The sequence below is a fragment of the Haliotis rufescens genome, unplaced genomic scaffold, assembly GCF_023055435.1.
Source record: "Haliotis rufescens isolate VD_foot unplaced genomic scaffold, xgHalRufe1.0.p SCAF_7, whole genome shotgun sequence".
Classification (NCBI taxonomy): domain Eukaryota; kingdom Metazoa; phylum Mollusca; class Gastropoda; order Lepetellida; family Haliotidae; genus Haliotis; species Haliotis rufescens.
Window position 1 is genome coordinate 589,557 of NW_025964361.1, and position 72,089 is coordinate 661,645.

A 72,089-nucleotide genomic window follows, 5' to 3' on the forward strand; every position below is an offset into this window, starting at 1 on the left:
AAATGCATGTAAGGCTAACACCTGGCGCTCAAATGCCACTCGGATGTCAAAGATGTCGCAGCGCATTGAAATTTTGCATGCGGGTAGACCTTGACCTGGAGGTCACGTTTCCACCGTTCTTGATCCCCGCTCACCTCTGTGAGTGGAGCTATGGGCGATCAAAGATGATTTTAACATTGGCTCCAAAGTGAAAAATGTTCGGTTCAGTATGCTCCATATGACCTAAGGAGTCGTCCTGCTAAGTCTGAGACTCCTACGGCGATTTGACCTTTTTGGTCGAAAATGCATGTAAGGCTAACACCTGGCGCTCAAATGCCACTCGGATGTCAAAGTTGTCGCAGCGCATTGAAATTTTGCATGCGGGTAGACCTTGACCTGGAGGTCATGTTTCCTCCGTTCTTGACCCCCGCTCACCTCTGTGAGTGGAGCTATGGGCGATCAAAGACAATTTTAACATTGGCTCCAAAGTGAAAAATGTTCGGTACAGTATGCTCCATATGACCTAAGGAGTCGTCCTGCAAAGTCTGAGACTCCTACGCCGATTTGACCTTTTTGGTCGAAAATGCATGTAAGGCTAACACCTGGCGCTCAAATGCCACTCGGATGTCAAAGTTGTCGCAGCGCATTGAAATTTTGCATGCGGGTAGACCTTGACCTGGAGGTCACGTTTCCACCGTTCTTGACCACCGCTCACCTCTGTGAGTGGAGCTATGGGCGATCAAAGATGATTTTAACATTGGCTCCATAGTGAAAAATGTTCGGTTCAGTATGCTCCATATGACCTAAGGAGTCGTCCTGCAAAGTCTGAGACTCCTACGGCGATTTGACCTTTTTGGTCGAAAATGCATGTAAGGCTAACACCTGGCGCTCAAATGCCACTCGGATGTCAAAGTTGTCGCAGCGCATTGAAATTTTGCATGCTGGTAGACCTTGACCTGGAGGTCATGTTTCCTCCGTTCTTGACCCCCGCTCACCTCTGTGAGTGGAGCTATGGGCGATCAAAGACAATTTTAACATTGGCTCCAAAGTGAAAAATGTTCGGTTCAGTATGCTCCATATGACCTAAGGAGTCGTCCTGCAAAGTCTGAGACTCCTACGGCGATATGACCTTTTTGGTCGAAAATGCATGTAAGGCTAACACCTGGCGCTCAAATGCCACTCGGATGTCAAAGTTGTCGCAGCGCATTGAAATTTTGCATGCGGGTAGACCTTGACCTGGAGGTCACGTTTCCACCGTTCTTGACCCCCGCTCACCTCTGTGAGTGGAGCTATTGTCGATCAAAGATGATTTTAACATTGGCTCCAAAGTGAAAAATGTTCGGTTCAGTAAGCTCCATATGACCTAAGGAGTCGTCCTGCAAAGTCTGAGACTCCTACGGCGATTTGCCCTTTTTGGTCGAAAATGCATGTAAGGCTAACACCTGGCGCTCAAATGCCACTCGGATGTCAAAGTTGTCGCAGCGCATTGAAATTTTGCATGCGGGTAGACCTTGACCTGGAGGTCACGTTTCCACCGTTCTTGACCCCCGCTCACCTCTGTGAGTGGAGCTATGGGCGATCAAAGATGATTTTAACATTGGCTCCAAAGTGAAAAATGTTCGGTTCAGTAAGCTCCATATGACCTAAGGAGTCGTCCTGCAAAGTCTGAGACTCCTACGGCGATTTGACCTTTTTGGTCGAAAATGCATGTAAGGCTAACACCTGGCGCTCAAATGCCACTCGGATGTCAAAGTTGTCGCAGCGCATTGAAATTTTGCATGCGGGTAGACCTTGACCTGGAGGTCACGTTTCCACCGTTCTTGACCCCCGCTCACCTCTGTGAGTGGAGCTATGGGCGATCAAAGATGATTTTAACATTGGCTCCAAAGTGAAAAATGTTCGGTTCAGTATGCTTCATATGACCTAAGGAGTCGTCCTGCAAAGTCTGAGACTCCTACGGCGATTTGACCTTTTTGGTCGAAAATGCATGTAAGGCTAACACCTGGCGCTCAAATGCCACTCGGATGTCAAAGTTGTCGCAGCGCATTGAAATTTTGCATGCGGGTAGACCTTGACCTGGAGGTCACGTTTCCACCGTTCTTGACCCCCGCTCACCTCTGTGAGTGGAGCTATGGGCGATCAAAGATGATTTTAACATTGGCTCCAAAGTGAAAAATGTTCGGTTCAGTATGCTCCATATGACCTAAGGAGTCGTCCTGCAAAGTCTGAGACTCCTACGGCGATTTGACCTTTTTGGTCGAAAATGCATGTAAGGCTAACACCTGGCGCTCAAATGCCACTCGGATGTCAAAGTTGTCGCAGCGCATTGAAATTTTGCATGCGGGTAGACCTTGACCTGGAGGTCACGTTTCCACCGTTCTTGACCCCCGCTCACCTCTGTGAGTGGAGCTATGGGCGATCAAAGATGATTTTAACATTGGCTCCAAAGTGAAAAATGTTCGGTTCAGTAAGCTCCATATGACCTAAGGAGTCGTCCTGCAAAGTCTGAGACTCCTACGGCGATTTGACCTTTTTGGTCGAAAATGCATGTGAAGGCTAACACCTGGCGCTCAAATGCCACTCGGATGTCAAAGTTGTCGCAGCGCATTGAAATTTTGCATGCGGGTAGACCTTGACCTGGAGGTCACGTTTCCACCGTTCTTGACCACCGCTCACCTCTGTGAGTGGAGCTATGGGCGATCAAAGACGATTTTAACATTGGCTCCAAAGTGAAAAATGTTCGGTTCAGTATGCTCCATATGACCTAAGGAGTCGTCCTGCAAAGTCTGAGACTCCTACGGCGATTTGACCTTTTTGGTCGAAAATGCATGTAAGGCTAACACCTGGCGCTCAAATGCCACTCGGATGTCAAAGATGTCGCAGCGCATTGAAATTTTGCATGCGGGTAGACCTTGACCTGGAGGTCACGTTTCCACCGTTCTTGATCCCCGCTCACCTCTGTGAGTGGAGCTATGGGCGATCAAAGATGATTTTAACATTGGCTCCAAAGTGAAAAATGTTCGGTTCAGTATGCTCCATATGACCTAAGGAGTCGTCCTGCAAAGTCTGAGACTCCTACGGCGATTTGACCTTTTTGGTCGAAAATGCATGTAAGGCTAACACCTGGCGCTCAAATGCCACTCGGATGTCAAAGTTGTCGCAGCGCATTGAAATTTTGCATGCGGGTAGACCTTGACCTGGAGGTCATGTTTCCTCCGTTCTTGACCCCCGCTCACCTCTGTGAGTGGAGCTATGGGCGATCAAAGACAATTTTAACATTGGCTCCAAAGTGAAAAATGTTCGGTTCAGTATGCTCCATATGACCTAAGGAGTCGTCCTGCAAAGTCTGAGACTCCTACGGCGATTTGCCCTTTTTGGTCGAAAATGCATGTAAGGCTAACACCTGGCGCTCAAATGCCACTCGGATGTCAAAGTTGTCGCAGCGCATTGAAATTTTGCATGCGGGTAGACCTTGACCTGGAGGTCACGTTTCCACCGTTCTTGACCACCGCTCACCTCTGTGAGTGGAGCTATGGGCGATCAAAGATGATTTTAACATTGGCTCCAAAGTGAAAAATGTTCGGTACAGTATGCTCCATATGACCTAAGGAGTCGTCCTGCAAAGTCTGAGACTCCTACGCCGATTTGACCTTTTTGGTCGAAAATGCATGTAAGGCTAACACCTGGCGCTCAAATGCCACTCGGATGTCAAAGTTGTCGCAGCGCATTGAAATTTTGCATGCGGGTAGACCTTGACCTGGAGGTCACGTTTCCACCGTTCTTGACCACCGCTCACCTCTGTGAGTGGAGCTATGGGCGATCAAAGATGATTTTAACATTGGCTCCAAAGTGAAAAATGTTCGGTTCAGTATGCTCCATATGACCTAAGGAGTCGTCCTGCAAAGTCTGAGACTCCTACGGCGATTTGACCTTTTTGGTCGAAAATGCATGTAAGGCTAACACCTGGCGCTCAAATGCCACTCGGATGTCAAAGTTGTCGCAGCGCATTGAAATTTTGCATGCTGGTAGACCTTGACCTGGAGGTCATGTTTCCTCCGTTCTTGACCCCCGCTCACCTCTGTGAGTGGAGCTATGGGCGATCAAAGACAATTTTAACATTGGCTCCAAAGTGAAAAATGTTCGGTTCAGTATGCTCCATATGACCTAAGGAGTCGTCCTGCAAAGTCTGAGACTCCTACGGCGATATGACCTTTTTGGTCGAAAATGCATGTAAGGCTAACACCTGGCGCTCAAATGCCACTCGGATGTCAAAGTTGTCGCAGCGCATTGAAATTTTGCATGCGGGTAGACCTTGACCTGGAGGTCACGTTTCCACCGTTCTTGACCCCCGCTCACCTCTGTGAGTGGAGCTATGGGCGATCAAAGATGATTTTAACATTGGCTCCAAAGTGAAAAATGTTCGGTTCAGTAAGCTCCATATGACCTAAGGAGTCGTCCTGCAAAGTCTGAGACTCCTACGGCGATTTGCCCTTTTTGTTCGAAAATGCATGTAAGGCTAACACCTGGCGCTCAAATGCCACTCGGATGTCAAAGTTGTCGCAGCGCATTGAAATTTTGCATGCGGGTAGACCTTGACCTGGAGGTCACGTTTCCACCGTTCTTGACCCCCGCTCACCTCTGTGAGTGGAGCTATGGGCGATCAAAGATGATTTTAACATTGGCTCCAAAGTGAAAAATGTTCGGTTCAGTATGCTTCATATGACCTAAGGAGTCGTCCTGCAAAGTCTGAGACTCCTACGGCGATTTGACCTTTTTGGTCGAAAATGCATGTAAGGCTAACACCTGGCGCTCAAATGCCACTCGGATGTCAAAGTTGTCGCAGCGCATTGAAATTTTGCATGCGGGTAGACCTTGACCTGGAGGTCATGTTTCCACCGTTCTTGACCCCCGCTCACCTCTGTGAGTGGAGCTATGGGCGATCAAATATGATTTTAACATTGGCTCCAAAGTGAAAAATGTTCGGTTCAGTATGCTCCATATGACCTAAGGAGTCGTCCTGCAAAGTCTGAGACTCCTACGGCGATTTGACCTTTTTGGTCGAAAATGCATGTAAGGCTAACACCTGGCGCTCAAATGCCACTCGGATGTCAAAGTTGTCGCAGCGCATTGAAATTTTGCATGCGGGTAGACCTTGACCTGGAGGTCATGTTTCCTCCGTTCTTGACCCCCGCTCACCTCTGTGAGTGGAGCTATGGGCGATCAAAGACAATTTTAAGATTGGCTCCAAAGTGAAAAATGTTCGGTACAGTATGCTCCATATGACCTAAGGAGTCGTCCTGCAAAGTCTGAGACTCCTACGGCGATTTGACCTTTTTGGTCGAAAATGCATGTAAGGCTAACACCTGGCGCTCAAATGCCACTCGGATGTCAAAGTTGTCGCAGCGCATTGAAATTTTGCATGCGGGTAGACCTTGACCTGGAGGTCATGTTTCCTCCGTTCTTGACCCCCGCTCACCTCTGTGAGTGGAGCTATGGGCGATCAAAGACAATTTTAACATTGGCTCCAAAGTGAAAAATGTTCGGTTCAGTATGCTCCATATGACCTAAGGAGTCGTCCTGCAAAGTCTGAGACTCCTACGCCGATTTGACCTTTTTGGTCGAAAATGCATGTAAGGCTAACACCTGGCGCTCAAATGCCACTCGGATGTCAAAGTTGTCGCAGCGCATTGAAATTTTGCATGCGGGTAGACCTTGACCTGGAGGTCACGTTTCCACCGTTCTTGACCCCCGCTCACCTCTGTGAGTGGAGCTATGGGCGATCAAAGATGATTTTAACATTGGCTCCAAAGTGAAAAATGTTCGGTTCAGTATGCTCCATATGACCTAAGGAGTCGTCCTGCAAAGTCTGAGACTCCTACGGCGATTTGACCTTTTTGGTCGAAAATGCATGTAAGGCTAACACCTGGCGCTCAAATGCCACTCGGATGTCAAAGTTGTCGCAGCGCATTGAAATTTTGCATGCGGGTAGACCTTGACCATGAGGTCACGTTTCCACCGTTCTTGACCCCCGCTCACCTCTGTGAGTGGAGCTATGGGCGATCAAAGACGATTTTAACATTGGCTCCAAAGTGAAAAATGTTCGGTTCAGTATGCTCCATATGACCTAAGGAGTCGTCCTGCAAAGTCTGAGACTCCTACGCCGATTTGACCTTTTTGGTCGAAAATGCATGTAAGGCTAACACCTGGCGCTCAAATGCCACTCGGATGTCAAAGTTGTCGCAGCGCATTGAAATTTTGCATGCGGGTAGACCTTGACCTGGAGGTCATGTTTCCTCCGTTCTTGACCCCCGCTCACCTCTGTGAGTGGAGCTATGGGCGATCAAAGACAATTTTAACATTGGCTCCAAAGTGAAAAATGTTCGGTACAGTATGCTCCATATGACCTAAGGAGTCGTCCTGCAAAGTCTGAGACTCCTACGGCGATTTGACCTTTTTGGTCGAAAATGCATGTAAGGCTAACACCTGGCGCTCAAATGCCACTCGGATGTCAAAGTTGTCGCAGCGCATTGAAATTTTGCATGCGGGTAGACCTTGACCTGGAGGTCATGTTTCCTCCGTTCTTGACCCCCGCTCACCTCTGTGAGTGGAGCTATGGGCGATCAAAGATGATTTTAACATTGGCTCCAAAGTGAAAAATGTTCGGTTCAGTATGCTTCATATGACCTAAGGAGTCGTCCTGCAAAGTCTGAGACTCCTACGGCGATTTGACCTTTTTGGTCGAAAATGCATGTAAGGCTAACACCTGGCGCTCAAATGCCACTCGGATGTCAAAGTTGTCGCAGCGCATTGAAATTTTGCATGCGGGTAGACCTTGACCTGGAGGTCATGTTTCCTCCGTTCTTGACCCCCGCTCACCTCTGTGAGTGGAGCTATGGGCGATCAAAGATGATTTTAACATTGGCTCCAAAGTGAAAAATGTTCGGTTCAGTATGCTTCATATGACCTAAGGAGTCGTCCTGCAAAGTCTGAGACTCCTACGGCGATTTGACCTTTTTGGTCGAAAATGCATGTAAGGCTAACACCTGGCGCTCAAATGCCACTCGGATGTCAAAGTTGTCGCAGCGCATTGAAATTTTGCATGCGGGTAGACCTTGACCTGGAGGTCACGTTTCCACCGTTCTTGACCCCCGCTCACCTCTGTGAGTGGAGCTATGGGCGATCAAAGAAGATTTTAACATTGGCTCCAAAGGGAAAAATGTTCGGTTCAGTATGCTCCATATGACCTAAGGAGTCGTCCTGCAAAGTCTGAGACTCCTACGGCGATTTGACCTTTTTGGTCGAAAATGCATGTAAGGCTAACACCTGGCGCTCAAATGCCACTCGGATGTCAAAGTTGTCGCAGCGCATTGAAATTTTGCATGCGGGTAGACCTTGACCTGGAAGTCACGTTTCCACCGTTCTTGACCCCCGCTCACCTCTGTGAGTGGAGCTATGGGCGATCAAAGATGATTTTAACATTGGCTCCAAAGTGAAAAATGTTCGGTTCAGTAAGCTCCATATGACCTAAGGAGTCGTCCTGCAAAGTCTGAGACTCCTACGGCGATTTGACCTTTTTGGTCGAAAATGCATGTAAGGCTAACACCTGGCGCTCAAATGCCACTCGGATGTCAAAGTTGTCGCAGCGCATTGAAGTTTTGCATGCGGGTAGACCTTGACCTGGAGGTCACGTTTCCACCGTTCTTGACCCCCGCTCACCTCTGTGAGTGGAGCTATGGGCGATCAAAGACGATTTTAACATTGGCTCCAAAGTGAAAAATGTTCGGTTCAGTATGCTCCATATGACCTAAGGAGTCGTCCTGCAAAGTCTGAGACTCCTACGGCGATTTGACCTTTTTGGTCGAAAATGCATGTAAGGCTAACACCTGGCGCTCAAATGCCACTCGGATGTCAAAGTTGTCGCAGCGCATTGAAATTTTGCATGCGGGTAGACCTTGACCTGGAGGTCACGTTTCCACCGTTCTTGACCACCGCTCACCTCTGTGAGTGGAGCTACGGGCGATCAAAGACAATTTTAACATTGGCTCCAAAGTGAAAAATGTTCGGTACAGTATGCTCCATATGACCTAAGGAGTCGTCCTGCAAAGTCTGAGACTCCTACGCCGATTTGACCTTTTTGGTCGAAAATGCATGTAAGGCTAACACCTGGCGCTCAAATGCCACTCGGATGTCAAAGTTGTCGCAGCGCATTGAAATTTTGCATGCGGGTAGACCTTGACCTGGAGGTCATGTTTCCTCCGTTCTTGACCCCCGCTCACCTCTGTGAGTGGAGCTATGGGCGATCAAAGATGATTTTAACATTGGCTCCAAAGTGAAAAATGTTCGGTTCAGTATGCTTCATATGACCTAAGGAGTCGTCCTGCAAAGTCTGAGACTCCTACGGCGATTTGACCTTTTTGGTCGAAAATGCATGTAAGGCTAACACCTGGCGCTCAAATGCCACTCGGATGTCAAAGTTGTCGCAGCGCATTGAAATTTTGCATGCGGGTAGACCTTGACCTGGAGGTCATGTTTCCTCCGTTCTTGACCCCCGCTCACCTCTGTGAGTGGAGCTATGGGCGATCAAAGATGATTTTAACATTGGCTCCAAAGTGAAAAATGTTCGGTTCAGTATGCTTCATATGACCTAAGGAGTCGTCCTGCAAAGTCTGAGACTCCTACGGCGATTTGACCTTTTTGGTCGAAAATGCATGTAAGGCTAACACCTGGCGCTCAAATGCCACTCGGATGTCAAAGTTGTCGCAGCGCATTGAAATTTTGCATGCGGGTAGACCTTGACCTGGAGGTCACGTTTCCACCGTTCTTGACCCCCGCTCACCTCTGTGAGTGGAGCTATGGGCGATCAAAGAAGATTTTAACATTGGCTCCAAAGGGAAAAATGTTCGGTTCAGTATGCTCCATATGACCTAAGGAGTCGTCCTGCAAAGTCTGAGACTCCTACGGCGATTTGACCTTTTTGGTCGAAAATGCATGTAAGGCTAACACCTGGCGCTCAAATGCCACTCGGATGTCAAAGTTGTCGCAGCGCATTGAAATTTTGCATGCGGGTAGACCTTGACCTGGAAGTCACGTTTCCACCGTTCTTGACCCCCGCTCACCTCTGTGAGTGGAGCTATGGGCGATCAAAGATGATTTTAACATTGGCTCCAAAGTGAAAAATGTTCGGTTCAGTAAGCTCCATATGACCTAAGGAGTCGTCCTGCAAAGTCTGAGACTCCTACGGCGATTTGACCTTTTTGGTCGAAAATGCATGTAAGGCTAACACCTGGCGCTCAAATGCCACTCGGATGTCAAAGTTGTCGCAGCGCATTGAAGTTTTGCATGCGGGTAGACCTTGACCTGGAGGTCACGTTTCCACCGTTCTTGACCCCCGCTCACCTCTGTGAGTGGAGCTATGGGCGATCAAAGACGATTTTAACATTGGCTCCAAAGTGAAAAATGTTCGGTTCAGTATGCTCCATATGACCTAAGGAGTCGTCCTGCAAAGTCTGAGACTCCTACGGCGATTTGACCTTTTTGGTCGAAAATGCATGTAAGGCTAACACCTGGCGCTCAAATGCCACTCGGATGTCAAAGTTGTCGCAGCGCATTGAAATTTTGCATGCGGGTAGACCTTGACCTGGAGGTCACGTTTCCACCGTTCTTGACCACCGCTCACCTCTGTGAGTGGAGCTACGGGCGATCAAAGACAATTTTAACATTGGCTCCAAAGTGAAAAATGTTCGGTACAGTATGCTCCATATGACCTAAGGAGTCGTCCTGCAAAGTCTGAGACTCCTACGCCGATTTGACCTTTTTGGTCGAAAATGCATGTAAGGCTAACACCTGGCGCTCAAATGCCACTCGGATGTCAAAGTTGTCGCAGCGCATTGAAATTTTGCATGCGGGTAGACCTTGACCTGGAGGTCACGTTTCCACCGTTCTTGACCACCGCTCACCTCTGTGAGTGGAGCTATGGGCGATCAAAGATGATTTTAACATTGGCTCCAAAGGGAAAAATGTTCGGTTCAGTATGCTCCATATGACCTAAGGAGTCGTCCTGCAAAGTCTGAGACTCCTACGGCGATTTGACCTTTTTGGTCGAAAATGCATGTAAGGCTAACACCTGGCGCTCAAATGCCACTCGGATGTCAAAGTTGTCGCAGCGCATTGAAATTTTGCATGCGGGTAGACCTTGACCTGGAGGTCATGTTTCCTCCGTTCTTGACCCCCGCTCACCTCTGTGAGTGGAGCTATGGGCGATCAAAGATGATTTTAACATTGGCTCCAAAGTGAAAAATGTTCGGTTCAGTATGCTTCATATGACCTAAGGAGTCGTCCTGCAAAGTCTGAGACTCCTACGGCGATTTGACCTTTTTGGTCGAAAATGCATGTAAGGCTAACACCTGGCGCTCAAATGCCACTCGGATGTCAAAGTTGTCGCAGCGCATTGAAATTTTGCATGCGGGTAGACCTTGACCTGGAGGTCACGTTTCCACCGTTCTTGACCCCCGCTCACCTCTGTGAGTGGAGCTATGGGCGATCAAAGATGATTTTAACATTGGCTCCAAAGGGAAAAATGTTCGGTTCAGTATGCTCCATATGACCTAAGGAGTCGTCCTGCAAAGTCTGAGACTCCTACGGCGATTTGACCTTTTTGGTCGAAAATGCATGTAAGGCTAACACCTGGCGCTCAAATGCCACTCGGATGTCAAAGTTGTCGCAGCGCATTGAAATTTTGCATGCGGGTAGACCTTGACCTGGAAGTCACGTTTCCACCGTTCTTGACCCCCGCTCACCTCTGTGAGTGGAGCTATGGGCGATCAAAGATGATTTTAACATTGGCTCCAAAGTGAAAAATGTTCGGTTCAGTAAGCTCCATATGACCTAAGGAGTCGTCCTGCAAAGTCTGAGACTCCTACGGCGATTTGACCTTTTTGGTCGAAAATGCATGTAAGGCTAACACCTGGCGCTCAAATGCCACTCGGATGTCAAAGTTGTCGCAGCGCATTGAAATTTTGCATGCGGGTAGACCTTGACCTGGAGGTCACGTTTCCACCGTTCTTGACCCCCGCTCACCTCTGTGAGTGGAGCTATGGGCGATCAAAGATGATTTTAACATTGGCTCCAAAGTGAAAAATGTTCGGTTCAGTATGCTCCATATGACCTAAGGAGTCGTCCTGCAAAGTCTGAGACTCCTACGGCGATTTGACCTTTTTGGTCGAAAATGCATGTAAGGCTAACACCTGGCGCTCAAATGCCACTCGGATGTCAAAGTTGTCGCAGCGCATTGAAATTTTGCATGCGGGTAGACCTTGACCTGGAGGTCACGTTTCCACCGTTCTTGACCACCGCTCACCTCTGTGAGTGGAGCTATGGGCGATCAAAGATGATTTTAACATTGGCTCCAAAGTGAAAAATGTTCGGTTCAGTATGCTCCATATGACCTAAGGAGTCGTCCTGCAAAGTCTGAGACTCCTACGGCGATTTGACCTTTTTGGTCGAAAATGCATGTAAGGCTAACACCTGGCGCTCAAATGCCACTCGGATGTCAAAGTTGTCGCAGCGCATTGAAATTTTGCATGCGGGTAGACCTTGACCTGGAGGTCACGTTTCCACCGTTCTTGACCACCGCTCACCTCTGTGAGTGGAGCTATGGGCGATGAAAGATGATTTTAACATTGGCTCCAAAGTGAAAAATGTTCGGTTCAGTATGCTCCATATGACCTAAGGAGTCGTCCTGCAAAGTCTGAGACTCCTACGGCGATTTGACCTTTTTGGTCGAAAATGCATGTAAGGCTAACACCTGGCGCTCAAATGCCACTCGGATGTCAAAGTTGTCGCAGCGCATTGAAATTTTGCATGCTGGTAGACCTTGACCTGGAGGTCATGTTTCCTCCGTTCTTGACCCCCGCTCACCTCTGTGAGTGGAGCTATGGGCGATCAAAGACAATTTTAACATTGGCTCCAAAGTGAAAAATGTTCGGTACAGTATGCTCCATATGACCTAAGGAGTCGTCCTGCAAAGTCTGAGACTCCTACGGCGATTTGACCTTTTTGGTCGAAAATGCATGTAAGGCTAACACCTGGCGCTCAAATGCCACTCGGATGTCAAAGTTGTCGCAGCGCATTGAAATTTTGCATGCGGGTAGACCTTGACCTGGAGGTCACGTTTCCACCGTTCTTCACCCCCGCTCACCTCTGTGAGTGGAGCTATGGGCGATCAAAGATGATTTTAACATTGGCTCCAAAGGGAAAAATGTTCGGTTCAGTATGCTTCATATGACCTAAGGAGTCGTCCTGCAAAGTCTGAGACTCCTACGGCGATTTGACCTTTTTGGTCGAAAATGCATGTAAGGCTAACACCTGGCGCTCAAATGCCACTCGGATGTCAAAGTTGTCGCAGCGCATTGAAATTTTGCATGCGGGTAGACCTTGACCTGGAGGTCATGTTTCCTCCGTTCTTGACCCCCGCTCACCTCTGTGAGTGGAGCTATGGGCGATCAAAGACGATTTTAACATTGGCTCCAAAGTGAAAAATGTTCGGTTCAGTATGCTTCATATGACCTAAGGAGTCGTCCTGCAAAGTCTGAGACTCCTACGGCGATTTGACCTTTTTGGTCGAAAATGCATGTAAGGCTAACACCTGGCGCTCAAATGCCACTCGGATGTCAAAGTTGTCGCAGCGCATTGAAATTTTGCATGCGGGTAGACCTTGACCTGGAGGTCACGTTTCCACCGTTCTTGACCCCCGCTCACCTCTGTGAGTGGAGCTATGGGCGATCAAAGATGATTTTAACATTGGCTCCAAAGGGAAAAATGTTCGGTTCAGTATGCTCCATATGACCTAAGGAGTCGTCCTGCAAAGTCTGAGACTCCTACGCCGATTTGACCTTTTTGGTCGAAAATGCATGTAAGGCTAACACCTGGCGCTCAAATGCCACTCGGATGTCAAAGTTGTCGCAGCGCATTGAAATTTTGCATGCGGGTAGACCTTGACCTGGAGGTCACGTTTCCACCGTTCTTGACCACCGCTCACCTCTGTGAGTGGAGCTATGGGCGATCAAAGACAATTTTAACATTGGCTCCAAAGTGAAAAATGTTCGGTTCAGTATGCTTCATATGACCTAAGGAGTCGTCCTGCAAAGTCTGAGACTCCTACGGCGATTTGACCTTTTTGGTCGAAAATGCATGTAAGGCTAACACCTGGCGCTCAAATGCCACTCGGATGTCAAAGTTGTCGCAGCGCATTGAAATTTTGCATGCGGGTAGATCTTGACCTGGAGGTCACGTTTCCACCGTTCTTGACCCCCGCTCACCTCTGTGAGTGGAGCTATGGGCGATCAAAGATGATTTTAACATTGGCTCCAAAGGGAAAAATTTTCGGTTCAGTATGCTCCATATGACCTAAGGAGTCGTCCTGCAAAGTCTGAGACTCCTACGGCGATTTGACCTTTTTGGTCGAAAATGCATGTAAGGCTAACACCTGGCGCTCAAATGCCACTCGGATGTCAAAGTTGTCGCAGCGCATTGAAATTTTGCATGCGGGTAGACCTTGACCTGGAGGTCACGTTTCCACCGTTCTTGACCACCGCTCACCTCTGTGAGTGGAGCTATGGGCGATCAAAGACAATTTTAACATTGGCTCCAAAGTGAAAAATGTTCGGTTCAGTATGCTTCATATGACCTAAGGAGTCGTCCTGCAAAGTCTGAGACTCCTACGGCGATTTGACCTTTTTGGTCGAAAATGCATGTAAGGCTAACACCTGGCGCTCAAATGCCACTCGGATGTCAAAGTTGTCGCAGCGCATTGAAATTTTGCATGCGGGTAGACCTTGACCTGGAGGTCATGTTTCCTCCGTTCTTGACCCCCGCTCACCTCTGTGAGTGGAGCTATGGGCGATCAAAGACGATTTTAACATTGGCTCCAAAGTGAAAAATGTTCGGTTCAGTATGCTTCATATGACCTAAGGAGTCGTCCTGCAAAGTCTGAGACTCCTACGGCGATTTGACCTTTTTGGTCGAAAATGCATGTAAGGCTAACACCTGGCGCTCAAATGCCACTCGGATGTCAAAGTTGTCGCAGCGCATTGAAATTTTGCATGCGGGTAGACCTTGACCTGGAGGTCACGTTTCCACCGTTCTTGACCCCCGCTCACCTCTGTGAGTGGAGCTATGGGCGATCAAAGATGATTTTAACATTGGCTCCAAAGTGAAAAATGTTCGGTTCAGTATGCTTCATATGACCTAAGGAGTCGTCCTGCAAAGTCTGAGACTCCTACGGCGATTTGACCTTTTTGGTCGAAAATGCATGTAAGGCTAACACCTGGCGCTCAAATGCCACTCGGATGTCAAAGTTGTCGCAGCGCATTGAAATTTTGCATGCGGGTAGACCTTGACCTGGAGGTCATGTTTCCTCCGTTCTTGACCCCCGCTCACCTCTGTGAGTGGAGCTATGGGCGATCAAAGACGATTTTAACATTGGCTCCAAAGTGAAAAATGTTCGGTTCAGTATGCTTCATATGACCTAAGGAGTCGTCCTGCAAAGTCTGAGACTCCTACGGCGATTTGACCTTTTTGGTCGAAAATGCATGTAAGGCTAACACCTGGCGCTCAAATGCCACTCGGATGTCAAAGTTGTCGCAGCGCATTGAAATTTTGCATGCGGGTAGACCTTGACCTGGAGGTCACGTTTCCACCGTTCTTGACCCCCGCTCACCTCTGTGAGTGGAGCTATGGGCGATCAAAGATGATTTTAACATTGGCTCCAAAGGGAAAAATGTTCGGTTCAGTATGCTCCATATGACCTAAGGAGTCGTCCTGCAAAGTCTGAGACTCCTACGCCGATTTGACCTTTTTGGTCGAAAATGCATGTAAGGCTAACACCTGGCGCTCAAATGCCACTCGGATGTCAAAGTTGTCGCAGCGCATTGAAATTTTGCATGCGGGTAGACCTTGACCTGGAGGTCACGTTTCCACCGTTCTTGACCACCGCTCACCTCTGTGAGTGGAGCTATGGGCGATCAAAGACAATTTTAACATTGGCTCCAAAGTGAAAAATGTTCGGTACAGTATGCTCCATATGACCTAAGGAGTCGTCCTGCAAAGTCTGAGACTCCTACGCCGATTTGACCTTTTTGGTCGAAAATGCATGTAAGGCTAACACCTGGCGCTCAAATGCCACTCGGATGTCAAAGTTGTCGCAGCGCATTGAAATTTTGCATGCGGGTAGACCTTGACCTGGAGGTCATGTTTCCTCCGTTCTTGACCCCCGCTCACCTCTGTGAGTGGAGCTATGGGCGATCAAAGACGATTTTAACATTGGCTCCAAAGGGAAAAATGTTCGGTTCAGTATGCTCCATATGACCTAAGGAGTCGTCCTGCAAAGTCTGAGACTCCTACGCCGATTTGACCTTTTTGGTCGAAAATGCATGTAAGGCTAACACCTGGCGCTCAAATGCCACTCGGATGTCAAAGTTGTCGCAGCGCATTGAAATTTTGCATGCGGGTAGACCTTGACCTGGAGGTCACGTTTCCACCGTTCTTGACCCCCGCTCACCTCTGTGAGTGGAGCTATGGGCGATCAAAGACAATTTTAACATTGGCTCCAAAGTGAAAAATGTTCGGTTCAGTATGCTTCATATGACCTAAGGAGTCGTCCTGCAAAGTCTGAGACTCCTACGGCGATTTGACCTTTTTGGTCGAAAATGCATGTAAGGCTAACACCTGGCGCTCAAATGCCACTCGGATGTCAAAGTTGTCGCAGCGCATTGAAATTTTGCATGCGGGTAGACCTTGACCTGGAGGTCACGTTTCCACCGTTCTTGACCCCCGCTCACCTCTGTGAGTGGAGCTATGGGCGATCAAAGATGATTTTAACATTGGCTCCAAAGGGAAAAATGTTCGGTTCAGTATGCTCCATATGACCTAAGGAGTCGTCCTGCAAAGTCTGAGACTCCTACGCCGATTTGACCTTTTTGGTCGAAAATGCATGTAAGGCTAACACCTGGCGCTCAAATGCCACTCGGATGTCAAAGTTGTCGCAGCGCATTGAAATTTTGCATGCGGGTAGACCTTGACCTGGAGGTCACGTTTCCACCGTTCTTGACCACCGCTCACCTCTGTGAGTGGAGCTATGGGCGATCAAAGACAATTTTAACATTGGCTCCAAAGTGAAAAATGTTCGGTACAGTATGCTCCATATGACCTAAGGAGTCGTCCTGCAAAGTCTGAGACTCCTACGCCGATTTGACCTTTTTGGTCGAAAATGCATGTAAGGCTAACACCTGGCGCTCAAATGCCACTCGGATGTCAAAGTTGTCGCAGCGCATTGAAATTTTGCATGCGGGTAGACCTTGACCTGGAGGTCATGTTTCCTCCGTTCTTGACCCCCGCTCACCTCTGTGAGTGGAGCTATGGGCGATCAAAGACGATTTTAACATTGGCTCCAAAGGGAAAAATGTTCGGTTCAGTATGCTCCATATGACCTAAGGAGTCGTCCTGCAAAGTCTGAGACTCCTACGCCGATTTGACCTTTTTGGTCGAAAATGCATGTAAGGCTAACACCTGGCGCTCAAATGCCACTCGGATGTCAAAGTTGTCGCAGCGCATTGAAATTTTGCATGCGGGTAGACCTTGACCTGGAGGTCACGTTTCCACCGTTCTTGACCCCCGCTCACCTCTGTGAGTGGAGCTATGGGCGATCAAAGACAATTTTAACATTGGCTCCAAAGTGAAAAATGTTCGGTACAGTATGCTCCATATGACCTAAGGAGTCGTCCTGCAAAGTCTGAGACTCCTACGCCGATTTGACCTTTTTGGTCGAAAATGCATGTAAGGCTAACACCTGGCGCTCAAATGCCACTCGGATGTCAAAGTTGTCGCAGCGCATTGAAATTTTGCATGCGGGTAGACCTTGACCTGGAGGTCACGTTTCCACCGTTCTTGACCCCCGCTCACCTCTGTGAGTGGAGCTATGGGCGATCAAAGATGATTTTAACATTGGCTCCAAAGTGAAAAATGTTCGGTTCAGTAAGCTCCATATGACCTAAGGAGTCGTCCTGCAAAGTCTGAGACTCCTACGGCGATTTGCCCTTTTTGGTCGAAAATGCATGTAAGGCTAACACCTGGCGCTCAAATGCCACTCGGATGTCAAAGTTGTCGCAGCGCATTGAAATTTTGCATGCGGGTAGACCTTGACCTGGAAGTCACGTTTCCACCGTTCTTGACCACCGCTCACCTCTGTGAGTGGAGCTATGGGCGATGAAAGATGATTTTAACATTGGCTCCAAAGTGAAAAATGTTCGGTTCAGTATGCTCCATATGACCTAAGGAGTCGTCCTGCAAAGTCTGAGACTCCTACGGCGATTTGACCTTTTTGGTCGAAAATGCATGTAAGGCTAACACCTGGCGCTCAAATGCCACTCGGATGTCAAAGTTGTCGCAGCGCATTGAAATTTTGCATGCTGGTAGACCTTGACCTGGAGGTCATGTTTCCTCCGTTCTTGACCCCCGCTCACCTCTGTGAGTGGAGCTATGGGCGATCAAAGACAATTTTAACATTGGCTCCAAAGTGAAAAATGTTCGGTTCAGTATGCTCCATATGACCTAAGGAGTCGTCCTGCAAAGTCTGAGACTCCTACGGCGATATGACCTTTTTGGTCGAAAATGCATGTAAGGCTAACACCTGGCGCTCAAATGCCACTCGGATGTCAAAGTTGTCGCAGCGCATTGAAATTTTGCATGCGGGTACACCTTGACCTGGAGGTCACGTTTCCACCGTTCTTGACCCCCGCTCACCTCTGTGAGTGGAGCTATGGGCGATCAAAGATGATTTTAACATTGGCTCCAAAGTGAAAAATGTTCGGTTCAGTAAGCTCCATATGACCTAAGGAGTCGTCCTGCAAAGTCTGAGACTCCTACGGCGATTTGCCCTTTTTGGTCGAAAATGCATGTAAGGCTAACACCTGGCGCTCAAATGCCACTCGGATGTCAAAGTTGTCGCAGCGCATTGAAATTTTGCATGCAGGTAGACCTTGACCTGGAGGTCACGTTTCCACCGTTCTTGACCCCCGCTCACCTCTGTGAGTGGAGCTATGGGCGATCAAAGATGATTTTAACATTGGCTCCAAAGTGAAAAATGTTCGGTTCAGTAAGCTCCATATGACCTAAGGAGTCGTCCTGCAAAGTCTGAGACTCCTACGGCGATTTGCCCTTTTTGGTCGAAAATGCATGTAAGGCTAACACCTGGCGCTCAAATGCCACTCGGATGTCAAAGTTGTCGCAGCGCATTGAAATTTTGCATGCGGGTAGACCTTGACCTGGAGGTCACTTTTCCACCGTTCTTGACCACCGCTCACCTCTGTGAGTGGAGCTATGGGCGATGAAAGATGATTTTAACATTGGCTCCAAAGTGAAAAATGTTCGGTTCAGTATGCTCCATATGACCTAAGGAGTCGTCCTGCAAAGTCTGAGACTCCTACGGCGATTTGACCTTTTTGGTCGAAAATGCATGTAAGGCTAACACCTGGCGCTCAAATGCCACTCGGATGTCAAAGTTGTCGCAGCGCATTGAAATTTTGCATGCTGGTAGACCTTGACCTGGAGGTCATGTTTCCTCCGTTCTTGACCCCCGCTCACCTCTGTGAGTGGAGCTATGGGCGATCAAAGACAATTTTAACATTGGCTCCAAAGTGAAAAATGTTCGGTTCAGTATGCTCCATATGACCTAAGGAGTCGTCCTGCAAAGTCTGAGACTCCTACGGCGATATGACCTTTTTGGTCGAAAATGCATGTAAGGCTAACACCTGGCGCTCAAATGCCACTCGGATGTCAAAGTTGTCGCAGCGCATTGAAATTTTGCATGCGGGTACACCTTGACCTGGAGGTCACGTTTCCACCGTTCTTGACCCCCGCTCACCTCTGTGAGTGGAGCTATGGGCGATCAAAGATGATTTTAACATTGGCTCCAAAGTGAAAAATGTTCGGTTCAGTAAGCTCCATATGACCTAAGGAGTCGTCCTGCAAAGTCTGAGACTCCTACGGCGATTTGCCCTTTTTGGTCGAAAATGCATGTAAGGCTAACACCTGGCGCTCAAATGCCACTCGGATGTCAAAGTTGTCGCAGCGCATTGAAATTTTGCATGCGGGTAGACCTTGACCTGGAGGTCACGTTTCCACCGTTCTTGACCACCGCTCACCTCTGTGAGTGGAGCTATGGGCGATGAAAGATGATTTTAACATTGGCTCCAAAGTGAAAAATGTTCGGTTCAGTATGCTCCATATGACCTAAGGAGTCGTCCTGCAAAGTCTGAGACTCCTACGGCGATTTGACCTTTTTGGTCGAAAATGCATGTAAGGCTAACACCTGGCGCTCAAATGCCACTCGGATGTCAAAGTTGTCGCAGCGCATTGAAATTTTGCATGCGGGTAGACCTTGACCTGGAGGTCATGTTTCCACCGTTCTTGACCCCCGCTCACCTCTGTGAGTGGAGCTATGGGCGATCAAAGACAATTTTAACATTGGCTCCAAAGTGAAAAATGTTCGGTTCAGTAAGCTCCATATGACCTAAGGAGTCGTCCTGCAAAGTCTGAGACTCCTACGGCGATTTGACCTTTTTGGTCGAAAATGCATGTAAGGCTAACACCTGGCGCTCAAATGCCACTCGGATGTCAAAGTTGTCGCAGCGCATTGAAATTTTGCATGCGGGTAGACCTTGACCTGGAGGTCACGTTTCCACCGTTCTTGACCCCCGCTCACCTCTGTGAGTGGAGCTATGGGCGATCAAAGATGATTTTAACATTGGCTCCAAAGTGAAAAATGTTCGGTTCAGTATGCTCCATATGACCTAAGGAGTCGTCCTGCAAAGTCTGAGACTCCTACGGCGATTTGACCTTTTTGGTCGAAAATGCATGTAAGGCTAACACCTGGCGCTCAAATGCCACTCGGATGTCAAAGTTGTCGCAGCGCATTGAAATTTTGCATGCGGGTAGACCTTGACCTGGAGGTCACGTTTCCACCGTTCTTGACCCCCGCTCACCTCTGTGAGTGGAGCTATGGGCGATCAAAGATGATTTTAACATTGGCTCCAAAGTGAAAAATGTTCGGTTCAGTATGCTTCATATGACCTAAGGAGTCGTCCTGCAAAGTCTGAGACTCCTACGGCGATTTGACCTTTTTGGTCGAAAATGCATGTAAGGCTAACACCTGGCGCTCAAATGCCACTCGGATGTCAAAGTTGTCGCAGCGCATTGAAATTTTGCATGCGGGTAGACCTTGACCTGGAGGTCATGTTTCCACCGTTCTTGACCCCCGCTCACCTCTGTGAGTGGAGCTATGGGCGATCAAAGACAATTTTAACATTGGCTCCAAAGTGAAAAATGTTCGGTTCAGTAAGCTCCATATGACCTAAGGAGTCGTCCTGCAAAGTCTGAGACTCCTACGGCGATTTGACCTTTTTGGTCGAAAATGCATGTAAGGCTAACACCTGGCGCTCAAATGCCACTCGGATGTCAAAGTTGTCGCAGCGCATTGAAATTTTGCATGCGGGTAGACCTTGACCTGGAGGTCACGTTTCCACCGTTCTTGACCCCCGCTCACCTCTGTGAGTGGAGCTATGGGCGATCAAAGATGATTTTAACATTGGCTCCAAAGTGAAAAATGTTCGGTTCAGTATGCTTCATATGACCTAAGGAGTCGTCCTGCAAAGTCTGAGACTCCTACGGCGATTTGACCTTTTTGGTCGAAAATGCATGTAAGGCTAACACCTGGCGCTCAAATGCCACTCGGATGTCAAAGTTGTCGCAGCGCGTTGAAATTTTGCATGCGGGTAGACCTTGACCTGGAGGTCACGTTTCCACCGTTCTTGACCCCCGCTCATCTCTGTGAGTGGAGCTATGGGCGATCAAAGATGATTTTAACATTGGCTCCAAAGTGAAAAATGTTCGGTTCAGTATGCTCCTTAGACCTAAGGAGTCGTCCTGCAAAGTCTGAGACTCCTACGGCGATTTGACCTTTTTGGTCGAAAATGCATGTAAGGCTAACACCTGGCGCTCAAATGCCACTCGGATGTCAAAGTTGTCGCAGCGCATTGAAATTTTGCATGCGGGTAGACCTTGACCTGGAGGTCATGTTTCCTCCGTTCTTGACCCCCGCTCACCTCTGTGAGTGGAGCTATGGGCGATCAAAGACGATTTTAACATTGGCTCCAAAGTGAAAAATGTTCGGTTCAGTATGCTTCATATGACCTAAGGAGTCGTCCTGCAAAGTCTGAGACTCCTACGGCGATTTGACCTTTTTGGTCGAAAATGCATGTAAGGCTAACACCTGGCGCTCAAATGCCACTCGGATGTCAAAGTTGTCGCAGCGCATTGAAATTTTGCATGCGGGTAGACCTTGACCTGGAGGTCACGTTTCCACCGTTCTTGACCCCCGCTCACCTCTGTGAGTGGAGCTATGGGCGATCAAAGATGATTTTAACATTGGCTCCAAAGGGAAAAATGTTCGGTTCAGTATGCTCCATATGACCTAAGGAGTCGTCCTGCAAAGTCTGAGACTCCTACGCCGATTTGACCTTTTTGGTCGAAAATGCATGTAAGGCTAACACCTGGCGCTCAAATGCCACTCGGATGTCAAAGTTGTCGCAGCGCATTGAAATTTTGCATGCGGGTAGACCTTGACCTGGAGGTCACGTTTCCACCGTTCTTGACCACCGCTCACCTCTGTGAGTGGAGCTATGGGCGATCAAAGACAATTTTAACATTGGCTCCAAAGTGAAAAATGTTCGGTTCAGTATGCTTCATATGACCTAAGGAGTCGTCCTGCAAAGTCTGAGACTCCTACGGCGATTTGACCTTTTTGGTCGAAAATGCATGTAAGGCTAACACCTGGCGCTCAAATGCCACTCGGATGTCAAAGTTGTCGCAGCGCATTGAAATTTTGCATGCGGGTAGACCTTGACCTGGAGGTCATGTTTCCTCCGTTCTTGACCCCCGCTCACCTCTGTGAGTGGAGCTATGGGCGATCAAAGACGATTTTAACATTGGCTCCAAAGTGAAAAATGTTCGGTTCAGTATGCTTCATATGACCTAAGGAGTCGTCCTGCAAAGTCTGAGACTCCTACGGCGATTTGACCTTTTTGGTCGAAAATGCATGTAAGGCTAACACCTGGCGCTCAAATGCCACTCGGATGTCAAAGTTGTCGCAGCGCATTGAAATTTTGCATGCGGGTAGACCTTGACCTGGAGGTCACGTTTCCACCGTTCTTGACCCCCGCTCACCTCTGTGAGTGGAGCTATGGGCGATCAAAGATGATTTTAACATTGGCTCCAAAGGGAAAAATGTTCGGTTCAGTATGCTCCATATGACCTAAGGAGTCGTCCTGCAAAGTCTGAGACTCCTACGCCGATTTGACCTTTTTGGTCGAAAATGCATGTAAGGCTAACACCTGGCGCTCAAATGCCACTCGGATGTCAAAGTTGTCGCAGCGCATTGAAATTTTGCATGCGGGTAGACCTTGACCTGGAGGTCACGTTTCCACCGTTCTTGACCACCGCTCACCTCTGTGAGTGGAGCTATGGGCGATCAAAGACAATTTTAACATTGGCTCCAAAGTGAAAAATGTTCGGTACAGTATGCTCCATATGACCTAAGGAGTCGTCCTGCAAAGTCTGAGACTCCTACGGCGATTTGACCTTTTTGGTCGAAAATGCATGTAAGGCTAACACCTGGCGCTCAAATGCCACTCGGATGTCAAAGTTGTCGCAGCGCATTGAAATTTTGCATGCGGGTAGACCTTGACCTGGAGGTCACGTTTCCACCGTTCTTGACCCCCGCTCACCTCTGTGAGTGGAGCTATGGGCGATCAAAGATGATTTTAACATTGGCTCCAAAGGGAAAAATGTTCGGTTCAGTATGCTCCATATGACCTAAGGAGTCGTCCTGCAAAGTCTGAGACTCCTACGCCGATTTGACCTTTTTGGTCGAAAATGCATGTAAGGCTAACACCTGGCGCTCAAATGCCACTCGGATGTCAAAGTTGTCGCAGCGCATTGAAATTTTGCATGCGGGTAGACCTTGACCTGGAGGTCACGTTTCCACCGTTCTTGACCACCGCTCACCTCTGTGAGTGGAGCTATGGGCGATCAAAGACAATTTTAACATTGGCTCCAAAGTGAAAAATGTTCGGTACAGTATGCTCCATATGACCTAAGGAGTCGTCCTGCAAAGTCTGAGACTCCTACGCCGATTTGACCTTTTTGGTCGAAAATGCATGTAAGGCTAACACCTGGCGCTCAAATGCCACTCGGATGTCAAAGTTGTCGCAGCGCATTGAAATTTTGCATGCGGGTAGACCTTGACCTGGAGGTCACGTTTCCACCGTTCTTGACCACCGCTCACCTCTGTGAGTGGAGCTATGGGCGATCAAAGATGATTTTAACATTGGCTCCAAAGTGAAAAATGTTCGGTTCAGTATGCTCCATATGACCTAAGGAGTCGTCCTGCAAAGTCTGAGACTCCTACGGCGATTTGACCTTTTTGGTCGAAAATGCATGTAAGGCTAACACCTGGCGCTCAAATGCCACTCGGATGTCAAAGTTGTCGCAGCGCATTGAAATTTTGCATGCTGGTAGACCTTGACCTGGAGGTCATGTTTCCTCCGTTCTTGACCCCCGCTCACCTCTGTGAGTGGAGCTATGGGCGATCAAAGACAATTTTAACATTGGCTCCAAAGTGAAAAATGTTCGGTTCAGTATGCTCCATATGACCTAAGGAGTCGTCCTGCAAAGTCTGAGACTCCTACGGCGATATGACCTTTTTGGTCGAAAATGCATGTAAGGCTAACACCTGGCGCTCAAATGCCACTCGGATGTCAAAGTTGTCGCAGCGCATTGAAATTTTGCATGCGGGTACACCTTGACCTGGAGGTCACGTTTCCACCGTTCTTGACCCCCGCTCACCTCTGTGAGTGGAGCTATGGGCGATCAAAGATGATTTTAACATTGGCTCCAAAGTGAAAAATGTTCGGTTCAGTAAGCTCCATATGACCTAAGGAGTCGTCCTGCAAAGTCTGAGACTCCTACGGCGATTTGCCCTTTTTGGTCGAAAATGCATGTAAGGCTAACACCTGGCGCTCAAATGCCACTCGGATGTCAAAGTTGTCGCAGCGCATTGAAATTTTGCATGCAGGTAGACCTTGACCTGGAGGTCACGTTTCCACCGTTCTTGACCCCCGCTCACCTCTGTGAGTGGAGCTATGGGCGATCAAAGATGATTTTAACATTGGCTCCAAAGTGAAAAATGTTCGGTTCAGTAAGCTCCATATGACCTAAGGAGTCGTCCTGCAAAGTCTGAGACTCCTACGGCGATTTGACCTTTTTGGTCGAAAATGCATGTAAGGCTAACACCTGGCGCTCAAATGCCACTCGGATGTCAAAGTTGTCGCAGCGCATTGAAATTTTGCATGCGGGTAGACCTTGACCTGGAGGTCACTTTTCCACCGTTATTGACCACCGCTCACCTCTGTGAGTGGAGCTATGGGCGATGAAAGATGATTTTAACATTGGCTCCAAAGTGAAAAATGTTCGGTTCAGTATGCTCCATATGACCTAAGGAGTCGTCCTGCAAAGTCTGAGACTCCTACGGCGATTTGACCTTTTTGGTCGAAAATGCATGTAAGGCTAACACCTGGCGCTCAAATGCCACTCGGATGTCAAAGTTGTCGCAGCGCATTGAAATTTTGCATGCTGGTAGACCTTGACCTGGAGGTCATGTTTCCTCCGTTCTTGACCCCCGCTCACCTCTGTGAGTGGAGCTATGGGCGATCAAAGACAATTTTAACATTGGCTCCAAAGTGAAAAATGTTCGGTTCAGTATGCTCCATATGACCTAAGGAGTCGTCCTGCAAAGTCTGAGACTCCTACGGCGATATGACCTTTTTGGTCGAAAATGCATGTAAGGCTAACACCTGGCGCTCAAATGCCACTCGGATGTCAAAGTTTTCGCAGCGCATTGAAATTTTGCATGCGGGTACACCTTGACCTGGAGGTCACGTTTCCACCGTTCTTGACCCCCGCTCACCTCTGTGAGTGGAGCTATGGGCGATCAAAGATGATTTTAACATTGGCTCCAAAGTGAAAAATGTTCGGTTCAGTAAGCTCCATATGACCTAAGGAGTCGTCCTGCAAAGTCTGAGACTCCTACGGCGATTTGCCCTTTTTGGTCGAAAATGCATGTAAGGCTAACACCTGGCGCTCAAATGCCACTCGGATGTCAAAGTTGTCGCAGCGCATTGAAATTTTGCATGCAGGTAGACCTTGACCTGGAGGTCACGTTTCCACCGTTCTTGACCCCCGCTCACCTCTGTGAGTGGAGCTATGGGCGATCAAAGATGATTTTAACATTGGCTCCAAAGTGAAAAATGTTCGGTTCAGTATGCTCCATATGACCTAAGGAGTCGTCCTGCAAAGTCTGAGACTCCTACGGCGATTTGACCTTTTTGGTCGAAAATGCATGTAAGGCTAACACCTGGCGCTCAAATGCCACTCGGATGTCAAAGTTGTCGCAGCGCATTGAAATTTTGCATGCGGGTAGACCTTGACCTGGAGGTCATGTTTCCACCGTTCTTGACCCCCGCTCACCTCTGTGAGTGGAGCTATGGGCGATCAAAGACAATTTTAACATTGGCTCCAAAGTGAAAAATGTTCGGTTCAGTAAGCTCCATATGACCTAAGGAGTCGTCCTGCAAAGTCTGAGACTCCTACGGCGATTTGACCTTTTTGGTCGAAAATGCATGTAAGGCTAACACCTGGCGCTCAAATGCCACTCGGATGTCAAAGTTGTCGCAGCGCATTGAAATTTTGCATGCGGGTAGACCTTGACCTGGAGGTCACGTTTCCACCGTTCTTGACCCCCGCTCACCTCTGTGAGTGGAGCTATGGGCGATCAAAGATGATTTTAACATTGGCTCCAAAGTGAAAAATGTTCGGTTCAGCATGCTCCATATGACCTAAGGAGTCGTCCTGCAAAGTCTGAGACTCCTACGGCGATTTGACCTTTTTGGTCGAAAATGCATGTAAGGCTAACACCTGGCGCTCAAATGCCACTCGGATGTCAAAGTTGTCGCAGCGCATTGAAATTTTGCATGCGGGTAGACCTTGACCTGGAGGTCACGTTTCCACCGTTCTTGACCCCCGCTCACCTCTGTGAGTGGAGCTATGGGCGATCAAAGATGATTTTAACATTGGCTCCAAAGTGAAAAATGTTCGGTTCAGTATGCTTCATATGACCTAAGGAGTCGTCCTGCAAAGTCTGAGACTCCTACGGCGATTTGACCTTTTTGGTCGAAAATGCATGTAAGGCTAACACCTGGCGCTCAAATGCCACTCGGATGTCAAAGTTGTCGCAGCGCATTGAAATTTTGCATGCGGGTAGACCTTGACCTGGAGGTCATGTTTCCACCGTTCTTGACCCCCGCTCACCTCTGTGAGTGGAGCTATGGGCGATCAAAGACAATTTTAACATTGGCTCCAAAGTGAAAAATGTTCGGTTCAGTAAGCTCCATATGACCTAAGGAGTCGTCCTGCAAAGTCTGAGACTCCTACGGCGATTTGACCTTTTTGGTCGAAAATGCATGTAAGGCTAACACCTGGCGCTCAAATGCCACTCGGATGTCAAAGTTGTCGCAGCGCATTGAAATTTTGCATGCGGGTAGACCTTGACCTGGAGGTCACGTTTCCACCGTTCTTGACCCCCGCTCACCTCTGTGAGTGGAGCTATGGGCGATCAAAGATGATTTTAACATTGGCTCCAAAGTGAAAAATGTTCGGTTCAGTATGCTTCATATGACCTAAGGAGTCGTCCTGCAAAGTCTGAGACTCCTACGGCGATTTGACCTTTTTGGTCGAAAATGCATGTAAGGCTAACACCTGGCGCTCAAATGCCACTCGGATGTCAAAGTTGTCGCAGCGCGTTGAAATTTTGCATGCGGGTAGACCTTGACCTGGAGGTCACGTTTCCACCGTTCTTGACCCCCGCTCACCTCTGTGAGTGGAGCTATGGGCGATCAAAGATGATTTTAACATTGGCTCCAAAGTGAAAAATGTTCGGTTCAGTATGCTCCATATGACCTAAGGAGTCGTCCTGCAAAGTCTGAGACTCCTACGGCGATTTGACCTTTTTGGTCGAAAATGCATGTAAGGCTAACACCTGGCGCTCAAATGCCACTCGGATGTCAAAGTTGTCGCAGCGCATTGAAATTTTGCATGCGGGTAGACCTTGACCTGGAGGTCATGTTTCCTCCGTTCTTGACCCCCGCTCACCTCTGTGAGTGGAGCTATGGGCGATCAAAGATGATTTTAACATTGGCTCCAAAGTGAAAAATGTTCGGTTCAGTATGCTTCATATGACCTAAGGAGTCGTCCTGCAAAGTCTGAGACTCCTACGGCGATTTGACCTTTTTGGTCGAAAATGCATGTAAGGCTAACACCTGGCGCTCAAATGCCACTCGGATGTCAAAGTTGTCGCAGCGCATTGAAATTTTGCATGCGGGTAGACCTTGACCTGGAGGTCACGTTTCCACCGTTCTTGACCCCCGCTCACCTCTGTGAGTGGAGCTATGGGCGATCAAAGATGATTTTAACATTGGCTCCAAAGGGAAAAATGTTCGGTTCAGTATGCTCCATATGACCTAAGGAGTCGTCCTGCAAAGTCTGAGACTCCTACGCCGATTTGACCTTTTTGGTCGAAAATGCATGTAAGGCTAACACCTGGCGCTCAAATGCCACTCGGATGTCAAAGTTGTCGCAGCGCATTGAAATTTTGCATGCGGGTAGACCTTGACCTGGAGGTCACGTTTCCACCGTTCTTGACCACCGCTCACCTCTGTGAGTGGAGCTATGGGCGATCAAAGACAATTTTAACATTGGCTCCAAAGTGAAAAATGTTCGGTTCAGTATGCTTCATATGACCTAAGGAGTCGTCCTGCAAAGTCTGAGACTCCTACGGCGATTTGACCTTTTTGGTCGAAAATGCATGTAAGGCTAACACCTGGCGCTCAAATGCCACTCGGATGTCAAAGTTGTCGCAGCGCATTGAAATTTTGCATGCGGGTAGACCTTGACCTGGAGGTCATGTTTCCACCGTTCTTGACCCCCGCTCACCTCTGTGAGTGGAGCTATGGGCGATCAAAGACAATTTTAACATTGGCTCCAAAGTGAAAAATGTTCGGTTCAGTAAGCTCCATATGACCTAAGGAGTCGTCCTGCAAAGTCTGAGACTCCTACGGCGATTTGACCTTTTTGGTCGAAAATGCATGTAAGGCTAACACCTGGCGCTCAAATGCCACTCGGATGTCAAAGTTGTCGCAGCGCATTGAAATTTTGCATGCGGGTAGACCTTGACCTGGAGGTCACGTTTCCACCGTTCTTGACCCCCGCTCACCTCTGTGAGTGGAGCTATGGGCGATCAAAGATGATTTTAACATTGGCTCCAAAGTGAAAAATGTTCGGTTCAGCATGCTCCATATGACCTAAGGAGTCGTCCTGCAAAGTCTGAGACTCCTACGGCGATTTGACCTTTTTGGTCGAAAATGCATGTAAGGCTAACACCTGGCGCTCAAATGCCACTCGGATGTCAAAGTTGTCGCAGCGCATTGAAATTTTGCATGCGGGTAGACCTTGACCTGGAGGTCACGTTTCCACCGTTCTTGACCCCCGCTCACCTCTGTGAGTGGAGCTATGGGCGATCAAAGATGATTTTAACATTGGCTCCAAAGTGAAAAATGTTCGGTTCAGTATGCTTCATATGACCTAAGGAGTCGTCCTGCAAAGTCTGAGACTCCTACGGCGATTTGACCTTTTTGGTCGAAAATGCATGTAAGGCTAACACCTGGCGCTCAAATGCCACTCGGATGTCAAAGTTGTCGCAGCGCATTGAAATTTTGCATGCGGGTAGACCTTGACCTGGAGGTCATGTTTCCACCGTTCTTGACCCCCGCTCACCTCTGTGAGTGGAGCTATGGGCGATCAAAGACAATTTTAACATTGGCTCCAAAGTGAAAAATGTTCGGTTCAGTAAGCTCCATATGACCTAAGGAGTCGTCCTGCAAAGTCTGAGACTCCTACGGCGATTTGACCTTTTTGGTCGAAAATGCATGTAAGGCTAACACCTGGCGCTCAAATGCCACTCGGATGTCAAAGTTGTCGCAGCGCATTGAAATTTTGCATGCGGGTAGACCTTGACCTGGAGGTCACGTTTCCACCGTTCTTGACCCCCGCTCACCTCTGTGAGTGGAGCTATGGGCGATCAAAGATGATTTTAACATTGGCTCCAAAGTGAAAAATGTTCGGTTCAGTATGCTTCATATGACCTAAGGAGTCGTCCTGCAAAGTCTGAGACTCCTACGGCGATTTGACCTTTTTGGTCGAAAATGCATGTAAGGCTAACACCTGGCGCTCAAATGCCACTCGGATGTCAAAGTTGTCGCAGCGCGTTGAAATTTTGCATGCGGGTAGACCTTGACCTGGAGGTCACGTTTCCACCGTTCTTGACCCCCGCTCACCTCTGTGAGTGGAGCTATGGGCGATCAAAGATGATTTTAACATTGGCTCCAAAGTGAAAAATGTTCGGTTCAGTATGCTCCATATGACCTAAGGAGTCGTCCTGCAAAGTCTGAGACTCCTACGGCGATTTGACCTTTTTGGTCGAAAATGCATGTAAGGCTAACACCTGGCGCTCAAATGCCACTCGGATGTCAAAGTTGTCGCAGCGCATTGAAATTTTGCATGCGGGTAGACCTTGACCTGGAGGTCATGTTTCCTCCGTTCTTGACCCCCGCTCACCTCTGTGAGTGGAGCTATGGGCGATCAAAGATGATTTTAACATTGGCTCCAAAGTGAAAAATGTTCGGTTCAGTATGCTTCATATGACCTAAGGAGTCGTCCTGCAAAGTCTGAGACTCCTACGGCGATTTGACCTTTTTGGTCGAAAATGCATGTAAGGGTAACACCTGGCGCTCAAATGCCACTCGGATGTCAAAGTTGTCGCAGCGCATTGAAATTTTGCATGCGGGTAGACCTTGACCTGGAGGTCACGTTTCCACCGTTCTTGACCCCCGCTCACCTCTGTGAGTGGAGCTATGGGCGATCAAAGATGATTTTAACATTGGCTCCAAAGGGAAAAATGTTCGGTTCAGTATGCTCCATATGACCTAAGGAGTCGTCCTGCAAAGTCTGAGACTCCTACGCCGATTTGACCTTTTTGGTCGAAAATGCATGTAAGGCTAACACCTGGCGCTCAAATGCCACTCGGATGTCAAAGTTGTCGCAGCGCATTGAAATTTTGCATGCGGGTAGACCTTGACCTGGAGGTCACGTTTCCACCGTTCTTGACCACCGCTCACCTCTGTGAGTGGAGCTATGGGCGATCAAAGACAATTTTAACATTGGCTCCAAAGTGAAAAATGTTCGGTTCAGTATGCTTCATATGACCTAAGGAGTCGTCCTGCAAAGTCTGAGACTCCTACGGCGATTTGACCTTTTTGGTCGAAAATGCATGTAAGGCTAACACCTGGCGCTCAAATGCCACTCGGATGTCAAAGTTGTCGCAGCGCATTGAAATTTTGCATGCGGGTAGACCTTGACCTGGAGGTCATGTTTCCTCCGTTCTTGACCCCCGCTCACCTCTGTGAGTGGAGCTATGGGCGATCAAAGACAATTTTAACATTGGCTCCAAAGTGAAAAATGTTCGGTTCAGTATGCTTCATATGACCTAAGGAGTCGTCCTGCAAAGTCTGAGACTCCTACGGCGATTTGACCTTTTTGGTCGAAAATGCATGTAAGGCTAACACCTGGCGCTCAAATGCCACTCGGATGTCAAAGTTGTCGCAGCGCATTGAAATTTTGCATGCGGGTAGACCTTGACCTGGAGGTCACGTTTCCACCGTTCTTGACCCCCGCTCACCTCTGTGAGTGGAGCTATGGGCGATCAAAGATGATTTTAACATTGGCTCCAAAGGGAAAAATGTTCGGTTCAGTATGCTCCATATGACCTAAGGAGTCGTCCTGCAAAGTCTGAGACTCCTACGCCGATTTGACCTTTTTGGTCGAAAATGCATGTAAGGCTAACACCTGGCGCTCAAATGCCACTCGGATGTCAAAGTTGTCGCAGCGCATTGAAATTTTGCATGCGGGTAGACCTTGACCTGGAGGTCACGTTTCCACCGTTCTTGACCACCGCTCACCTCTGTGAGTGGAGCTATGGGCGATCAAAGACAATTTTAACATTGGCTCCAAAGTGAAAAATGTTCGGTTCAGTATGCTTCATATGACCTAAGGAGTCGTCCTGCAAAGTCTGAGACTCCTACGGCGATTTGACCTTTTTGGTCGAAAATGCATGTAAGGCTAACACCTGGCGCTCAAATGCCACTCGGATGTCAAAGTTGTCGCAGCGCATTGAAATTTTGCATGCGGGTAGACCTTGACCTGGAGGTCATGTTTCCTCCGTTCTTGACCCCCGCTCACCTCTGTGAGTGGAGCTATGGGCGATCAAAGACGATTTTAACATTGGCTCCAAAGTGAAAAATGTTCGGTTCAGTATGCTTCATATGACCTAAGGAGTCGTCCTGCAAAGTCTGAGACTCCTACGGCGATTTGACCTTTTTGGTCGAAAATGCATGTAAGGCTAACACCTGGCGCTCAAATGCCACTCGGATGTCAAAGTTGTCGCAGCGCATTGAAATTTTGCATGCGGGTAGACCTTGACCTGGAGGTCACGTTTCCACCGTTCTTGACCCCCGCTCACCTCTGTGAGTGGAGCTATGGGCGATCAAAGATGATTTTAACATTGGCTCCAAAGGGAAAAATGTTCGGTTCAGTATGCTCCATATGACCTAAGGAGTCGTCCTGCAAAGTCTGAGACTCCTACGCCGATTTGACCTTTTTGGTCGAAAATGCATGTAAGGCTAACACCTGGCGCTCAAATGCCACTCGGATGTCAAAGTTGTCGCAGCGCATTGAAATTTTGCATGCGGGTAGACCTTGACCTGGAGGTCACGTTTCCACCGTTCTTGACCCCCGCTCACCTCTGTGAGTGGAGCTATGGGCGATCAAAGATGATTTTAACATTGGCTCCAAAGGGAAAAATGTTCGGTTCAGTATGCTCCATATGACCTAAGGAGTCGTCCTGCAAAGTCTGAGACTCCTACGCCGATTTGACCTTTTTGGTCGAAAATGCATGTAAGGCTAACACCTGGCGCTCAAATGCCACTCGGATGTCAAAGTTGTCGCAGCGCATTGAAATTTTGCATGCGGGTAGACCTTGACCTGGAGGTCACGTTTCCACCGTTCTTGACCACCGCTCACCTCTGTGAGTGGAGCTATGGGCGATCAAAGACAATTTTAACATTGGCTCCAAAGTGAAAAATGTTCGGTACAGTATGCTCCATATGACCTAAGGAGTCGTCCTGCAAAGTCTGAGACTCCTACGCCGATTTGACCTTTTTGGTCGAAAATGCATGTAAGGCTAACACCTGGCGCTCAAATGCCACTCGGATGTCAAAGTTGTCGCAGCGCATTGAAATTTTGCATGCGGGTAGACCTTGACCTGGAGGTCACGTTTCCACCGTTCTTGACCACCGCTCACCTCTGTGAGTGGAGCTATGGGCGATCAAAGATGATTTTAACATTGGCTCCAAAGTGAAAAATGTTCGGTTCAGTATGCTCCATATGACCTAAGGAGTCGTCCTGCAAAGTCTGAGACTCCTACGGCGATTTGACCTTTTTGGTCGAAAATGCATGTAAGGCTAACACCTGGCGCTCAAATGCCACTCGGATGTCAAAGTTGTCGCAGCGCATTGAAATTTTGCATGCGGGTAGACCTTGACCTGGAGGTCACGTTTCCACCGTTCTTGACCACCGCTCACCTCTGTGAGTGGAGCTATGGGCGATGAAAGATGATTTTAACACTGGCTCCAAAGTGAAAAATGTTCGGTTCAGTATGCTCCATATGACCTAAGGAGTCGTCCTGCAAAGTCTGAGACTCCTACGGCGATTTGACCTTTTTGGTCGAAAATGCATGTAAGGCTAACACCTGGCGCTCAAATGCCACTCGGATGTCAAAGTTGTCGCAGCGCATTGAAATTTTGCATGCTGGTAGACCTTGACCTGGAGGTCACGTTTCCTCCGTTCTTGACCCCCGCTCACCTCTGTGAGTGGAGCTATGGGCGATCAAAGACAATTTTAACATTGGCTCCAAAGTGAAAAATGTTCGGTTCAGTATGCTCCATATGACCTAAGGAGTCGTCCTGCAAAGTCTGAGACTCCTACGGCGATATGACCTTTTTGGTCGAAAATGCATGTAAGGCTAACACCTGGCGCTCAAATGCCACTCGGATGTCAAAGTTGTCGCAGCGCATTGAAATTTTGCATGCGGGTACACCTTGACCTGGAGGTCACGTTTCCACCGTTCTTGACCCCCGCTCACCTCTGTGAGTGGAGCTATGGGCGATCAAAGATGATTTTAACATTGGCTCCAAAGTGAAAAATGTTCGGTTCAGTAAGCTCCATATGACCTAAGGAGTCGTCCTGCAAAGTCTGAGACTCCTACGGCGATTTGCCCTTTTTGGTCGAAAATGCATGTAAGGCTAACACCTGGCGCTCAAATGCCACTCGGATGTCAAAGTTGTCGCAGCGCATTGAAATTTTGCATGCGGGTAGACCTTGACCTGGAGGTCACGTTTCCACCGTTCTTGACCACCGCTCACCTCTGTGAGTGGAGCTATGGGCGATGAAAGATGATTTTAACATTGGCTCCAAAGTGAAAAATGTTCGGTTCAGTATGCTCCATATGACCTAAGGAGTCGTCCTGCAAAGTCTGAGACTCCTACGGCGATTTGACCTTTTTGGTCGAAAATGCATGTAAGGCTAACACCTGGCGCTCAAATGCCACTCGGATGTCAAAGTTGTCGCAGCGCATTGAAATTTTGCATGCTGGTAGACCTTGACCTGGAGGTCATGTTTCCTCCGTTCTTGACCCCCGCTCACCTCTGTGAGTGGAGCTATGGGCGATCAAAGACAATTTTAACATTGGCTCCAAAGTGAAAAATGTTCGGTTCAGTATGCTCCATATGACCTAAGGAGTCGTCCTGCAAAGTCTGAGACTCCTACGGCGATTTGCCCTTTTTGGTCGAAAATGCATGTAAGGCTAACACCTGGCGCTCAAATGCCACTCGGATGTCAAAGTTGTCGCAGCGCATTGAAATTTTGCATGCGGGTAGACCTTGACCTGGAGGTCACGTTTCCACCGTTCTTGACCCCCGCTCACCTCTGTGAGTGGAGCTATGGGCGATCAAAGATGATTTTAACATTGGCTCCAAAGTGAAAAATGTTCGGTTCAGTATGCTCCATATGACCTAAGGAGTCGTCCTGCAAAGTCTGAGACTCCTACGGCGATTTGACCTTTTTGGTCGAAAATGCATGTAAGGCTAACACCTGGCGCTCAAATGCCACTCGGATGTCAAAGTTGTCGCAGCGCATTGAAATTTTGCATGCGGGTAGACCTTGACCTGGAGGTCACGTTTCCACCGTTCTTGACCCCCGCTCACCTCTGTGAGTGGAGCTATGGGCGATCAAAGATGATTTTAACATTGGCTCCAAAGTGAAAAATGTTCGGTTCAGTAAGCTCCATATGACCTAAGGAGTCGTCCTGCAAAGTCTGAGACTCCTACGGCGATTTGACCTTTTTGGTCGAAAATGCATGTAAGGCTAACACCTGGCGCTCAAATGCCACTCGGATGTCAAAGTTGTCGCAGCGCATTGAAATTTTGCATGCGGGTAGACCTTGACCAGGAGGTCATGTTTCCTCCGTTCTTGACCCCCGCTCACCTCTGTGAGTGGAGCTATGGGCGATCAAAGATGATTTTAACATTGGCTCCAAAGTGAAAAATGTTCGGTTCAGTAAGCTCCATATGACCTATGGAGTCGTCCTGCAAAGTCTGAGACTCCTACGGCGATTTGCCCTTTTTGGTCGAAAATGCATGTGAAGGCTAACACCTGGCGCTCAAATGCCACTCGGATGTCAAAGTTGTCGCAGCGCATTGAAATTTTGCATGCGGGTAGACCTTGACCTGGAGGTCATGTTTCCACCGTTCTTGACCCCCGCTCACCTCTGTGAGTGGAGCTATGGGCGATCAAAGATGATTTTAACATTGGCTCCAAAGTGAAAAATGTTCGGTTCAGTATGCTCCATATGACCTAAGGAGTCGTCCTGCAAAGTCTGAGACTCCTACGCCGATTTGACCTTTTTGGTCGAAAATGCATGTAAGGCTAACACCTGGCGCTCAAATGCCACTCGGATGTCAAAGTTGTCGCAGCGCATTGAAATTTTGCATGCGGGTAGACCTTGACCTGGAGGTCATGTTTCCTCCATTCTTGACCCCCGCTCACCTCTGTGAGTGGAGCTATGGGCGATCAAATACAATTTTAACATTGGCTCCAAAGTGAAAAATGTTCGGTTCAGTATGCTCCATATGACCTAAGGAGTCGTCCTGCAAAGTCTGAGACTCCTACGCCGATTTGACCTTTTTGGTCGAAAATGCATGTAAGGCTAACACCTGGCGCTCAAATGCCACTCGGATGTCAAAGTTGTCGCAGCGCATTGAAATTTTGCATGCGGGTAGACCTTGACCTGGAGGTCACGTTTCCACCGTTCTTGACCCCCGCTCACCTCTGTGAGTGGAGCTATGGGCGATCAAAGATGATTTTAACATTGGCTCCAAAGTGAAAAATGTTCGGTTCAGTATGCTTCATATGACCTAAGGAGTCGTCCTGCAAAGTCTGAGACTCCTACGGCGATTTGACCTTTTTGGTCGAAAATGCATGTAAGGCTAACACCTGGCGCTCAAATGCCACTCGGATGTCAAAGTTGTCGCAGCGCATTGAAATTTTGCATGCGGGTAGACCTTGACCTGGAGGTCACGTTTCCACCGTTCTTGACCCCCGCTCACCTCTGTGAGTGGAGCTATGGGCGATCAAAGACGATTTTAACATTGGCTCCAAAGTGAAAAATGTTCGGTTCAGTATGCTCCATATGACCTAAGGAGTCGTCCTGCAAAGTCTGAGACTCCTACGGCGATTTGACCTTTTTGGTCGAAAATGCATGTAAGGCTAACACCTGGCGCTCAAATGCCACTCGGATGTCAAAGTTGTCGCAGCGCATTGAAATTTTGCATGCGGGTAGACCTTGACCTGGAGGTCATGTTTCCTCCGTTCTTGACCCCCGCTCACCTCTGTGAGTGGAGCTATGGGCGATCAAAGACAATTTTAACATTGGCTCCAAAGTGAAAAATGTTCGGTACAGTATGCTCCATATGACCTAAGGAGTCGTCCTGCAAAGTCTGAGACTCCTACGGCGATTTGACCTTTTTGGTCGAAAATGCATGTAAGGCTAACACCTGGCGCTCAAATGCCACTCGGATGTCAAAGTTGTCGCAGCGCATTGAAATTTTGCATGCGGGTAGACCTTGACCTGGAGGTCACGTTTCCACCGTTCTTGACCCCCGCTCACCTCTGTGAGTGGAGCTATGGGCGATCAAAGATGATTTTAACATTGGCTCCAAAGTGAAAAATGTTCGGTTCAGTAAGCTCCATATGACCTAAGGAGTCGTCCTGCAAAGTCTGAGACTCCTACGGCGATTTGCCCTTTTTGGTCGAAAATGCATGTGAAGGCTAACACCTGGCGCTCAAATGCCACTCGGATGTCAAAGTTGTCGCAGCGCATTGAAATTTTGCATGCGGGTAGACCTTGACCTGGAGGTCACGTTTCCACCGTTCTTGACCCCCGCTCACCTCTGTGAGTGGAGCTATGGGCGATCAAAGATGATTTTAACATTGGCTCCAAAGTGAAAAATGTTCGGTTCAGTATGCTCCATATGACCTAAGGAGTCGTCCTGCAAAGTCTGAGACTCCTACGCCGATTTGACCTTTTTGGTCGAAAATGCATGTAAGGCTAACACCTGGCGCTCAAATGCCACTCGGATGTCAAAGTTGTCGCAGCGCATTGAAATTTTGCATGCGGGTAGACCTTGACCTGGAGGTCATGTTTCCTCCGTTCTTGACCCCCGCTCACCTCTGTGAGTGGAGCTATGGGCGATCAAAGACAATTTTAACATTGGCTCCAAAGTGAAAAATGTTCGGTACAGTATGCTCCATATGACCTAAGGAGTCGTCCTGCAAAGTCTGAGACTCCTACGGCGATTTGACCTTTTTGGTCGAAAATGCATGTAAGGCTAACACCTGGCGCTCAAATGCCACTCGGATGTCAAAGTTGTCGCAGCGCATTGAAATTTTGCATGCGGGTAGACCTTGACCTGGAGGTCACGTTTCCACCATTCTTGACCCCCGCTCACCTCTGTGAGTGGAGCTATGGGCGATCAAAGATGATTTTAACATTGGCTCCAAAGTGAAAAATGTTCGGTTCAGTAAGCTCCATATGACCTAAGGAGTCGTCCTGCAAAGTCTGAGACTCCTACGCCGATTTGACCTTTTTGGTCGAAAATGCATGTAAGGCTAACACCTGGCGCTCAAATGCCACTCGGATGTCAAAGTTGTCGCAGCGCATTGAAATTTTGCATGCGGGTAGACCTTGACCTGGAGGTCATGTTTCCTCCGTTCTTGACCCCCGCTCACCTCTGTGAGTGGAGCTATGGGCGATCAAATACAATTTTAACATTGGCTCCAAAGTGAAAAATGTTCGGTTCAGTATGCTCCATATGACCTAAGGAGTCGTCCTGCAAAGTCTGAGACTCCTACGCCGATTTGACCTTTTTGGTCGAAAATGCATGTAAGGCTAACACCTGGCGCTCAAATGCCACTCGGATGTCAAAGTTGTCGCAGCGCATTGAAATTTTGCATGCGGGTAGACCTTGACCTGGAGGTCACGTTTCCACCGTTCTTGACCCCCGCTCACCTCTGTGAGTGGAGCTATGGGCGATCAAAGATGATTTTAACATTGGCTCCAAAGTGAAAAATGTTCGGTTCAGTATGCTTCATATGACCTAAGGAGTCGTCCTGCAAAGTCTGAGACTCCTACGGCGATTTGACCTTTTTGGTCGAAAATGCATGTAAGGCTAACACCTGGCGCTCAAATGCCACTCGGATGTCAAAGTTGTCGCAGCGCATTGAAATTTTGCATGCGGGTAGACCTTGACCTGGAGGTCACGTTTCCACCGTTCTTGACCCCCGCTCACCTCTGTGAGTGGAGCTATGGGCGATCAAAGACGATTTTAACATTGGCTCCAAAGTGAAAAATGTTCGGTTCAGTATGCTCCATATGACCTAAGGAGTCGTCCTGCAAAGTCTGAGACTCCTACGGCGATTTGACCTTTTTGGTCGAAAATGCATGTAAGGCTAACACCTGGCGCTCAAATGCCACTCGGATGTCAAAGTTGTCGCAGCGCATTGAAATTTTGCATGCGGGTAGACCTTGACCTGGAGGTCATGTTTCCTCCGTTCTTGACCCCCGCTCACCTCTGTGAGTGGAGCTATGGGCGATCAAAGACAATTTTAACATTGGCTCCAAAGTGAAAAATGTTCGGTACAGTATGCTCCATATGACCTAAGGAGTCGTCCTGCAAAGTCTGAGACTCCTACGGCGATTTGACCTTTTTGGTCGAAAATGCATGTAAGGCTAACACCTGGCGCTCAAATGCCACTCGGATGTCAAAGTTGTCGCAGCGCATTGAAATTTTGCATGCGGGTAGACCTTGACCTGGAGGTCACGTTTCCACCGTTCTTGACCCCCGCTCACCTCTGTGAGTGGAGCTATGGGCGATCAAAGATGATTTTAACATTGGCTCCAAAGTGAAAAATGTTCGGTTCAGTAAGCTCCATATGACCTAAGGAGTCGTCCTGCAAAGTCTGAGACTCCTACGGCGATATGACCTTTTTGGTCGAAAATGCATGTGAAGGCTAACACCTGGCGCTCAAATGCCACTCGGATGTCAAAGTTGTCGCAGCGCATTGAAATTTTGCATGCGGGTAGACCATGACCTGGAGGTCACGTTTCCACCGTTCTTGACCCCCGCTCACCTCTGTGAGTGGAGCTATGGGCGATCAAAGATGATTTTAACATTGGCTCCAAAGTGAAAAATGTTCGGTTCAGTATGCTCCATATGACCTAAGGAGTCGTCCTGCAAAGTCTGAGACTCCTACGCCGATTTGACCTTTTTGGTCGAAAATGCATGTAAGGCTAACACCTGGCGCTCAAATGCCACTCGGATGTCAAAGTTGTCGCAGCGCATTGAAATTTTGCATGCGGGTAGACCTTGACCTGGAGGTCACGTTTCCACCGTTCTTGACCCCCGCTCACCTCTGTGAGTGGAGCTATGGGCGATCAAAGACGATTTTAACATTGGCTCCAAAGTGAAAAATGTTCGGTACAGTATGCTCCATATGACCTAAGGAGTCGTCCTGCAAAGTCTGAGACTCCTACGGCGATTTGACCTTTTTGGTCGAAAATGCATGTAAGGCTAACACCTGGCGCTCAAATGCCACTCGGATGTCAAAGTTGTCGCAGCGCATTGAAATTTTGCATGCGGGTAGACCTTGACCTGGAGGTCACGTTTCCACCATTCTTGACCCCCGCTCACCTCTGTGAGTGGAGCTATGGGCGATCAAAGATGATTTTAACATTGGCTCCAAAGTGAAAAATGTTCGGTTCAGTAAGCTCCATATGACCTAAGGAGTCGTCCTGCAAAGTCTGAGACTCCTACGGCGATTTGACCTTTTTGGTCGAAAATGCATGTGAAGGCTAACACCTGGCGCTCAAATGCCACTCGGATGTCAAAGTTGTCGCAGCGCATTGAAATTTTGCATGCGGGTAGACCTTGACCTGGAGGTCACGTTTCCACCGTTCTTGACCCCCGCTCACCTCTGTGAGTGGAGCTATGGGCGATCAAAGACGATTTTAACATTGGCTCCAAAGTGAAAAATGTTCGGTTCAGTATGCTCCATATGACCTAAGGAGTCGTCCTGCAAAGTCTGAGACTCCTACGCCGATTTGACCTTTTTGGTCGAAAATGCATGTAAGGCTAACACCTGGCGCTCAAATGCCACTCGGATGTCAAAGTTGTCGCAGCGCATTGAAATTTTGCATGCGGGTAGACCTTGACCTGGAGGTCATGTTTCCTCCGTTCTTGACCCCCGCTCACCTCTGTGAGTGGAGCTATGGGCGATCAAAGACGATTTTAACATTGGCTCCAAAGTGAAAAATGTTCGGTTCAGTATGCTCCATATGACCTAAGGAGTCGTCCTGCAAAGTCTGAGACTCCTACGCCGATTTGACCTTTTTGGTCGAAAATGCATGTAAGGCTAACACCTGGCGCTCAAATGCCACTCGGATGTCAAAGTTGTCGCAGCGCATTGAAATTTTGCATGCGGGTAGACCTTGACCTGGAGGTCATGTTTCCTCCGTTCTTGACCCCCGCTCACCTCTGTGAGTGGAGCTATGGGCGATCAAAGACAATTTTAACATTGGCTCCAAAGTGAAAAATGTTCGGTTCAGTATGCTCCATATGACCTAAGGAGTCGTCCTGCAAAGTCTGAGACTCCTACGCCGATTTGACCTTTTTGGTCGAAAATGCATGTAAGGCTAACACCTGGCGCTCAAATGCCACTCGGATGTCAAAGTTGTCGCAGCGCATTGAAATTTTGCATGCGGGTAGACCTTGACCTGGAGGTCACGTTTCCACCGTTCTTGACCCCCGCTCACCTCTGTGAGTGGAGCTATGGGCGATCAAAGACGATTTTAACATTGGCTCCAAAGTGAAAAATGTTCCGTTCAGTATGCTCCATATGACCTAAGGAGTCGTCCTGCAAAGTCTGAGACTCCTACGGCGATTTGACCTTTTTGGTCGAAAATGCATGTAAGGCTAACACCTGGCGCTCAAATGCCACTCGGATGTCAAAGTTGTCGCAGCGCATTGAAATTTTGCATGCGGGTAGACCTTGACCTGGAGGTCACGTTTCCACCGTTCTTGACCCCCGCTCACCTCTGTGAGTGGAGCTATGGGCGATCAAAGACGATTTTAACATTGGCTCCAAAGTGAAAAATGTTCGGTTCAGTATGCTCCATATGACCTAAGGAGTCGTCCTGCAAAGTCTGAGACTCCTACGCCGATTTGACCTTTTTGGTCGAAAATGCATGTAAGGCTAACACCTGGCGCTCAAATGCCACTCGGATGTCAAAGTTGTCGCAGCGCATTGAAATTTTGCATGCGGGTAGACCTTGACCTGGAGGTCACGTTTCCACCGTTCTTGACCCCCGCTCACCTCTGTGAGTGGAGCTATGGGCGATCAAAGATGATTTTAACATTGGCTCCAAAGTGAAAAATGTTCGGTTCAGTATGCTCCATATGACCTAAGGAGTCGTCCTGCAAAGTCTGAGACTCCTACGGCGATTTGACCTTTTTGGTCGAAAATGCATGTAAGGCTAACACCTGGCGCTCAAATGCCACTCGGATGTCAAAGTTGTCGCAGCGCATTGAAATTTTGCATGCGGGTAGACCTTGACCTGGAGGTCACGTTTCCACCGTTCTTGACCCCCGCTCACCTCTGTGAGTGGAGCTATGGGCGATCAAAGATGATTTTAACATTGGCTCCAAAGTGAAAAATGTTCGGTTCAGTATGCTCCATATGACCTAAGGAGTCGTCCTGCAAAGTCTGAGACTCCTACGGCGATTTGACCTTTTTGGTCGAAAATGCATGTAAGGCTAACACCTGGCGCTCAAATGCCACTCGGATGTCAAAGTTGTCGCAGCGCATTGAAATTTTGCATGCGGGTAGACCTTGACCTGGAGGTCATGTTTCCTCCGTTCTTGACCCCCGCTCACCTCTGTGAGTGGAGCTATGGGCGATCAAAGACAATTTTAACATTGGCTCCAAAGTGAAAAATGTTCGGTACAGTATGCTCCATATGACCTAAGGAGTCGTCCTGCAAAGTCTGAGACTCCTACGGCGATTTGACCTTTTTGGTCGAAAATGCATGTAAGGCTAACACCTGGCGCTCAAATGCCACTCGGATGTCAAAGTTGTCGCAGCGCATTGAAATTTTGCATGCGGGTAGACCTTGACCTGGAGGTCACGTTTCCACCGTTCTTGACCCCCGCTCACCTCTGTGAGTGGAGCTATGGGCGATCAAAGATGATTTTAACATTGGCTCCAAAGTGAAAAATGTTCGGTTCAGTATGCTCCATATGACCTAAGGAGTCGTCCTGCAAAGTCTGAGACTCCTACGGCGATTTGACCTTTTTGGTCGAAAATGCATGTAAGGCTAACACCTGGCGCTCAAATGCCACTCGGATGTCAAAGTTGTCGCAGCGCATTGAAATTTTGCATGCGGGTAGACCTTGACCTGGAGGTCATGTTTCCTCCGTTCTTGACCCCCGCTCACCTCTGTGAGTGGAGCTATGGGCGATCAAAGATGATTTTAACATTGGCTCCAAAGTGAAAAATGTTCGGTTCAGTATGCTTCATATGACCTAAGGAGTCGTCCTGCAAAGTCTGAGACTCCTACGGCGATTTGACCTTTTTGGTCGAAAATGCATGTAAGGCTAACACCTGGCGCTCAAATGCCACTCGGATGTCAAAGTTGTCGCAGCGCATTGAAATTTTGCATGCGGGTAGACCTTGACCTGGAGGTCACGTTTCCACCGTTCTTGACCCCCGCTCACCTCTGTGAGTGGAGCTATGGGCGATCAAAGATGATTTTAACATTGGCTCCAAAGGGAAAAATGTTCGGTTCAGTATGCTCCATATGACCTAAGGAGTCGTCCTGCAAAGTCTGAGACTCCTACGGCGATTTGACCTTTTTGGTCGAAAATGCATGTAAGGCTAACACCTGGCGCTCAAATGCCACTCGGATGTCAAAGTTGTCGCAGCGCATTGAAATTTTGCATGCGGGTAGACCTTGACCTGGAGGTCACGTTTCCACCGTTCTTGACCCCCGCTCACCTCTGTGAGTGGAGCTATGGGCGATCAAAGACGATTTTAACATTGGCTCCAAAGTGAAAAATGTTCGGTTCAGTATGCTCCATATGACCTAAGGAGTCGTCCTGCAAAGTCTGAGACTCCTACGGCGATTTGACCTTTTTGGTCGAAAATGCATGTAAGGCTAACACCTGGCGCTCAAATGCCACTCGGATGTCAAAGTTGTCGCAGCGCATTGAAATTTTGCATGCGGGTAGACCTTGACCTGGAGGTCACGTTTCCACCGTTCTTGATCCCCGCTCACCTCTGTGAGTGGAGCTATGGGCGATCAAAGATGATTTTAACATTGGCTCCAAAGTGAAAAATGTTCGGTTCAGTATGCTTCATATGACCTAAGGTGTCGTCCTGCAAAGTCTGAGACTCCTACGGCGATTTGACCTTTTTGGTCGAAAATGCATGTAAGGCTAACACCTGGCGCTCAAATGCCACTCGGATGTCAAAGTTGTCGCAGCGCATTGAAATTTTGCATGCGGGTAGACCTTGACCTGGAGGTCACGTTTCCACCGTTCTTGACCCCCGCTCACCTCTGTGAGTGGAGCTATGGGCGATCAAAGATGATTTTAACATTGGCTCCAAAGTGAAAAATGTTCGGTTCAGTATGCTCCATATGACCTAAGGAGTCGTCCTGCAAAGTCTGAGACTCCTACGGCGATTTGACCTTTTTGGTCGAAAATGCATGTAAGGCTAACACCTGGCGCTCAAATGCCACTCGGATGTCAAAGTTGTCGCAGCGCATTGAAATTTTGCATGCGGGTAGACCTTGACCTGGAGGTCACGTTTCCACCGATCTTGACCCCCGCTCACCTCTGTGAGTGGAGCTATGGGCGATCAAAGATGTTTTTAACATTGGCTCCAAAGTGAAAAATGTTCGGTTCAGTATGCTCCATATGACCTAAGGAGTCGTCCTGCAAAGTCTGAGACTCCTACGGCGATTTGACCTTTTTGGTCGAAAATGCATGTAAGGCTAACACCTGGCGCTCAAATGCCACTCGGATGTCAAAGTTGTCGCAGCGCATTGAAATTTTGCATGCGGGTAGACCTTCACCTGGAGGTCATGTTTCCACCGTTCTTGATCCCCGCTCACCTCTGTGAGTGGAGCTATGGGCGATCAAAGATGATTTTAACATTGGCTCCAAAGTGAAAAATGTTCGGTTCAGTATGCTTCATATGACCTAAGGAGTCGTCCTGCAAAGTCTGAGACTCCTACGGCGATTTGACCTTTTTGGTCGAAAATGCATGTAAGGCTAACACCTGGCGCTCAAATGCCACTCGGATGTCAAAGTTGTCGCAGCGCATTGAAATTTTGCATGCGGGTAGACCTTCACCTGGAGGTCACGTTTCCACCGTTCTTGATCCCCGCTCACCTCTGTGAGTGGAGCTATGGGCGATCAAAGATGATTTTAACATTGGCTCCAAAGTGAAAAATGTTCGGTTCAGTATGCTTCATATGACCTAAGGTGTTGTCCTGCAAAGTCTGAGACTCCTACGGCGATTTGACCTTTTTGGTCGAAAATGCATGTAAGGCTAACACCTGGCGCTCAAATGCCACTCGGATGTCAAAGTTGTCGCAGCGCATTGAAATTTTGCATGCGGGTAGACCTTGACCTGGAGGTCATGTTTCCTCCGTTCTTGACCCCCGCTCACCTCTGTGAGTGGAGCTATGGGCGATCAAAGACAATTTTAACATTGGCTCCAAAGTGAAAAATGTTCGGTTCAGTATGCTCCATATGACCTAAGGAGTCGTCCTGCAAAGTCTGAGACTCCTACGGCGATTTGACCTTTTCGGTCGAAAATGCATGTAAGGCTAACACCTGGCGCTCAAATGCCACTCGGATGTCAAAGTTGTCGCAGCGCATTGAAATTTTGCATGCGGGTAGACCTTGACCTGGAGGTCATGTTTCCTCCGTTCTTGACCCCCGCTCACCTCTGTGAGTGGAGCTATGGGCGATCAAAGACAATTTTAACATTGGCTCCAAAGTGAAAAATGTTCGGTTCAGTATGCTCCATATGACCTAAGGAGTCGTCCTGCAAAGTCTGAGACTCCTACGGCGATTTGACCTTTTTGGTCGAAAATGCATGTAAGGCTAACACCTGGCGCTCAAATGCCACTCGGATGTCAAAGTTGTCGCAGCGCATTGAAATTTTGCATGCGGGTAGACCTTCACCTGGAGGTCATGTTTCCACCGTTCTTGATCCCCGCTCACCTCTGTGAGTGGAGCTATGGGCGATCAAAGATGATTTTAACATTGGCTCCAAAGTGAAAAATGTTCGGTTCAGTATGCTTCATATGACCTAAGGAGTCGTCCTGCAAAGTCTGAGACTCCTACGGCGATTTGACCTTTTTGGTCGAAAATGCATGTAAGGCTAACACCTGGCGCTCAAATGCCACTCGGATGTCAAAGTTGTCGCAGCGCATTGAAATTTTGCATGCGGATAGACCTTGACCTGGAGGTCACGTTTCCACCGTTCTTGACCCCCGCTCACCTCTGTGAGTGGAGCTATGGGCGATCAAAGATGATTTTAACATTGGCTCCAAAGTGAAAAATGTTCGGTTCAGTATGCTCCATATGACCTAAGGAGTCGTCCTGCAAAGTCTGAGACTCCTACGGCGATTTGACCTTTTTGGTCGAAAATGCATGTAAGGCTAACACCTGGCGCTCAAATGCCACTCGGATGTCAAAGTTGTCACAGCGCATTGAAATTTTGCATGCGGGTAGACCTTGACCTGGAGGTCACGTTTCCACCGTTCTTGACCCCCGCTCACCTCTGTGAGTGGAGCTATGGGCGATCAAAGATGATTTTAACATTGGCTCCAAAGTGAAAAATGTTCGGTTCAGTATGCTCCATATGACCTAAGGAGTCGTCCTGCAAAGTCTGAGACTCCTACGGCGATTTGACCTTTTTGGTCGAAAATGCATGTAAGGCTAACACCTGGCGCTCAAATGCCACTCGGATGTCAAAGTTGTCGCAGCGCATTGAAATTTTGCATGCGGGTAGACCTTGACCTGGAGGTCATGTTTCCACCGTTCTTGACCCCCGCTCACCTCTGTGAGTGGAGCTATGGGCGATCAAAGATGATTTTAACATTGGCTCCAAAGTGAAAAATGTTCGGTTCAGTAAGCTCCATATGACCTAAGGAGTCGTCCTGCAAAGTCTGAGACTCCTACGGCGATTTGCCCTTTTTGGTCGAAAATGCATGTAAGGCTAACACCTGGCGCTCAAATGCCACTCGGATGTCAAAGTTGTCGCAGCGCATTGAAATTTTGCATGCGGGTAGACCTTTACCTGGAGGTCATGTTTCCACCGTTCTTGACCCCCGCTCACCTCTGTGAGTGGAGCTATGGGCGATCAAAGAAGATTTTAACATTGGCTCCAAAGTGAAAAATGTTCGGTTCAGTATGCTCCATATGACCTAAGGAGTCGTCCTGCAAAGTCTGAGACTCCTACGGCGATTTGACCTTTTTGGTCGAAAATGCATGTAAGGCTAACACCTGGCGCTCAAATGCCACTCGGATGTCAAAGTTGTCGCAGCGCATTGAAATTTTGCATGCAGATAGACCTTGACCTGGAGGTCACGTTTCCACCGTTCTTGACCCCCGCTCACCTCTGTGAGTGGAGCTATGGGCGATGAAAGATGATTTTAACATTGGCTCCAAAGTGAAAAATGTTCGGTTCAGTATGCTCCATATGACCTAAGGAGTCGTCCTGCAAAGTCTGAGACTCCTACGGCGATTTGACCTTTTTGGTCGAAAATGCATGTAAGGCTAACACCTGGCGCTCAAATGCCACTCGGATGTCAAAGTTGTCGCAGCGCATTGAAATTTTGCATGCGGGTAGACCTTGACCTGGAGGTCACGTTTCCACCGTTCTTGACCCCCGCTCACCTCTGTGAGTGGAGCTATGGGCGATCAAAGATGATTTTAACATTGGCTCCAAAGTGAAAAATGTTCGGTTCAGTATGCTCCATATGACCTAAGGAGTCGTCCTGCAAAGTCTGAGACTCCTACGGCGATTTGACCTTTTTGGTCGAAAATGCATGTAAGGCTAACACCTGGCGCTCAAATGCCACTCGGATGTCAAAGTTGTCGCAGCGCATTGAAATTTTGCATGCAGATAGACCTTGACCTGGAGGTCACGTTACCACCGTTCTTGACCCCCGCTCACCTCTGTGAGTGGAGCTATGGGCGATCAAAGATGATTTTAACATTGGCTCCATAGTGAAAAATGTTCGGTTCAGTATGCTCCATATGACCTAAGGAGTCGTCCTGCAAAGTCTGAGACTCCTACGGCGATTTGACCTTTTGGGTCGAAAATGCATGTAAGGCTAACACCTGGCGCTCAAATGCCACTCGGATGTCAAAGTTGTCGCAGCGCATTGAAATTTTGCATGCGGGTAGACCTTGACCCGGAGGTCACGTTTCGACCGTTCGTGACACCCGCTCACCTCTGTGAGTGGAGCTATGGGCGATCAAAGATGATTTTAACATTGGCTCCAAAGTGAAAAATGTTCGGTTCAGTATGCTCCATATGACCTAAGGAGTCGTCCTGCAAAGTCTGAGACTCCTACGGCGATTTGCCCTTTTTGGTCGAAAATGCATGTAAGGCTAACACCTGGCGCTCAAATGCCACTCGGATGTCAAAGTTGTCACAGCGCATTGAAATTTTGCATGCGGGTAGACCTTGACCTGGAGGTCACGTTTCCACCGTTCTTGACCCCCGCTCACCTCTGTGAGTGGAGCTATGGGCGATCAAAGATGATTTTAACATTGGCTCCAAAGTGAAAAATGTTCGGTTCAGTATGCTCCATATGACCTAAGGAGTCGTCCTGCAAAGTCTGAGACTCCTACGGCGATTTGACCTTTTTGGTCGAAAATGCATGTAAGGCTAACACCTGGCGCTCAAATGCCACTCGGATGTCAAAGTTGTCGCAGCGCATTGAAATTTTGCATGCGGGTAGACCTTGACCTGGAGGTCATGTTTCCACCGTTCTTGACCCCCGCTCACCTCTGTGAGTGGAGCTATGGGCGATCAAAGATGATTTTAACATTGGCTCCAAAGTGAAAAATGTTCGGTTCAGTAAGCTCCATATGACCTAAGGAGTCGTCCTGCAAAGTCTGAGACTCCTACGGCGATTTGCCCTTTTTGGTCGAAAATGCATGTAAGGCTAACACCTGGCGCTCAAATGCCACTCGGATGTCAAAGTTGTCGCAGCGCATTGAAATTTTGCATGCGGGTAGACCTTGACCTGGAGGTCACGTTTCCACCGTTCTTGACCCCCGCTCACCTCTGTGAGTGGAGCTATGGGCGATGAAAGATGATTTTAACATTGGCTCCAAAGTGAAAAATGTTCGGTTCAGTATGCTCCATATGACCTAAGGAGTCGTCCTGCAAAGTCTGAGACTCCTACGGCGATTTGACCTTTTTGGTCGAAAATGCATGTAAGGCTAACACCTGGCGCTCAAATGCCACTCGGATGTCAAAGTTGTCGCAGCGCATTGAAATTTTGCATGCGGGTAGACCTTGACCTGGAGGTCACGTTTCCACCGTTCTTGACCCCCGCTCACCTCTGTGAGTGGAGCTATGGGCGATCAAAGATGATTTTAACATTGGCTCCAAAGTGAAAAATGTTCGGTTCAGTATGCTCCATATGACCTAAGGAGTCGTCCTGCAAAGTCTGAGACTCCTACGGCGATTTGACCTTTTTGGTCGAAAATGCATGTAAGGCTAACACCTGGCGCTCAAATGCCACTCGGATGTCAAAGTTGTCGCAGCGCATTGAAATTTTGCATGCGGGTAGACCTTGACCTGGAGGTCACGTTACCACCGTTCTTGACCCCCGCTCACCTCTGTGAGTGGAGCTATGGGCGATCAAAGATGATTTTAACATTGGCTCCATAGTGAAAAATGTTCGGTTCAGTATGCTCCATATGACCTAAGGAGTCGTCCTGCAAAGTCTGAGACTCCTACGGCGATTTGACCTTTTGGGTCGAAAATGCATGTAAGGCTAACACCTGGCGCTCAAATGCCACTCGGATGTCAAAGTTGTCGCAGCGCATTGAAATTTTGCATGCGGGTAGACCTTGACCCGGAGGTCACGTTTCGACCGTTCGTGACACCCGCTCACCTCTGTGAGTGGAGCTATGGGCGATGAAAGACAATTTTAACATTGGCTCCAAAGTGAAAAATGTTCGGTTCAGTATGCTCCATATGACCTAAGGAGTCGTCCTGCAAAGTCTGAGACTCCTACGGCGATTTGCCCTTTTTGGTCGAAAATGCATGTAAGGCTAACACCTGGCGCTCAAATGCCACTCGGATGTCAAAGTTGTCGCAGCGCATTGAAATTTTGCATGCGGGTAGACCTTCACCTGGAGGTCACGTTTCCACCGTTCTTGACCCCCGCTCACCTCTGTGAGTGGAGCTATGGGCGATCAAAGATGATTTTAACATTGGCTCCAAAGTGAAAAATGTTCGGTTCAGTATGCTCCATATGACCTAAGGAGTCGTCCTGCAAAGTCTGAGACTCCTACGGCGATTTGACCTTTTTGGTCGAAAATGCATGTAAGGCTAACACCTGGCGCTCAAATGCCACTCGGATGTCAAAGTTGTCGCAGCGCATTGAAATTTTGCATGCGGGTAGACCTTGACCTGGAGGTCACGTTACCACCGTTCTTGACCCCCGCTCACCTCTGTGAGTGGAGCTATGGGCGATCAAAGATGATTTTAACATTGGCTCCAAAGTGAAAAATGTTCGGTTCAGTATGCTCCATATGACCTAAGGAGTCGTCCTGCAAAGTCTGAGACTCCTACGGCGATTTGACCTTTTTGGTCGAAAATGCATGTAAGGCTAACACCTGGCGCTCAAATGCCACTCGGATGTCAAAGTTGTCGCAGCGCATTGAAATTTTGCATGCGGGTAGACCTTGACCTGGAGGTCACGTTTCCACCGTTCTTGACCCCCGCTCACCTCTGTGAGTGGAGCTATGGGCGATCAAAGATGATTTTAACATTGGCTCCAAAGTGAAAAATGTTCGGTTCAGTATGCTCCATATGACCTAAGGAGTCGTCCTGCAAAGTCTGAGACTCCTACGGCGATTTGACCTTTTTGGTCGAAAATGCATGTAAGGCTAACACCTGGCGCTCAAATGCCACTCGGATGTCAAAGTTGTCGCAGCGCATTGAAATTTTGCATGCGGGTAGACCTTGACCTGGAGGTCACGTTTCCACCGTTCTTGACCCCCGCTCACCTCTGTGAGTGGAGCTATGGGCGATCAAAGATGATTTTAACATTGGCTCCAAAGTGAAAAATGTTCGGTTCAGTAAGCTCCATATGACCTAAGGAGTCGTCCTGCAAAGTCTGAGACTCCTACGGCGATTTGCCCTTTTTGGTCGAAAATGCATGTAAGGCTAACACCTGGCGCTCAAATGCCACTCGGATGTCAAAGTTGTCGCAGCGCATTGACATTTTGCATGCGGGTAGACCTTGACCTGGAGGTCATGTTTCCTCCGTTCTTGACCCCCGCTCACCTCTGTGAGTGGAGCTATGGGCGATCAAAGACAATTTTAACATTGGCTCCAAAGTGAAAAATGTTCGGTTAAGTATGCTCCATATGACCTAAGGAGTCGTCCTGCAAAGTCTGAGACTCCTACGGCGATTTGACCTTTTTGGTCGAAAATGCATGTAAGGCTAACACCTGGCGCTCAAATGCCACTCGGATGTCAAAGTTGTCGCAGCGCATTGAAATTTTGCATGCGGGTAGACCTTGACCTGGAGGTCACGTTTCCACCGTTCTTGACCCCCGCTCACCTCTGTGAGTGGAGCTATGGGCGATCAAAGATGATTTTAACATTGGCTCCAAAGTGAAAAATGTTCGGTTCAGTAAGCTCCATATGACCTAAGGAGTCGTCCTGCAAAGTCTGAGACTCCTACTGCGATTTGCCCTTTTTGGTCGAAAATGCATGTAAGGCTAACACCTGGCGCTCAAATGCCACTCGGATGTCAAAGTTGTCGCAGCGCATTGAAATTTTGCATGCGGGTAGACCTTGACCTGGAGGTCACGTTTCCACCGTTCTTGACCCCCGCTCACCTCTGTGAGTGGAGCTATGGGCGATCAAAGATGATTTTAACATTGGCTCCAAAGTGAAAAATGTTCCGTTCAGTATGCTCCATATGACCTAAGGAGTCGTCCTGCAAAGTCTGAGACTCCTACGGCGATTTGACCTTTTTGGTCGAAAATGCATGTAAGGCTAACACCTGGCGCTCAAATGCCACTCGGATGTCAAAGTTGTCGCAGCGCATTGAAATTTTGCATGCGGGTAGACCTTGACCTGGAGGTCACGTTTCCACCGTTCTTGACCCCCGCTCACCTCTGTGAGTGGAGCTATGGGCGATCAAAGATGATTTTAACATTGGCTCCAAAGTGAAAAATGTTCGGTTCAGTATGCTCCATATGACCTAAGGAGTCGTCCTGCAAAGTCTGAGACTCCTACGGCGATTTGCCCTTTTTGGTCGAAAATGCATGTAAGGCTAACACCTGGCGCTCAAATGCCACTCGGATGTCAAAGTTGTCGCAGCGCATTGAAATTTTGCATGCGGGTAGACCTTGACCCGGAGGTCACGTTTCGACCGTTCGTGACCCCCGCTCACCTCTGTGAGTGGAGCTATGGGCGATGAAAGATGATTTTAACATTGGCGCCAAAGTGAAAAATGTTCGGTTCAGTATGCTCCATATGACCTAAGGAGTCGTCCTGCAAAGTCTGAGACTCCTACGGCGATTTGACCTTTTTGGTCGAAAATGCATGTAAGGCTAACACCTGGCGCTCAAATGCCACTCGGATGTCAAATTGGTCGCAGCGCATTGAAATTTTGCATGCGGGTAGACCTTGACCCGGAGGTCACGTTTCGACCGTTCGTGACCCCCGCTCACCTCTGTGAGTGGACCTATGGGCGATGAAAGATGATTTTAACATTGGCTCCAAAGTGAAAAATGTTCGGTTCAGTATGCTCCATATGACCTAAGGAGTCGTCCTGCAAAGTCTGAGACTCCTACGGCGATTTGACCTTTTTGGTCGAAAATGCATGTAAGGCTAACACCTGGCGCTCAAATGCCACTCGGATGTCAAAGTTGTCGCAGCGCATTGAAATTTTGCATGCGGATAGACCTTGACCCGGAGGTCACGTTTCCACCGTTCGTGACCCCCGCTCACCTCTGTGAGTGGAGCTATGGGCGATGAAAGATGATTTTAACATTGGCTCCAAAGTGAAAAATGTTCGGTTCAGTATGCTCCATATGACCTAAGGAGTCGTCCTGCAAAGTCTGAGACTCCTACGGCGATTTGACCTTTTTGGTCGAAAATGCATGTGAGGCTAACACCTGGCGCTCAAATGCCACTCGGATGTCAAAGTTGTCGCAGCGCATTGAAATTTTGCATGCGGGTAGACCTTGACCCGGAGGTCACGTTTCCACCGTTCGTGACCCCCGCTCACCTCTGTGAGTGGAGCTATGGGCGATCAAAGATGATTTTAACATTGGCTCCAAAGTTAAAAATGTTCGGTTCAGTATGCTCCATATGACCTAAGGAGTCGTCCTGCAAAGTCTGAGACTCCTACGGCGATTTGACCTTTTTGGTCGAAAATGCATGTGAGGCTAACACCTGGCGCTCAAATGCCACTCGGATGTCAAAGTTGTCGCAGCGCATTGAAATTTTGCATGCGGGTAGACCTTGACCCGGAGGTCACGTTTCCACCGTTCTTGACCCCCGCTCACCTCTGTGAGTGGAGCTATGGGCGATCAAAGATGATTTTAACATTGGCTCCAAAGTTAAAAATGTTCGGTTCAGTATGCTCCATATGACCTAAGGAGTCGTCCTGCAAAGTCTGAGACTCCTACGGCGATTTGACCTTTTTGGTCGAAAATGCATGTGAGGCTAACACCTGGCGCTCAAATGCCACTCGGATGTCAAAGTTGTCGCAGCGCATTGAAATTTTGCATGCGGGTAGACCTTGACCTGGAGGTCACGTTTCCACCGTTCTTGACCCCCGCTCACCTCTGTGAGTGGAGCTATGGGCGATCAAAGACAATTTTAACATTGGCTCCAAAGTGAAAAATGTTCGGTTCAGTATGCTCCATATGACCTAAGGAGTCGTCCTGCAAAGTCTGAGACTCCTACGGCGATTTGACCTTTTTGGTCGAAAATGCATGTAAGGCTAACACCTGGCGCTCAAATGCCACTCGGATGTCAAAGTTGTCGCAGCGCATTGAAATTTTGCATGCGGGTAGCCCTTGACCTGGAGGTCACGTTTCGACCGTTCGTGACCCCCGCTCACCTCTGTGAGTGGAGCTATGGGCGATCAAAGACAATTTTAACATTGGCTCCAAAGTGAAAAATGTTCGGTTCAGTATGCTCCATATGACCTAAGGAGTCGTCCTGCAAAGTCTGAGACTCCTACGGCGATTTGACCTTTTTGGTCGAAAATGCATGTGAGGCTAACACCTGGCGCTCAAATGCCACTCGGATGTCAAAGTTGTCGCAGCGCATTGAAATTTTGCATGCGGGTAGACCTTGACCCGGAGGTCACGTTTCCACCGTTCTTGACCCCCGCTCACCTCTGTGAGTGGAGCTATGGGCGATGAAAGATGATTTTAACATTGGCTCCAAAGTGAAAAATGTTCGGTTCAGTATGCTCCATATGACCTAAGGAGTCGTCCTGCAAAGTCTGAGACTCCTACGGCGATTTGACCTTTTTGGTCGAAAATGCATGTAAGGCTCACACCTGGCGCTCAAATGCCACTCGGATGTCAAAGTTGTCGCAGCGCATTGAAATTTTGCATGCGGGTAGACCTTGACCTGGAGGTCACGTTTCCACCGTTCTTGATCCCGCTCACCTCTGTGAGTGGAGCTATGGGCGATCAAAGATGATTTTAACATTGGCTCCAAAGTGAAAAATGTTCGGTTCAGTATGCTCCATATGACCTAAGGAGTCGTCCTGCAAAGTCTGAGACTCCTACGGCGATTTGACCTTTTTGGTCGAAAATGCATGTGAGGCTAACACCTGGCGCTCAAATGCCACTCGGATGTCAAAGTTGTCGCAGCGCATTGAAATTTTGCATGCGGGTAGACCTTGACCCGGAGGTCACGTTTCCACCGTTCTTGACCCCGCTCACCTCTGTGAGTGGAGCTATGGGCGATGAAAGATGATTTTAACATTGGCTCCAAAGTGAAAAATGTTCGGTTCAGTATGCTCCATATGACCTAAGGAGTCGTCCTGCAAAGTCTGAGACTCCTACGGCGATTTGACCTTTTTGGTCGAAAATGCATGTGAGGCTAACACCTGGCGCTCAAATGCCACTCGGATGTCAAAGTTGTCGCAGCGCATTGAAATTTTGCATGCTGGTAGACCTTGACCCGGAGGTCACGTTTCCACCATTCTTGACCCCCGCTCATCTCTGTGAGTGGAGCTATGGGCGATGAAAGATGATTTTAACATTGGCTCCAAAGTGAAAAATATTCGGTTCAGTATGCTCCATATGACCCAAGGAGTCGTCCTGCAAAGTCTGAGACTCCTACGGCGATTTGACCTTTTTGGTCGAAAATGCATGTAAGGCTAACACCTGGCGCTCAAATGCCACTCGGATGTCAAAGTTGTCGCAGCGCATTGAAATTTTGCATGCGGGTAGACCTTGACCTGGAGGTCACGTTTCCACCGTTCTTGACCCCCGCTCACCTCTGTGAGTGGAGCTATGGGCGATGAAAGATGATTTTAACATTGGCTCCAAAGTGAAAAATGTTCGGTTCAGTATGCTCCATATGACCTAAGGAGTCGTCCTGCAAAGTCTGAGACTCCTACGGCGATTTGACCTTTTTGGTCGAAAATGCATGTAAGGCTAACACCTGGCGCTCAAATGCCACTGGGATGTCAAATTTGTCGCAGCGCATTGAAATTTTGCATGCGGGTAGACCTTGACCCGGAGGTCACGTTTCCACCGTTCTTGACCCCCGCTCATCTCTGTGAGTGGAGCTATGGGCGATCAAAGATGATTTTAACATTGGCTCCAAAGTGAAAAATGTTCGGTTCAGTATGCTCCATATGACCTAAGGAGTCGTCCTGCAAAGTCTGAGACTCCTACGGCGATTTGACCTTTTTGGTCGAAAATGCATGTGAGGCTAACACCTGGCGCTCAAATGCCACTCGGATGTCAAAGTTGTCGCAGCGCATTGAAATTTTGCATGCTGGTAGACCTTGACCCGGAGGTCACGTTTCCACCGTTCTTGACCCCCGCTCACCTCTGTGAGTGGAGCTATGGGCGATGAAAGATGATTTTAACATTGGCTCCAAAGTGAAAAATGTTCGGTTCAGTATGCTCCATATGACCTAAGGAGTCGTCCTGCAAAGTCTGAGACTCCTACGGCGATTTGACCTTTTTGGTCGAAAATGCATGTAAGGCTAACACCTGGCGCTCAAATGCCACTCGGATGTCAAAGTTGTCGCAGCGCATTGAAATTTTGCATGCGGGTAGACCTTGACCTGGAGGTCACGTTTCCACCGTTCTTGATCCCGCTCACCTCTGTGAGTGGAGCTATGGGCGATCAAAGATGATTTTAACATTGGCTCCAAAGTGAAAAATGTTCGGTTCAGTATGCTCCATATGACCTAAGGAGTCGTCCTGCAAAGTCTGAGACTCCTACGGCGATTTGACCTTTTTGGTCGAAAATGCATGTGAGGATAACACCTGGCGCTCAAATGCCACTCGGATGTCAAAGTTGTCGCAGCGCATTGAAATTTTGCATGCGGGTAGACCTTGACCCGGAGGTCACGTTTCCACCGTTCTTGACCCCGCTCACCTCTGTGAGTGGAGCTATGGGCGATGAAAGATGATTTTAACATTGGCTCCAAAGTGAAAAATGTTCGGTTCAGTATGCTCCATATGACCTAAGGAGTCGTCCTGCAAAGTCTGAGACTCCTACGGCGATTTGACCTTTTTGGTCGAAAATGCATGTGAGGCTAACACCTGGCGCTCAAATGCCACTCGGATGTCAAAGTTGTCGCAGCGCATTGAAATTTTGCATGCTGGTAGACCTTGACCCGGAGGTCACGTTTCCACCATTCTTGACCCCCGCTCATCTCTGTGAGTGGAGCTATGGGCGATGAAAGATGATTTTAACATTGGCTCCAAAGTGAAAAATATTCGGTTCAGTATGCTCCATATGACCCAAGGAGTCGTCCTGCAAAGTCTGAGACTCCTACGGCGATTTGACCTTTTTGGTCGAAAATGCATGTAAGGCTAACACCTGGCGCTCAAATGCCACTCGGATGTCAAAGTTGTCGCAGCGCATTGAAATTTTGCATGCGGGTAGACCTTGACCTGGAGGTCACGTTTCCACCGTTCTTGACCCCCGCTCACCTCTGTGAGTGGAGCTATGGGCGATGAAAGATGATTTTAACATTGGCTCCAAAGTGAAAAATGTTCGGTTCAGTATGCTCCATATGACCTAAGGAGTCGTCCTGCAAAGTCTGAGACTCCTACGGCGATTTGACCTTTTTGGTCGAAAATGCATGTAAGGCTAACACCTGGCGCTCAAATGCCACTGGGATGTCAAATTTGTCGCAGCGCATTGAAATTTTGCATGCGGGTAGACCTTGACCCGGAGGTCACGTTTCCACCGTTCTTGACCCCCGCTCATCTCTGTGAGTGGAGCTATGGGCGATCAAAGATGATTTTAACATTGGCTCCAAAGTGAAAAATGTTCGGTTCAGTATGCTCCATATGACCTAAGGAGTCGTCCTGCAAAGTCTGAGACTCCTACGGCGATTTGACCTTTTTGGTCGAAAATGCATGTGAGGCTAACACCTGGCGCTCAAATGCCACTCGGATGTCAAAGTTGTCGCAGCGCATTGAAATTTTGCATGCGGGTAGACCTTGACCTGGAGGTCACGTTTCCACCGTTCTTGACCCCCGCTCATCTCTGTGAGTGGAGCTATGGGCGATGAAAGATGATTTTAACATTGGCTCCAAAGTGAAAAATGTTCGGTTCAGTATGCTCCATGTGACCTAAGGAGTCGTCCTGCAAAGTCTGAGACTCCTACGGCGATTTGACCTTTTTGGTCGAAAATGCATGTGAGGCTAACACCTGGCGCTCAAATGCCACTCGGATGTCAAAGTTGTCGCAGCGCATTGAAATTTTGCATGCGGGTAGACCTTGACCTGGAGGTCACGTTTCCACCGTTCTTGACCCCCGCTCACCTCTGTGAGTGGAGCTATGGGCGATCAAAGATGATTTTAACATTGGCTCCAAAGTGAAAAATGTTCGGTTCAGTATGCTCCATATGACCTAAGGAGTCGTCCTGCAAAGTCTGAGACTCCTACGGCGATTTGACCTTTTTGGTCGAAAATGCATGTGAGGCTAACACCTGGCGCTCAAATGCCACTCGGATGTCAAAGTTGTCGCAGCGCATTGAAATTTTGCATGCGGGTAGACCTTGACCCGGAGGTCACGTTTCCACCGTTCTTGACCCCCGCTCACCTCTGTGAGTGGAGCTATGGGCGATCAAAGATGATTTTAACATTGGCTCCAAAGTGAAAAATGTTCGGTTCAGTATGCTCCATATGACCTAAGGAGTCGTCCTGCAAAGTCTGAGACTCCTACGGCGATTTGACCTTTTTGGTCGAAAATGCATGTGAGGCTAACACCTGGCGCTCAAATGCCACTCGGATGTCAAAGTTGTCGCAGCGCATTGAAATTTTGTATGCGGGTAGACCTTGACCTGGAGGTCACGTTTCCACCGTTCTTGACCCCCGCTCACCTCTGTGAGTGGAGCTATGGGCGATCAAAGACAATTTTAACATTGGCTCCAAAGTGAAAAATGTTCGGTTCAGTATGCTCCATATGACCTAAGGAGTCGTCCTGCAAAGTCTGAGACTCCTACGGCGATTTGACCTTTGGTCGAAAATGCATGTGAGGCTAACACCTGGCGCTCAAATGCCACTCGGATGTCCAAGTTGTCGCAGCGCATTGAAATTTTGCATGCGGGTAGACCTTGACCCGGAGGTCACGTTTCCACCGTTCTTGACCCCCGCTCACCTCTGTGAGTGGAGCTATGGGCGATCAAAGATGATTTTAACATTGGCTCCAAAGTGAAAAATGTTCGGTTCAGTATGCTCCATATGACCTAAGGAGTCGTCCTGCAAAGTCTGAGACTCCTACGGCGATTTGACCTTTTTGGTCGAAAATGCATGTAAGGCTCACACCTGGCGCTCAAATGCCACTCGGATGTCAAAGTTGTCGCAGCGCATTGAAATTTTGCATGCGGGTAGACCTTGACCTGGAGGTCACGTTTCCACCGTTCTTGATCCCGCTCACCTCTGTGAGTGGAGCTATGGGCGATCAAAGATGATTTTAACATTGGCTCCAAAGTGAAAAATGTTCGGTTCAGTATGCTCCATATGACCTAAGGAGTCGTCCTGCAAAGTCTGAGACTCCTACGGCGATTTGACCTTTTTGGTCGAAAATGCATGTGAGGCTAACACCTGGCGCTCAAATGCCACTCGGATGTCCAAGTTGTCGCAGCGCATTGAAATTTTGCATGCGGGTAGACCTTGACCCGGAGGTCACGTTTCCACCGTTCTTGACCCCCGCTCACCTCTGTGAGTGGAGCTATGGGCGATCAAAGATGATTTTAACATTGGCTCCAAAGTGAAAAATGTTCGGTTCAGTATGCTCCATATGACCTAAGGAGTCGTCCTGCAAAGTCTGAGACTCCTACGGCGATTTGACCTTTTTGGTCGAAAATGCATGTGAGGATAACACCTGGCGCTCAAATGCCACTGGGATGTCAAATTTGTCGCAGCGCATTGAAATTTTGCATGCGGGTAGACCTTGACCCGGAGGTCACGTTTCCACCGTTCTTGACCCCCGCTCACCTCTGTGAGTGGAGCTATGGGCCATCAAAAACAATTTTAACATTGGCTCCAAAGTGAAAAATGTTCGGTTCAGTATGCTCCATATGACCTAAGGAGTCGTCCTGCAAAGTCTGAGACTCCTACGGCGATTTGACCTTTTTGGTCGAAAATGCATGTGAGGCTAACACCTGGCGCTCAAATGCCACTCGGATGTCAAAGTTGTCGCAGCGCATTGAAATTTTGCATGCGGGTAGACCTTGACCCGGAGGTCACGTTTCCACCGTTCTTGACCCCCGCTCATCTCTGTGAGTGGAGCTATGGGCGATGAAAGATGATTTTAACATTGGCTCCAAAGTGAAAAATGATCGGTTCAGTATGCTCCATATGACCTAAGGAGTCGTCCTGCAAAGTCTGAGACTCCTACGGCGATTTGACCTTTTTGGTCGAAAATGCATGTGAGGCTAACACCTGGCGCTCAAATGCCACTCGGATGTCAAAGTTGTCGCAGCGCATTGAAATTTTGCATGCGGGTAGACCTTGACCATGAGGTCACGTTTCCACCGTTCTTGATCCCCGCTCATCTCTGTGAGTGGAGCTATGGGCGATCAAAGATGATTTTAACATTGGCTCCAAAGTGAAAAATGTTCGGTTCAGTATGCTCCATATGACCTAAGGAGTCGTCCTGCAAAGTCTGAGACTCCTACGGCGATTTGACCTTTTTGGTCGAAAATGCATGTGAGGCTAACACCTGGCGCTCAAATGCCACTCGGATGTCAAAGTTGTCGCAGCGCATTGAAATTTTGCATGCGGGTAGACCTTGACCTGGAGGTCACGTTTCCACCGTTCTTGACCCCCGCTCACCTCGGTGAGTGGAGCTATGGGCGATCAAAGATGATTTTAACATTGGCTCCAAAGTGAAAAATGTTCGGTTCAGTATGCTCCATATGACCTAAGGAGTCGTCCTGCAAAGTCTGAGACTCCTACGGCGATTTGACCTTTTTGGTCGAAAATGCATGTGAGGCTAACACCTGGCGCTCAAATGCCACTCGGATGTCAAAGTTGTCGCAGCGCATTGAAATTTTGCATGCGGGTAGACCTTGACCCGGAGGTCACGTTTCCACCGTTCTTGACCCCCGCTCACCTCTGTGAGTGGAGCTATGGGCGATCAAAGATGATTTTAACATTGGCTCCAAAGTTAAAAATGTTCGGTTCAGTATGCTCCATATGACCTAAGGAGTCGTCCTGCAAAGTCTGAGACTCCTACGGCGATTTGACCTTTTTGGTCGAAAATGCATGTGAGGCTAACACCTGGCGCTCAAATGCCACTCGGATGTCAAAGTTGTCGCAGCGCATTGAAATTTTGTATGCGGGTAGACCTTGACCTGGAGGTCACGTTTCCACCGTTCTTGACCCCCGCTCACCTCTGTGAGTGGAGCTATGGGCGATCAAAGACAATTTTAACATTGGCTCCAAAGTGAAAAATGTTCGGTTCAGTATGCTCCATATGACCTAAGGAGTCGTCCTGCAAAGTCTGAGACTCCTACGGCGATTTGACCTTTTTGGTCGAAAATGCATGTAAGGCTAACACCTGGCGCTCAAATGCCACTCGGATGTCAAAGTTGTCGCAGCGCATTGAAATTTTGCATGCGGGTAGACCTTGACCTGGAGGTCACGTTTCGACCGTTCGTGACCCCCGCTCACCTCTGTGAGTGGAGCTATGGGCGATCAAAGATGATTTTAACATTGGCTCCAAAGTGAAAAATGTTCGGTTCAGTATGCTCCATATGACCTAAGGAGTCGTCCTGCAAAGTCTGAGACTCCTACGGCGATTTGACCTTTTTGGTCGAAAATGCATGTAAGGCTAACACCTGGCGCTCAAATGCCACTCGGATGTCAAAGTTGTCGCAGCGCATTGAAATTTTGCATGCGGGTAGACCTTGACCTGGAGGTCACGTTTCGACCGTTCGTGACCCCCGCTCACCTCTGTGAGTGGAGCTATGGGCGATCAAAGATGATTTTAACATTGGCTCCAAAGTGAAAAATGTTCGGTTCAGTATGCTCCATATGACCTAAGGAGTCGTCCTGCAAAGTCTGAGACTCCTACGGCGATTTGACCTTTTTGGTCGAAAATGCATGTGAGGCTAACACCTGGCGCTCAAATGCCACTGGGATGTCAAAGTTGTCGCAGCGCACTGAAATTTTGCATGCGGGTAGACCTTGACCCGGAGGTCACGTTTCCACCGTTCTTGACCCCCGCTCACCTCTGTGAGTGGAGCTATGGGCGATGAAAGATGATTTTAACATTGGCTCCAAAGTGAAAAATGTTCGGTTCAGTATGCTCCATATGACCTAAGGAGTCGTCCTGCAAAGTCTGAGACTCCTACGGCGATTTGACCTTTTTGGTCGAAAATGCATGTAAGGCTAACACCTGGCGCTCAAATGCCACTCGGATGTCAAAGTTGTCGCAGCGCATTGAAATTTTGCATGCGGGTAGACCTTGACCTGGAGGTCACGTTTCCACCGTTCTTGACCCCCGCTCACCTCTGTGAGTGGAGCTATGGGCGATCAAAGATGATTTTAACATTGGCTCCAAAGTGAAAAATGTTCGGTTCAGTATGCTCCATATGACCTAAGGAGTCGTCCTGCAAAGTCTGAGACTCCTACGGCGATTTGACCTTTTTGCTCGAAAATGCATGTGAGGCTAACACCTGGCGCTCAAATGCCACTCGGATGTCCAAGTTGTCGCAGCGCATTGAAATTTTGCATGCGGGTAGACCTTGACCCGGAGGTCACGTTTCCACCGTTCTTGACCCCCGCTCACCTCTGTGAGTGGAGCTATGGGCGATGAAAGATGATTTTAACATTGGCTCCAAAGTGAAAAATGTTCGGTTCAGTATGCTCCATATGACCTAAGGAGTCGTCCTGCAAAGTCTGAGACTCCTACGGCGATTTGACCTTTTTGGTCGAAAATGCATGTAAGGCTAACACCTGGCGCTCAAATGCCACTCGGATGTCAAAGTTGTCGCAGCGCATTGAAATTTTGCATGCGGGTAGACCTTGACCTGGAGGTCACGTTTCCACCGTTCTTGACCCCCGCTCACCTCTGTGAGTGGAGCTATGGGCGATCAAAGATGATTTTAACATTGGCTCCAAAGTGAAAAATGTTCGGTTCAGTATGCTCCATATGACCTAAGGAGTCGTCCTGCAAAGTCTGAGACTCCTACGGCGATTTGACCTTTTTGCTCGAAAATGCATGTGAGGCTAACACCTGGCGCTCAAATGCCACTCGGATGTCCAAGTTGTCGCAGCGCATTGAAATTTTGCATGCGGGTAGACCTTGACCCGGAGGTCACGTTTCCACCGTTCTTGACCCCCGCTCACCTCTGTGAGTGGAGCTATGGGCGATCAAAGATGATTTTAACATTGGCTCCAAAGTGAAAAATGTTCGGTTCAGTATGCTCCATATGACCTAAGGAGTCGTCCTGCAAAGTCTGAGACTCCTACGGCGATTTGACCTTTTTGGTCGAAAATGCATGTGAGGCTAACACCTGGCGCTCAAATGCCACTCGGATGTCCAAGTTGTCGCAGCGCATTGAAATTTTGCATGCGGGTAGACCTTGACCCGGAGGTCACGTTTCCACCGTTCTTGACCCCCGCTCACCTCTGTGAGTGGAGCTATGGGCGATCAAAGATGATTTTAACATTGGCTCCAAAGTGAAAAATGTTCGGTTCAGTATGCTCCATATGACCTAAGGAGTCGTCCTGCAAAGTCTGAGACTCCTACGGCGATTTGACCTTTTTGGTCGAAAATGCATGTGAGGCTAACACCTGGCGCTCAAATGCCACTCGGATGTCCAAGTTGTCGCAGCGCATTGAAATTTTGCATGCGGGTAGACCTTGACCCGGAGGTCACGTTTCCACCGTTCTTGACCCCCGCTCACCTCTGTGAGTGGAGCTATGGGCGATCAAAGATGATTTTAACATTGGCTCCAAAGTGAAAAATGTTCGGTTCAGTATGCTCCATATGACCTAAGGAGTCGTCCTGCAAAGTCTGAGACTCCTACGGCGATTTGACCTTTTTGGTCGAAAATGCATGTGAGGATAACACCTGGCGCTCAAATGCCACTCGGATGTCAAAGTTGTCGCAGCGCATTGAAATTTTGCATGCGCGTAGACCTTGACCCGGAGGTCACGTTTCCACCGTTCTTGACCCCGCTCATCTCTGTGAGTGGAGCTATGGGCGATGAAAGATGATTTTAACATTGGCTCCAAAGTGAAAAATGTTCGGTTCAGTATGCTCCATATGACCTAAGGAGTCGTCCTGCAAAGTCTGAGACTCCTACGGCGATTTGACCTTTTTGGTCGAAAATGCATGTAAGGCTAACACCTGGCGCTCAAATGCCACTCGGATGTCAAAGTTGTCGCAGCGCATTGAAATTTTGCATGCGGGTAGACCTTGACCTGGAGGTCACGTTTCGACCGTTCGTGACCCCCGCTCACCTCTGTGAGTGGAGCTATGGGCGATCAAAGACAATTTTAACATTGGCTCCAAAGTGAAAAATGTTCGGTTCAGTATGCTCCATATGACCTAAGGAGTCGTCCTGCAAAGTCTGAGACTCCTACGGCGATTTGACCTTTTTGGTCGAAAATGCATGTAAGGCTCACACCTGGCGCTCAAATGCCACTCGGATGTCAAAGTTGTCGCAGCGCATTGAAATTTTGCATGCGGGTAGACCTTGACCTGGAGGTCACGTTTCCACCGTTCTTGATCCCGCTCACCTCTGTGAGTGGAGCTATGGGCGATCAAAGATGATTTTAACATTGGCTCCAAAGTGAAAAATGTTCGGTTCAGTATGCTCCATATGACCTAAGGAGTCGTCCTGCAAAGTCTGAGACTCCTACGGCGATTTGACCTTTTTGGTCGAAAATGCATGTGAGGCTAACACCTGGCGCTCAAATGCCACTCGGATGTCCAAGTTGTCGCAGCGCATTGAAATTTTGCATGCGGGTAGACCTTGACCCGGAGGTCACGTTTCCACCGTTCTTGACCCCCGCTCACCTCTGTGAGTGGAGCTATGGGCGATCAAAGATGATTTTAACATTGGCTCCAAAGTGAAAAATGTTCGGTTCAGTATGCTCCATATGACCTAAGGAGTCGTCCTGCAAAGTCTGAGACTCCTACGGCGATTTGACCTTTTTGGTCGAAAATGCATGTAAGGCTAACACCTGGCGCTCAAATGCCACTCGGATGTCAAAGTTGTCGCAGCGCATTGAAATTTTGCATGCGGGTAGACCTTGACCTGGAGGTCACGTTTCCACCGTTCTTGATCCCGCTCACCTCTGTGAGTGGAGCTATGGGCGATCAAAGATGATTTTAACATTGGCTCCAAAGTGAAAAATGTTCGGTTCAGTATGCTCCATATGACCTAAGGAGTCGTCCTGCAAAGTCTGAGACTCCTACGGCGATTTGACCTTTTTGGTCGAAAATGCATGTGAGGCTAACACCTGGCGCTCAAATGCCACTCGGATGTCCAAGTTGTCGCAGCGCATTGAAATTTTGCATGCGGGTAGACCTTGACCCGGAGGTCACGTTTCCACCGTTCTTGACCCCCGCTCACCTCTGTGAGTGGAGCTATGGGCGATCAAAGATGATTTTAACATTGGCTCCAAAGTGAAAAATGTTCGGTTCAGTATGCTCCATATGACCTAAGGAGTCGTCCTGCAAAGTCTGAGACTCCTACGGCGATTTGACCTTTTTGGTCGAAAATGCATGTGAGGATAACACCTGGCGCTCAAATGCCACTCGGATGTCAAAGTTGTCGCAGCGCATTGAAATTTTGCATGCGGGTAGACCTTGACCCGGAGGTCACGTTTCCACCGTTCTTGACCCCGCTCATCTCTGTGAGTGGAGCTATGGGCGATGAAAGATGATTTTAACATTGGCTCCAAAGTGAAAAATGTTCGGTTCAGTATGCTCCATATGACCTAAGGAGTCGTCCTGCAAAGTCTGAGACTCCTACGGCGATTTGACCTTTTTGGTCGAAAATGCATGTAAGGCTAACACCTGGCGCTCAAATGCCACTCGGATGTCAAAGTTGTCGCAGCGCATTGAAATTTTGCATGCGGGTAGACCTTGACCCGGAGGTCACGTTTCCACCATTCTTGACCCCCGCTCATCTCTGTGAGTGGAGCTATGGGCGATGAAAGATGATTTTAACATTGGCTCCAAAGTGAAAAATGTTCGGTTCAGTATGCTCCATATGACCTAAGGAGTCGTCCTGCAAAGTCTGAGACTCCTACGGCGATTTGACCTTTTTGGTCGAAAATGCATGTAAGGCTAACACCTGGCGCTCAAATGCCACTCGGATGTCAAAGTTGTCGCAGCGCATTGAAATTTTGCATGCGGGTAGACCTTGACCTGGAGGTCACGTTTCGAACCGTTCGTGACCCCCGCTCACCTCTGTGAGTGGAGCTATGGGCGATCAAAGACAATTTTAACATTGGCTCCAAAGTGAAAAATGTTCGGTTCAGTATGCTCCATATGACCTAAGGAGTCGTCCTGCAAAGTCTGAGACTCCTACGGCGATTTGACCTTTTTGGTCGAAAATGCATGTGAGGCTAACACCTGGCGCTCAAATGCCACTCGGATGTCAAAGTTGTCGCAGCGCATTGAAATTTTGCATGCGGGTAGACCTTGACCCGGAGGTCACGTTTCCACCGTTCTTGACCCCCGCTCACCTCTGTGAGTGGAGCTATGGGCGATGAAAGATGATTTTAACATTGGCTCCAAAGTGAAAAATGTTCGGTTCAGTATGCTCCATATGACCTAAGGAGTCGTCCTGCAAAGTCTGAGACTCCTACGGCGATTTGACCTTTTTGGTCGAAAATGCATGTAAGGCTCACACCTGGCGCTCAAATGCCACTCGGATGTCAAAGTTGTCGCAGCGCATTGAAATTTTGCATGCGGGTAGACCTTGACCTGGAGGTCACGTTTCCACCGTTCTTGATCCCGCTCACCTCTGTGAGTGGAGCTATGGGCGATCAAAGATGATTTTAACATTGGCTCCAAAGTGAAAAATGTTCGGTTCAGTATGCTCCATATGACCTAAGGAGTCGTCCTGCAAAGTCTGAGACTCCTACGGCGATTTGACCTTTTTGGTCGAAAATGCATGTGAGGCTAACACCTGGCGCTCAAATGCCACTCGGATGTCCAAGTTGTCGCAGCGCATTGAAATTTTGCATGCGGGTAGACCTTGACCCGGAGGTCACGTTTCCACCGTTCTTGACCCCCGCTCACCTCTGTGAGTGGAGCTATGGGCGATCAAAGATGATTTTAACATTGGCTCCAAAGTGAAAAATGTTCGGTTCAGTATGCTCCATATGACCTAAGGAGTCGTCCTGCAAAGTCTGAGACTCCTACGGCGATTTGACCTTTTTGGTCGAAAATGCATGTGAGGCTAACACCTGGCGCTCAAATGCCACTCGGATGTCAAAGTTGTCGCAGCGCATTGAAATTTTGCATGCGCGTAGACCTTGACCCGGAGGTCACGTTTCCACCGTTCTTGACCCCGCTCATCTCTGTGAGTGGAGCTATGGGCGATGAAAGATGATTTTAACATTGGCTCCAAAGTGAAAAATGTTCGGTTCAGTATGCTCCATATGACCTAAGGAGTCGTCCTGCAAAGTCTGAGACTCCTACGGCGATTTGACCTTTTTGGTCGAAAATGCATGTAAGGCTAACACCTGGCGCTCAAATGCCACTCGGATGTCAAAGTTGTCGCAGCGCATTGAAATTTTGCATGCGGGTAGACCTTGACCTGGAGGTCACGTTTCCACCGTTCTTGACCCCCGCTCACCTCTGTGAGTGGAGCTATGGGCGATCAAAGATGATTTTAACATTGGCTCCAAAGTGAAAAATGTTCGGTTCAGTATGCTCCATATGACCTAAGGAGTCGTCCTGCAAAGTCTGAGACTCCTACGGCGATTTGACCTTTTTGGTCGAAAATGCATGTGAGGCTAACACCTGGCGCTCAAATGCCACTCGGATGTCAAAGTTGTCGCAGCGCATTGAAATTTTGCATGCGGGTAGACCTTGACCTGGAGGTCACGTTTCCACCGTTCTTGACCCCCGCTCACCTCTGTGAGTGGAGCTATGGGCGATCAAAGATGATTTTAACATTGGCTCCAAAGTGAAAAATGTTCGGTTCAGTATGCTCCATATGACCTAAGGAGTCGTCCTGCAAAGTCTGAGACTCCTACGGCGATTTGACCTTTTTGGTCGAAAATGCATGTAAGGCTAACACCTGGCGCTCAAATGCCACTGGGATGTCAAATTTGTCGCAGCGCATTGAAATTTTGCATGCGGGTAGACCTTGACCCGGAGGTCACGTTTCCACCGTTCTTGACCCCCGCTCATCTCTGTGAGTGGAGCTATGGGCGATCAAAGATGATTTTAACATTGGCTCCAAAGTGAAAAATGTTCGGTTCAGTATGCTCCATATGACCTAAGGAGTCGTCCTGCAAAGTCTGAGACTCCTACGGCGATTTGACCTTTTTGGTCGAAAATGCATGTGAGGCTAACACCTGGCGCTCAAATGCCACTCGGATGTCAAAGTTGTCGCAGCGCATTGAAATTTTGCATGCGGGTAGACCTTGACCCGGAGGTCACGTTTCCACCGTTCTTGACCCCCGCTCATCTCTGTGAGTGGAGCTATGGGCGATGAAAGATGATTTTAACATTGGCTCCAAAGTGAAAAATGATCGGTTCAGTATGCTCCATATGACCTAAGGAGTCGTCCTGCAAAGTCTGAGACTCCTACGGCGATTTGACCTTTTTGGTCGAAAATGCATGTGAGGCTAACACCTGGCGCTCAAATGCCACTCGGATGTCAAAGTTGTCGCAGCGCATTGAAATTTTGCATGCGGATAGACCTTGACCCGGAGGTCACGTTTCCACCATTCTTGACCCCCGCTCATCTCTGTGAGTGGAGCTATGGGCGATGAAAGATGATTTTAACATTGGCTCCAAAGTGAAAAATGTTCGGTTCAGTATGCTCCATATGACCTAAGGAGTCGTCCTGCAAAGTCTGAGACTCCTACGGCGATTTGACCTTTTTGGTCGAAAATGCATGTAAGGCTAACACCTGGCGCTCAAATGCCACTCGGATGTCAAAGTTGTCGCAGCGCATTGAAATTTTGCATGCGGGTAGACCTTGACCCGGAGGTCACGTTTCCACCGTTCGTGACCCCCGCTCACCTCTGTGAGTGGAGCTATGGGCGATCAAAGATGATTTTAACATTGGCTCCAAAGTTAAAAATGTTCGGTTCAGTATGCTCCATGTGACCTAAGGAGTCGTCCTGCAAAGTCTGAGACTCCTACGGCGATTTGACCTTTTTGGTCGAAAATGCATGTGAGGCTAACACCTGGCGCTCAAATGCCACTCTGATGTCAAAGTTGTCGCAGCGCATTGAAATTTTGCATGCGGGTAGACCTTGACCTGGAGGTCACGTTTCCACCGTTCTTGACCCCCGCTCACCTCTGTGAGTGGAGCTATGGGCGATCAAAGATGATTTTAACATTGGCTCCAAAGTTAAAAATGTTCGGTTCAGTATGCTCCATATGACCTAAGGAGTCGTCCTGCAAAGTCTGAGACTCCTACGGCGATTTGACCTTTTTGGTCGAAAATGCATGTGAGGCTAACACCTGGCGCTCAAATGCCACTCGGATGTCAAAGTTGTCGCAGCGCATTGAAATTTTGCATGCGGGTAGCCCTTGACCTGGAGGTCACGTTTCGACCGTTCGTGACCCCCGCTCACCTCTGTGAGTGGAGCTATGGGCGATCAAAGACAATTTTAACATTGGCTCCAAAGTGAAAAATGTTCGGTTCAGTATGCTCCATATGACCTAAGGAGTCGTCCTGCAAAGTCTGAGACTCCTACGGCGATTTGACCTTTTTGGTCGAAAATGCATGTGAGGCTAACACCTGGCGCTCAAATGCCACTCGGATGTCAAAGTTGTCGCAGCGCATTGAAATTTTGCATGCGGGTAGACCTTGACCCGGAGGTCACGTTTCCACCGTTCTTGACCCCCGCTCACCTCTGTGAGTGGAGCTATGGGCGATGAAAGATGATTTTAACATTGGCTCCAAAGTGAAAAATGTTCGGTTCAGTATGCTCCATATGACCTAAGGAGTCGTCCTGCAAAGTCTGAGACTCCTACGGCGATTTGACCTTTTTGGTCGAAAATGCATGTAAGGCTCACACCTGGCGCTCAAATGCCACTCGGATGTCAAAGTTGTCGCAGCGCATTGAAATTTTGCATGCGGGTAGACCTTGACCTGGAGGTCACGTTTCCACCGTTCTTGATCCCGCTCACCTCTGTGAGTGGAGCTATGGGCGATCAAAGATGATTTTAACATTGGCTCCAAAGTGAAAAATGTTCAGTTCAGTATGCTCCATATGACCTAAGGAGTCGTCCTGCAAAGTCTGAGACTCCTACGGCGATTTGACCTTTTTGGTCGAAAATGCATGTGAGGCTAACACCTGGCGCTCAAATGCCACTCGGATGTCCAAGTTGTCGCAGCGCATTGAAATTTTGCATGCGGGTAGACCTTGACCCGGAGGTCACGTTTCCACCGTTCTTGACCCCGCTCATCTCTGTGAGTGGAGCTATGGGCGATGAAAGATGATTTTAACATTGGCTCCAAAGTGAAAAATGTTCGGTTCAGTATGCTCCATATGACCCAAGGAGTCGTCCTGCAAAGTCTGAGACTCCTACGGCGATTTGACCTTTTTGGTCGAAAATGCATGTAAGGCTAACACCTGGCGCTCAAATGCCACTCGGATGTCAAAGTTGTCGCAGCGCATTGAAATTTTGCAGGCGGGTAGACCTTGACCTGGAGGTCACGTTTCCACCGTTCTTGACCCCCGCTCACCTCTGTGAGTGGAGCTATGGGCGATGAAAGATGATTTTAACATTGGCTCCAAAGTGAAAAATGTTCGGTTCAGTATGCTCCATATGACCTAAGGAGTCGTCCTGCAAAGTCTGAGACTCCTACGGCGATTTGACCTTTTTGGTCGAAAATGCATGTAAGGCTAACACCTGGCGCTCAAATGCCACTCGGATGTCAAATTTGTCGCAGCGCATTGAAATTTTGCATGCGGGTAGACCTTGACCCGGAGGTCACGTTTCCACCGTTCTTGACCCCCGCTCATCTCTGTGAGTGGAGCTATGGGCGATCAAAGATGATTTTAACATTGGCTCCAAAGTGAAAAATGTTCGGTTCAGTATGCTCCATATGACCTAAGGAGTCGTCCTGCAAAGTCTGAGACTCCTACGGCGATTTGACCTTTTTGGTCGAAAATGCATGTGAGGCTAACACCTGGCGCTCAAATGCCACTCGGATGTCAAAGTTGTCGCAGCGCATTGAAATTTTGCATGCAGGTAGACCTTGACCTGGAGGTCACGTTTCCACCGTTCGTGACCCCCGCTCACCTCTGTGAGTGGAGCTATGGGCGATCAAAGATGATTTTAACATTGGCATCAAAGTGAAAAATGTTCGGTTCAGTATGCTCCATATGACCTAAGGAGTCGTCCTGCAAAGTCTGAGACTCCTACGGCGATTTGACCTTTTTGGTCGAAAATGCATGTGAGGTTTAACACCTGGCGCTCAAATGCCACTCGGATGTCAAAGTTGTCGCAGCGCATTGAAATTTTGCATGCGGGTAGACCTTGACCCGGAGGTCACGTTTCCACCGTTCTTGACCCCCGCTCACCTCTGTGAGTGGAGCTATGGGCGATGAAAGATGATTTTAACATTGGCTCCAAAGTGAAAAATGTTCGGTTCAGTATGCTCCATATGACCTAAGGAGTCGTCCTGCAAAGTCTGAGACTCCTACGGCGATTTGACCTTTTTGGTCGAAAATGCATGTAAGGCTCACACCTGGCGCTCAAATGCCACTCGGATGTCAAAGTTGTCGCAGCGCATTGAAATTTTGCATGCGGGTAGACCTTGACCTGGAGGTCACGTTTCCACCGTTCTTGATCCCGCTCACCTCTGTGAGTGGAGCTATGGGCGATCAAAGATGATTTTAACATTGGCTCCAAAGTGAAAAATGTTCGGTTCAGTATGCTCCATATGACCTAAGGAGTCGTCCTGCAAAGTCTGAGACTCCTACGGCGATTTGACCTTTTTGGTCGAAAATGCATGTGAGGCTAACACCTGGCGCTCAAATGCCACTCGGATGTCCAAGTTGTCGCAGCGCATTGAAATTTTGCATGCGGGTAGACCTTGACCCGGAGGTCACGTTTCCACCGTTCTTGACCCCCGCTCACCTCTGTGAGTGGAGCTATGGGCGATGAAAGATGATTTTAACATTGGCTCCAAAGTGAAAAATGTTCGGTTCAGTATGCTCCATATGACCTAAGGAGTCGTCCTGCAAAGTCTGAGACTCCTACGGCGATTTGACCTTTTTGGTCGAAAATGCATGTGAGGCTAACACCTGGCGCTCAAATGCCACTCGGATGTCAAAGTTGTCGCAGCGCATTGAAATTTTGCATGCGCGTAGACCTTGACCCGGAGGTCACGTTTCCACCGTTCTTGACCCCGCTCATCTCTGTGAGTGGAGCTATGGGCGATGAAAGATGATTTTAACATTGGCTCCAAAGTGAAAAATGTGTTCGGTTCAGTATGCTCCATATGACCTAAGGAGTCGTCCTGCAAAGTCTGAGACTCCTACGGCGATTTGACCTTTTTGGTCGAAAATGCATGTAAGGCTAACACCTGGCGCTCAAATGCCACTCGGATGTCAAAGTTGTCGCAGCGCATTGAAATTTTGCATGCGGGTAGACCTTGACCTGGAGGTCACGTTTCCACCGTTCTTGACCCCCGCTCACCTCTGTGAGTGGAGCTATGGGCGATCAAAGATGATTTTAACATTGGCTCCAAAGTGAAAAATGCTCGATTCAGTATGCTCCATATGACCTAAGGAGTCGTCCTGCAAAGTCTGAGACTCCTACGGCGATTTGACCTTTTTGGTCGAAAATGCATGTGAGGCTAACACCTGGCGCTCAAATGCCACTCGGATGTCAAAGTTGTCGCAGCGCATTGAAATTTTGCATGCGGGTAGACCTTGACCCGGAGGTCACGTTTCCACCATTCTTGACCCCCGCTCATCTCT